Source organism: Bos taurus, chromosome 29 (assembly GCF_002263795.3).
Source record: "Bos taurus isolate L1 Dominette 01449 registration number 42190680 breed Hereford chromosome 29, ARS-UCD2.0, whole genome shotgun sequence".
Classification (NCBI taxonomy): domain Eukaryota; kingdom Metazoa; phylum Chordata; class Mammalia; order Artiodactyla; family Bovidae; genus Bos; species Bos taurus.
In genome coordinates, this window is record NC_037356.1 from 29,223,058 (window position 1) to 29,294,280 (window position 71,223).

Consider the following 71,223-nt stretch of genomic DNA (forward strand, 5'->3'; position numbering starts at 1 on the left):
ATTTCACAGCTAATTATCTTCTAATAAAAACTATGGTGAAGATCTGAAACTTTTATCTCTCTTTGACATCTTCTGTTGCAGGACTGTGCCAGTAGATGAAAGACATTCAGTTTTCTATCCATGAGCACACTGAATGTAAGAAAATATTTAAATATTTTTGAGGAGTGGGTGGTCGAGTACTGCTCACATGCCAGGAGACAGGGTAGCTGACCACCACTCAGCCAAGTGCCCATCCTGATATACCTGGCTTTGAACATGAAAATAAGATAACATGATTGGAAACAAACAAAAATCCTAAGATTCTTGAGTTTAATGTACTGACTATTCCTTTCACAGAAGTTGGTGTTTTCTGATTTCACACTGACTTTCCCGAGCCCCTGTGGAATACCAGCCCTTTCCGGCCACCACCAAATACCTCTTCTATTCTCTTCCCAAATATTCCCACAATCTCTTGTGATTTCATGTCCCTAATTTAATACCCTCTGCTTTCTCCTGACTTTCTCTCAGAAGCTCCATCAGAAAAATACTCTTCTCCCTTAGCCAGAAACTTTAGAACTCTGAATTTAGCATCAGACCTAAGGGCAAGTAAAGCTTGCCAGGAGATATCAGGGAGTTAATAGATGAGAATCCATCCAGAAGGCAGAGTTGGCTTTGGGGGGCCTATGGCTTTGCACTTTCCTGTTAATGGAAGCAATATCAGAAGAAAGAGCATACATAGTAGATCTACTGGAATACAGTAGCGGGGTCTGGGTTCTGAGAAAATATGAGATGATGTGGCCAGGCGGTAAGGAAAAGGAAAAAATAACTATGAGAGATGGTTTTTTAAAATCCTAATTATTTTATTTGTTGTTTTATGGATACGACATTGCTATCTTCGAAATGTCCATATTTTTCTCAGGATCGTTACAATTGTCTTCAGTGCAGCAAAATGTTTCTCTATATAAGTCATGAAATAGCATGAATGATCCCTCTTCACAAGTCCTACAAGACAGCACTGAGTATCTGTAGTTATATCTATCTAAAGAGAATGGAAAAGTAAATGTGATCATCTTGCTTGATCTCATCATCTTCCTAGCAATGACATCTCCCCAGAACCTCAAAAATCTCCTAAACACAGGAAACTTGCCCCAAAGCTATATCTGCATTTCATCTATGTCTCTCTAAACAGGACCAGGCAAAAGGTATCTGCCTCCCAGACAGCCTCCATCCCAGGTCTGTGTACAGAGAATCCTACTTTCCCACCTGGCAATGGTCCCAGTCTCCCTCCACGTGTTGAGTCCAGGGATCATGGCCACCACTGATAGTATCTTTTGTCTCTTTCTAACCCCACTTACCTGCAACACGATCATAATAGTAAAAGTTGTCTGTGACACAAGCTCTCTTCAGGTTAGCTATTTTAAATTTCCAGCAACTTCCAATCACGTGGTTGCAACTGTATCCATTGTGGAATTCACATCGACGGCAAAGCTGAAACCCTAAAGGAAGAGAGGAAGACTTTGATGCAGAATTCTAGGGACAGGGATTCTGTTCAGAAGCCCACCCCCACCTGGAAACCTTTACACTCGAGTGGTGTAACACACACAGGAGGGATGCGGACACCCTCCCAGCTTCTGTCAGGGGGTCGTTACTCCCCTCAAGAAGTTAAAGACCTCCCCCTCTCACCCAAGGCTGGGGGCTAAAAGAAGACACTAGAACAGTCAGTGGGGAAAGGGGAGTGTAGCCAGGGAGGGTAGAGAGATAATATGAAAAGAACTCAAAAATGTTCCCTCCCTTTGTGGCGTTATTTATCCAAGAACTGAAAATGAACTGCACCGTACATTTGTTTGCACCCAGGACTCTGTCTCCTGTAAAGAGAAGAAGAAAAATTCTCCTTGAACCGCTTCACACCAGTCAAGTCACCAAGTCCCTCTCTTCCTCCCCATACATTCTCTGCCCGCCCATTTGCCCACCAAGTACCACCCTCACCAGGCTTACTCTCATTCACGAAGAGCACCATGAACATGCTCATCAGAAGCAACCTGAACACCCGGGGGCCCATTCCTGCAGAGGTCCCAGGAGTAGGCCCCAGCCTCTTTTATCCCCACCACCTGCCCTCAGGCGTCCCACTAGAATCGCAAAGGCATAAATTTCAGGTCAGTCGACTTGAATTCTCTCTCTCCAGTGTTCCCAGGAGACAGTACATCCTGTCTATTTCCACCTACTTAGAACTCAGGCTGAGCAGATGTCCTGTTTCACTTTATTAGATCTATCATAAAATGCTAATTAATGCTGGTATCGAATCTCTCTCCCTCGTACCTCTTCACATGATTGTATTTCTGCCTGTTGGTCTACACAACAGGTGTTGTCCACATCCATGTGATGTCCACTCAGCTACAACAGGGCTGGGGCCCTGAGCATCTGGGAGTGAGTTTCTCAGGTCCCTTAAGTACCACAACCCTCCCGGACACTCACCTCAGCCGATTCCCCAGATACAGTCTGACTGCCCGGTGGAGCATCCCTCTCTGAGATGGATGGGACAGCCCAGGAAAACAGGCGACGAGGTGAAAGTGATCCCCGCTTCCCTCCAGCTTTATTCATTAAAATTTTGAGTGGGGACAAAGACCAAGAATGATTACAATGGAGAGACAAACACTCGGAGTGATGGGGAGAAAGAGGAAGAGATGTTTCGATTACTCGCTCGGAAGGGATGTGGCGGGATTAGAAAGTTAGAGCTAAGGATACACATGTGTACATGCGCACACCCCAAACTCCCTCACCACACTTCACAGGCGCCTTCCTATTTGGCATCTTCTCCAGAGTACTTGGGCTTCCCTGGTGGCTTAGATGGTAAAGTGTCTGCCTACAATGCGGGAGACCTGGGTTCGATCCCTGGGTCAGGAAGATCCCCTGGAGAAGGAAGTAGCAACCCACTCCAGTACTTACCTGGAAAATCCCATGGACGGAGGAGCCTGGTGGGCTACAGTCCATGGGGTCGCAAAGAATCGGACACGACTGAGCGACTTCACTTCACTTCCAGAGTACTTACCCACTTTGTCCTTCTCTAGCCTCTCCTTCCTTCCTTTGTCTCTCTCCCCTCACAAGAACAGGAGTTCCACAAACACAAGAGCTTCGTGTGTTGCGCTGCTTTCTTCTCAGCAGCTAGAGTGATGCCCTGCACAGATCAGATAACCTGGATGGCACGATGAGTGCGGTTCACCGGAGAGGCACAGGGAATGGGGCCTCTGCCGTGACAGCCTGATTTCGAGTTCCTGGCCTTCCCCTTGCGGTTAGCAGTCACAGCACAGAAGACAGGCAGTGGTGATGGCAGGTCGCCCCTCTGGGGGAGGGAGCGGGTGGGGGCTGATTACCTGAACGAGCTCATCCCCAGAGCCACACACACAATCTACCCAAGGGAGATCCCTCACGTAATCTTCATCCAGAGAGGACCCCATGCACACCTGGGATGGGAGCCCAAGTGTGTTACCTGTCTGCTGTGTGACTTCAAACAGTTACTGAACATCTCTGTGCCCCTGTGACTGCATAGGTGAGACAGGACCTCTCAGAGCTGTATCTGATACCTTTGTTAGGACTTAATAGACTCACTCCTGGGTGATGGCAAAGGGGAGGAGCCAAACATGAAGACCTGCTGGGTGTCTCAAACAGTCTTTGGGCATGAGACCCACTTCATCTTTTGAATTCTCCGAACAACTTCGTAGGTTGGGAATAATTGACTCCATCTCACCACTGACCCAGAAGCACTGAGAGTTGCAGCATCTTTCTCCAGATGTCACAATGCACACACCTGTCTGATTTAGTGGGCTGTTATTTGTCCACTCCACCGTGCTGTCCCCTTTTCTCTAGAGTCCAGCTCCCAGGGCTCTAGCTCTAGAGTGACCTGCACCCTGAATCATCACATGGCAGTGAGAAATGAGGAGAACGGCTAAGAAAAATACCGTCTCCATGAAAAAATAAAAGTTTTCTCTTGCTAGCAGAGAAAACATTATTCATGGGCAAACTTCCACTGAACTCGGGTTCCCAGAAGCCTGGCTGGGATTTAAGACTTACCGGCCATTGTCAAGGAAGTAATTCACTTAGGGACCTCCTTTGCATGTCTTGCATTTGGAACATGTGAGACCCATGCAGAAATTCATGGCCAGAACTCCTTGGGAGTTTACACCCTTCTTGCTGTACTTCACTTCCCCTCCTAGAGGAGGCCCAGCATGGCAGGAGATTCTCTAACTTTGTGGGAGAACCCTTTCAAAAGGTTATTTTGTTATAAAGCTGTACAGTGGAAATGTGGTAGCCTTACCACTGTGCAACATGACTCTATGGGATTCATTATTTCTATTTCCCCAGGCAAAAGTGAACTGAATGTGCTCCCAATGCCAAGGCACAAGGATGTAACAGAGCTAAAAGTTTTAGCAGATGTTGGCATTTGGGAACTTCAGGAGCCACACAGTCCCACCAGCTGGAGTAGTATAGAGGCTTCAGTCAGCACAGAGTACCCTGAGAGGTCACCAGTCCAAAGACAGCCATGGTCTGCCACTGAGTTCTGGCTTGTCAAGGAGAAGAACCCAATGGTGGGGGTCGTGAGAGGAACGACATGCTAAAGGTTAGCTCTTAGTTGGTGGGGGCATGTCTTGTGTGTTGAGTGGGCGGGAAGATCAAGAACAGGTTCCTTCAGAACATTCTTTGAAGTCAGGGACTCAGGTTCAGCACAGACTGGTTTCTCTCAGATGAGTGAGCTGCAAGGAAATTAACTAAGCTGTCATTCATTGAGACAGGGTGACATCAGGAGCGCTACTCCTCAGAACAATCAAAGACTGCAGAAATATCCAAAAGGCTTTTGATTTCTAAAAGGCACTCCGCTCAAGTGTCCTGGGAATCATCCCCTTGTTATCTTTTCCCCCATCTCCAGACTTCCTTTCTCATTAGGATTTTCGGGGCGTCCCCAAGAGCCTTTCTAGATGCCAAACTCCTAGCTAAAAGTAGCTTTTCTCCAGGAGGAGGCAGAAGGGAGCCAGTTCAGGATCATTAGAAAAGACTCTATTCCCAGACCTAGTGCAGAGTCAGGCACAATTTCCTGAGTCCTGAATGCTGAGTTGACTCTCCTCTTCCCTATTTGCCTTCCCAAAGACCTGACCTGGAGTTCATTCATTTCCCCTTATCTTGGGAAAAATCAAAACCCCAACTCTTCAACTATCTACAATGAGTGACTGAAAGACAGCCCCAAAGTTAGAGAATGATCACAAGGGGCCACAACTCTTCAATGCTGTGACCACAGCATCTGTAACTGTACCTGTGAAGTGCTCACTCTCTCAGGCCTCACTTTGTGATACTATTGCAATCTTTGTCTCTTTGCCTGTATTTTCCTGAACTTTCTTTCTTCATAGGGCCCTTTATCTCTAATTAATAACGTGCTTCTTCCCACTGAAGCTAGGAGACCACAAGGGTGAGGTTAATGATGATTTTTTTTCTCCTTTGTTTACCTGGCAGGCAAGGGGAAGGACTTCTAGACCACAAATTGTTCCTGTCATTACACACAACAGGCTATATCTTAGGTCATACAGGTCATTTAAGATGCAAACTGTTAACTTTTTAGACAGCCAAATTCTATAAATGTAAAGCAACTGTTTTGGAAGGTTTTGGTTACATAAGAAAGGTGGGATGGTCTGATAACCACTGTGCTATAAGTCACAAATTTTTATGTACCCAGAAGAACAGCTCTCATATCTGCTTTTTGATTTGTAATGTGAGAATAATGAAACATCTTGCTGCCTTCCTTCCCTCAAAGAGAATGGTGAACAACAGTCAGCCTTAAAGTGTGGTTCAAAAATAGCAGTTTCAGAATTTCAGCCAAGTCTTTGTGCAACTGTTGGTTGGCAATCAGGCACCAAGACTCTATTGCTCATAAAAACGGGATCCAGCTTGTGGTTGCCAAGAGGGAAGGAGTATGGGGGAGGGAAGGATTGGGAGTTTGGGATTGGCATATGCAAACTAGTATACGCAGAACGGATACACAACAAGGACCTACCATATAGCCCAGGGAACAGCATTCAGTGTTCTGTAAGAAACCATGATGGAGAATATGAAAAGGAATATACATATACAGCTAAATCACTTCGTTACACAGCAGAAATTAACACAACGTTGTAAATAAACTATCCTTCAATAAAATAAATGAAAAAAAAACTGGATCTATACCCCATATTTCTCTATATCTGAGGCCACTGACCATGGTTTAGGAGAATAAATGAAGCAGGTCCTTTTATCATTCTGCCTAATAAGGTGAAACAATGTTCCTAGGGTTGGCATAAATTTTTGCAGATTACATTTAGGAGAGTATTTCTCTTGCTGATTATGAACTAAACTGACTGTGTTGTCTCTGAGAATCAATTTTTCAGAGAATAATAAGCTTCTTTATATGCGTGGCTGTGTTCACATGTGTGAGCCTGTGTGTGTGTGTGTGTGTGTGTGTGTGTGTGTGTGCAGGTGCATGAATACCATTATTTTCCTGCTGAATGGCGAGCAAGATCAAGGAGGACATACACACCTTATGCTGATAAGTAATCTTAAGCAGGAGGGAACTTGGCCCAGCAACACCATCCAGGACTGTTTTATGGGTCCCAAGATTCAAAACCCTTTTGAATGGGCATGCCCGTGATGACGACCTTTGGACCACGGAGCATTCCTCCTGTTCTCCTCTAGGCTACCACGGTTCTTTTCCTTAAATACAACCCCAATGTCTGTCTGAATAATGCACTTTGGGTGAAAGAATCTGTGACTTATTGTACATCAGAACATATACTAGGGGGCAGGAAGTGGGTCTGTTCCTGAGGGTAGGACTTAGGGCATGTGAGGGTACCTTTTCAAAAGGATGGAGGGGATTTACACTACAGAGGATTTAAGAGGGCAGACAGACAACCATAGCCAGTAGCTGGATTTTGTCCACCTGTGATGAGTTTTCTTTGGTTTTGGGGTTTATGTCCCTCAAACCATGAGAATAGGCATATTTTGTGTATAGTTTAAAATTTTTGCTTCTCTTGTTAAACCACACACTTTCAAGCATCGTAACAGTCTACAATTGCAAACATTCCTACAGCCTTTTATTGCAGTATTACTAGGAGTAAACAAGTGGGCAGGAGAAGCATGGCTTCCCCTCTTTTGTCCTTCTGCAGAACCCCAAACCGTGACAAGTGGCGTCTCAGCAGTTGGGCATTGTGCTCAGACTATCTGGCTTCAAATTCCAGACATGCCTCCCACTAGTGATGTAATCATGCACAAGTTAACTTCTCTGTGCTTTCCTTTTCTTATTAATTAAAAAAAAGACCAATTTTAGTGTATATATCTACTATTAATTAAGTTAATCTTTAAAAGTAATTTACTAACCTCATAGGTATTTTGTGACAATGAAATGTGATGACATAAGCAAATGGTTTAGAAGAGTGTTTACTACAAGAAAATGTCCATTAGATGCTTATGAGTATGATTAGTATATTGGGAGGAAAACCAAAAAATTCTAAAACGTGCCTAAGATCAAATTCAACAAAGGTTCTCATGGAGCTAAAACTAACATGGATCATCAACTATATGTAACTAGTTCAGAAGTGAACATGATAATACAAATCCCCTTTACTCCCAAATAAACTTGCAAGAGAAGTCCTTTAAAGGGGACTGTATAAGAAGAACAGACACAGAGCCTGGAGAAAAGTGGTTTGAATTGCTCTTGGATCAACCACTGAAGTGTTTAAGGCAGTCAGCCCTTAGGCAGAGAGGCAGCCAAGAGTGAGAGACAGCCTTCAGAGATCCGGATTAGATACTGTTAGGACTTCAAAAGTAGCTGACGACAACCTGTTAATAGCCCTGGACCAAGTATTTGGCCTTACAGATAGTAGCCGAAATTAGCATGTTCAATATCAGAGAGAGAGAAAAACTGCCTGCCAAGGTATTGGGGTTAGAGAAATGGTTTGAGAGGCAGAGGGAAGGGAGCAACATAACACAGGATTGGAGAAAGCAATGATTTTCACAGTAAGTTCAGTTCAATTCACAGTAAAATACTATGTAAACTTAGATTTCTGAAGAAGAGCTCTCTCACTGTTAAAGAGGAAGAAGAGAGAAAAGACATTCCATTGGCCTAAAAGAGAACATGTAAGGTTTAGAGCTGACATTCTAGGTTGAAGCTTAGCCTTCTTATTAGAGACTAAGGTAGATAGATACAGCCTGGCAACCAGGGTCCTGGACACAGATCCCGTGGCTTCCGAGACTGGAAGAAAGTATAAAAAATAACAGACTTTATTTTACTTTTTACTTTTGGCGTTTGCAGTAGCCAACTTTATTATCCAGGGATGAAATGGGATTTGTTTCATACCCAAAACAAAGGTGACATTATTCAAAGATAGACATTCAAAATCAGATTATGTAGAAGACAATAGCCTTGAAAGCCAGATAACTGTTTGTGGGGAAAAAATGGAAAGGGATTAGCCAACTCTCTTTAGCTCCTTCTCAAGTCAATAATTAAAACTGAGGTACTCAGAGAAAACTTCATGGTTGAGAATGAATGTGCCCAAAGACTATAATGCCTAGGTCTACTGTATCATAAAAAGATGTGTATGATTCAGAGGAAGGAAAAAAATCAGTGGACTAACAAACACATGAAAAGATGCTCAACATCACTCATTATCAGAGAAATGCAAATCAAAACCACTATGAGGTACCATTTCATGCCAGTCAGAATGGCTGCGATCCAAAAGTCTACAAGCAATAAATGCTGGAGAGGGTGTGGAGAAAAGGGAACTCTCTTACACTGTTGGTGGGAATGCAAACTAGTATAGCCACTATGGAGAACAGTGTGGAGATTCCTTAAAAAACTGGAAATAGAACTGCCTTACGATCCAGCAATCCCACTGCTGGGCATACACACTGAGGAAACCAGAAGGGAAAGAGACACGTGTACCCCAATGTTCATCACAGCACTGTTAATAATAGACAGGACATGGAAGCAACCTAGATGCCCATCAGCAGATGAATGGATAAGAAAGCTGTGGTACATATACACAATGGAGTATTACTCAGCCATTAAAAAGAATACATTTGAATCAGCTCTAATGAGATGGGTGAAACTGGAACCTATTATACAGAGTGAAGTAAGCCAGAAAGAAAAACACCAATACAGTATACTAACACATATATATGGAATTTAGAAAGATGGTAACAATAACCCTGTGTACGAGACAGCAAAAGAGACACTGATGTATAGATCAGTCTTATGGACTCTGTGGGAGATGGAGAGGGTGGGGAGATTTGGGAGAATGGCATTGAAACATGTATAATATCATGTATGAAACAAGTTGCCAGTCCAGGTTCAATGCACAATGCTGGATGCTTGGGGCTGGTGCACTGGGACGACCCAGAGGGAGGGTATGGGGAGGGAGGAGGGAGGAGGGTTCCGGATGGGGAACACAGGTATACCTGTGGCGGATTCATTTTGATATTTGGCAAAACTAATACAATATTGTAAAGTTTAAAAATAAAATAAAATTTAAAAAAAAATCAGTGTCCTCCACTTGTCCAGTTCCAGGAGAAAGCTGGGAGGGTTGGCAGAAAGAACAAGAAAGCAAACATCTCATTTATCCCTGGTGGGCTCTAGAAGCGGAATCTGACAGGTTGGCAGAGGAAAATCTTGCCCTATTTCCTGTCTGGGACATTGGGAGGGAGTTCCCCTTACATGATTGCCCTCTACTGGTCTGGGGCAGAGGCTTCTCACAGTGACCATGGAGGAAAAGCATAGACAGCAAAAGGGGACCCCAAGGAGAGCTTTTCTAAACCACCCTTGTTCGTGTATGGAGTGGACACTGAGTTGAAAGCCAGTGGGCCTGCCTTGGGGTTTTCTGTGGGACACAAAGATGTTCTAAAGACATAGACTTGCGGGGAGCGGGGGCATTGGCAATGGGTTGGAGGAGAAACAAGCCAATGGGCTCAATCAAAGTCTCAGTCAGTCAGCAGAGGCTAAGAGGCCGTTTTCCCTTTCCATTCAGCAAAGGGAAAATGGCTTATGTTCCTTGGGAGTACTGCCTGAGGCATAAATAAAAAATGGACCATGAGTTCACCAGGTACAGAGTATGAGCACCAGAAAAATGCAGTGTGACTGTACATGGGGAATTAGCATGAGACAAATCCGTGGGTTCCTTGAGAATTAAAGTCAAGTCCCAGGGACTGTTTTTTCTGAGTTTAGTGATTGGAGACAAATCAATACTATTCATGTATTCTGCTACCAAATGTGTTTTGTTTGGCCTTCATGGCACAGTATTGCTTTTTAAATTATGCAACACTAAATACCAGAGGAAGTCACACAAATATCCAGATCTGTGGATACTTTAAAATCCACATTAAAAGAGATTTTGAATATTTTGAATCAATGAAGTATTTGTCAGTGCTGAACCTGAAATACTGCATGGCTACCGTGAGCCCGGGTTCCACAGCTGCTGCCTTTTCGGTCAAGGGTTGTCCAATTTCTTACAGCCTCTGTTGCTCTCTATTTTCTCCAGATGTAACCAATTTAACCTAATTTGTAACACCTGGTTGGCAGCTTTGCAATCAACATGCAAATATTAATTAGAATTCTACTGTTTGCAAGTATCAGTAATAGGACTCAAAGTAGCTTAAATAAAAAGGGGAATTTCTTCTAAGGATACTCTGGTGTCTCATGGTGTACAAGGAGAGACACAGGAACAAATTTTAATACAAACACACCAAATACCCCCATCTTTTCTGCCCCTTCCATGAATATACATTTTTCTTTTCTCTGGTGAGAGAGAGAAAAGAGGAGCTCTCTCCGGCCATTATTAAGAGCTTCAAATTTACATCTCCTCTGCCCTCGGATGGAGCCAGCCCACGTTGGAATCCAGTCCCTTTCTGAATTCTTTGGAAAGGACACTGAACAATGCAGCCTTAGGAAGTCGCCCACTGTGCATATCTGCTGAGCCACAGTGTCTCTAACCCTTCCCTCCCCCTCCCCACCTCCAGGCACAGGAGGCTCCTGGACACAGCCTCCGCTGTCAGGCAGTACAGGCGCTATTTCTGGCCACGGCTGTCTATGATGAACCGCTGAATAGAAAACCTTGGCAGGATGATGGTCTTTTTGCACAAATATTGTTTCCAGAATACTGCAAGATCATACCAGTTCAGAAAAAGTATGGAATCTTCCTCTAGTCTCCCTCCCTGGAGGGAAGATAAAGAACTGTGCTGAGCCACTACAGAAAACAGTATGGAAGTTCCTCAAAAAACTAAAAATAGAACTGCCATATGATCCCGAAATCACATCCCTCAACATGTATCTGGACAAAACTGTCATTCAAAAAGAGACATGAACCTCTGCATTCATAGCAGCCACCTAAATGTCCATTAATAGGTGAATGGATAAAGAAGTTGCGGTACACACACACACAGAGACACACACACACACACATACATGAATGAGTAAAAAAGAGGTGGTATATGCATGCAGTGCGTGGAGTACTCCTCAGCCATAAAAAAAAGAATGAAGCAATGCCATTTGCAGCAATATGGATGGGCTGACAGATGATCATACTAAGTGAAGAAAGTCAGAAAGACAAATACCATGTGATATCACTTATATGTGGAATCTAAAATATGACACAAATGAACGTATCTATAAAACGGAAACAGACTCATAGGCATAGAGAAGAGACTTGTAGTTGCCAAGAGGGAGGGAGGCTGGAGGAGAAAAGAACTGGGAGTTTGGGATTAGCACATACAAACTATTACATATAGAATGGATAAATAACAAGGTCCTACTGTGTAACACAGGGAACTATATTCAAAATCCTGTGATAAACCATAATGAAAAAGAACATATATATGTATATACAAGGGAATCACTTTGCTGTAGAACAGAAATTAACACGTTATAAATCAACTATATTTCAATACAATAAATTTCAAAAAAAAAGGAGAACTGCCCTGATTTTGAAAGAGCAGTGCCCTTCAGAATGCAAGTAAGAATTAGAAAAATCAAAACCAAAAGAAAATGAAGCTATAATGGCACAAGAAGTTCTTAGAAGTAGGAAGAAAAGCAAGTAAACAGCAAATAAAGACATCAGTCTGATTCAGTCTGACTCTGCTCAAAGAAATATTTTATGCTTGAAGCCAGGTTTCTTGGGACCAGTAAAAACCATTACAGAAATTAATCATGCAGCATTATTGTTTCCAAGCCAAATTATATTTATTTTTAAACATTTTAACTTCATTTAATTTTCTAATTATAAAATAATAGATGGCTGTTATAATTCTAAACGATTTTAGGAATGTAAAAAGAAATTGATGTTTTTGCTTATTCCCCTCACACATAACATCCACTCTCAAATCACATACTTTCAAGGTAAGCAGTTTACAGTGTGATTACAACCAAATGGAATTAAATTCCTCAGTAAGAAAGCTAACAATTGGAACAGAAAGCCTCCTCCACTAGTGGAGTTGCTGCTGCTGCTAAGTCACTTCAGTCGTGTCCGACTCTGTGCGACCCCATAGATAGCAGCCCACCAGGCTTCCCCGTCCCTGGGATTCTCCAGGCAAGAACACTGGAGTGGGTTGCCATTTCCTTCTCCAATGCATGAAAGTGAAAAGTGAAAGTGAAGTTGCTCAGTCGTGTCCGACTCTTAGCAACCCCATGGACTTCAGCCTACCACGCTCCTCCACCCACGGGATTTTCCAGGCAAGAGTACTGGAGTTGGGTGCCATTGCCTTCTGAGACCCTAAAGGAGACCTGACCCCACGGAAACACTTTCTCTCCCAGGCAGCACCCCCTGCTGGACAACGTTGTGATTGCCACAGGATTAGGCTGCTCTTCTTGAGGGTCCATTTCAAGGAGAAGCAGAGGCATTGTCTCAAGGCTTTCATTCCTTCAGCAAATATTCACTGATTCCACCTCTAGATACGAGGAACTGTCCCAGGAGCTGAGCAGACAACAATAAAGATCCTAGCCAGTGGTTCCTACTCTCATGAAATGTACATGCAAGTAATCACGTAAAAGAATGAAGGTTGATATGTGTTATTAACAATCCGAAGAAGGTCCTGGATGTAAAAAAAAAATGATTGGGTGGTCATGGAAGAGCTCTGGAGATGGTGCCATTGAGAGAAAGAAGGATGAATATTTGTTCAGTGTAGAATAGTGGATGGGAAGGATATGCAAAGATCCAAAGTCAAGTTAAAAGGGTATGTTTTATTCAAGGAAATCAAGGAAGAAGGCTGCAGATTAATGAGATGAGAAACAAGGGAGAGTGACTTCCTTTAGTTTCTGTGGGGAAAACAGTTTAGAGAAGAAGTGAAAACACTGATTAGGAGGTGCGTGGAGTATAGTGTTTAGTATTCGTTCCAATAGTAAAGACAGAAAAATGGAAGCATCTGAGATACATTTTGAGTGAAAATGTACTGACCTACTAGGAGGGAGAGAGGAATGAATATCAAAGACTCCCAAGTACCTGGTACATGCCACTGCATAGAAGTATCACTGCTCACTGAGGAATCCTCGAAGTGTGGCATGAAAAGGGGAGATGATTCAACTTACACATGTTACATCTGAGAGTTAAGTGAGCCATTCACTAAAAATGGCAAAAGGGCAGTAATTATGTGACTATGTAGCTCAGGAGATAAGACTGAGAAGTAACATTAAAGCAGGGGGAGGGATGCATGTGGAAGATATGATGGTTTTCTGTGTCAATCTGACTAGGCCAAGGGGTGTCCAGCTAGCTGATAAAATGTTATTTCTGGGTGCATTTGTGAGGATGTTTTCAGGAAAGATTAGCATTTGAGTCAGTAGACTGGGTAAAGAAGATCACTTTCACCAGTGAGGGTGGGCATCATCGAATCCACTGAACAGAACAGAAATGTGGAAGAAGGGCAAATGTGCTCCCTGCTTGAGCCAGGACAGGCACCCAGAATCCTGGTTCTCAGGCCTTTGGACTCATACTTCATTATACCAGACTTTCCTGGTCCTCCAGCTTGCAGACTGTGGGACCTCTGGGTGTCCATAATCACGTTAACCAATTCAATCAGCCAGTCAATCAGTCAATCAATCCTATTGAATCTGTATCTCTAATGCAGATTTTGGTACTGAGAATGGTTCTGCTTAGTCTCTCAGTCGTGTCCCACTCTTTGTGATCTGCAGTCTGCCAGGTTCCTCTGTCTGTGGAGATTCTCCAGGCAAGAATACTAGAGTGGGTTGTCATGCCCTCCTAGAGGGCATATTTCCAATCCAGGAATCGAACCCAGGTCTCCCACACTGCAGGCAGATTCTTTACCAGCTGAGCTACGAGGGAAGCCCAAGAATGGTTCTAGAGGAACAGAATTTTACAGATGAGTTTTCTGAATCAGTTCTGGGGCTTCTGAATTGGCTCTCTAATTTGATTAGATTTAAAGATACTAATGACTATTTCTAGTAGTATAGAGAGCAGTGACAGTCCATGCCAAGATCTGGAAATAGAGATAAGCAATGTATCTCCACTGAATACTCCTAATCAGCCACTTACAAGAAACAAGAATCAGATGACTATGTCTTTATACTTTCAAACTTTTATGTGGAGATCTAACAATTAAGATTACCTAGTTACTCCCCATGTCAGACAATGTGGTAAAAGGATGACTTCGGGGATTTGAAATTTCCAGCTCAAGGACCACATAAATGACTGGAAGCTTCTACGTGTGCCATGCAGACCTTTAGCTCCTCCTGGAGCTAAGGGCTGAAATTGCTGAAAACCAAACACAGAACCTCATACTGTGTATCTACAATTAGAAAAGAATAGGACATTATAAGTTAGAATGATAAATGTAGGGATACAGAGCCTCTAAATTCTGAAGAGTCTCCTTTGCTGGTGGGAGATTCTTCCCATCCCCATAATAATTTAATTTGACCATACTTAATTTCTTTATACACACTGCTTTGATAGTTGTGGTAAATAAAACCAAATATGAGACACGTATGCATATACTGCCCTTAAAGAGCTGAATCTTCTTGGGAGGATAAGAAATACATACTTGGAAAAGGAATAAGAATAAAAAGCAAGGTATGACTATCAGGGCTTAGGATGTAAATAAGAATGATTGGGAATAACATACTTGAACTGCCCCTTTAAATAGATTTAAAATGAAAGGATTTTAGAACTGAAAGCAATTAACATAATATCTAATGTAACTCCATTTAATAACTGAGAAAACAAACAAAGAGAAACTTAACTTGTCCAAATTATGATAGCAACTTACTGGGAACAGAACTCTGGTCTCCTGATTTCTGACTCTTTGCTGTTTCCTTTGCAACCACTGCCTTTGTGACTGCTAAAAAAAAAAAAAGGAGAGACAGAGAGGTGAGCAGAGAAGGCCCTGTATAAGCACTAGGAGAAATGTACATCCTTGTCATACATACGAATGGATGATGATACCATCCGTATCATCAGCATCCTTCACTGCTGATACGTGAATGTTCAGTGAGTAGACTGGTGAAGGGCTCCTGTTATGAAGTATCAAAAAGTAAGACTGGAATGGAATGAGCATCTTGGGATGAAAAGATAAGATTAAACTAAACAGAATATTAACAGTCTCAGTCTAGGTATTTTAGATGTTAAATAAGAAATAAAAGTAAGTGCTATATGAATTTCAAAAAGGGTCAGATTCCAAAGGCTGAAAGTAATCAGGGCTGGCTTAGTGGAAGGGATAAATTGGAGATGAACATTCAAGAGGTATAGGATTTGAGAAAAGAGGATAATTTGGATAAGGTAAGGAAATCCTAGGACCTGGGAAACGAGGCTGAAAAGGCATGATGGCTCAAGATGATGCAGAGTAAGGAAATCCAAAGTTAAATAAACCAAGTAGCTTTGAGGAGAGTGAAAAAACAAGACTAACCAGAATGGGAAGCTTGGGTAGAGGTGACCCGGGAAATGAGGCTGAAAAGGCATGATGGCTCAAGAAGGTGCAGAGTTCCAGGAAGGCTGAATTTACTCTGACAGAGACCACTGCAGGTGCTTAAGCAGAATAACGTGATTAACATTTTAGAAAGACTCATATGGCAATGACATATAGGATGGACTGAGCCAAGAGAGTAAAAGGGAAGGCAAAGAGCTATTTTTCTAATAATAATAAAGAATTTTATAGACTAAAGAAGACTATACAATATTTATAATACCATAAGCTATTATCTCATAGACACTATGCTAGCTTTTCTCATTTAATTCTCACAAAAACCATATGAAGGAAGTTGAATTATCATCTCCATTTTTAAAATGAGAAAACAGAATCTACATAACCTGCCCAGGTCACAAATCCAGGGAGTGGAGGAGTCAGAATTTGAGCCCAGATAACATATGCAGAGTACATCATGAGAAATGCTGGGCTGGAAGAAGCACAAGCTGGACTCAAGATTGCAGGGAGAAATATCAATAATCTCAGATATGCAGATGACACCACCCTTATGGCAGAAAGTGAAGAGAAACTAAAAAGCCTCTTGATGAAGGTGAAAGAGGAGAGTGAAAAAGTTGGCTTAAAATTCAGCATTCGGAAAACGAAGATCATGGCATCTGGTCCCATCACTTCATGGGAAATAGATGGGGAAACAGTGGAAACAGTGTCAGACTTTATTTTTTGGGGTTCCAAAATCACTGCAGATGGTGACTACAGCCATGAAATTAAAAGACGCTTACTCCTTGGAAGAAAAGTTATGACCAACCTAGATAGCATATTGAAAAGCAAAGACATTACTTTGCCAACAAAGGTCCGTCTAGTCAAGGCTATGGTTTTTCCAGTGGTCATGTATGGATATGAGAGTTGGACTGTGAAGAAAGCTGAGCACCAAAGAATTGATGCTTTTGAACTGTGGTGTTGGAGAAGACTCTTGAGAGTCCCTTGGACTCCAAGGAGATCCAACCAGTCCATTCTGAAGGAGATCAGCCCTGGGTGTTCTTTGGAAAGAATGATGCTAAAGCTGAAACTCCAGTACTTTGGCCACCTCATGTGAAAAACTGACTCATTGGAAAAGACTCTGATGCTAGGAGGGACAGGGGACAGGAGGAGAAGGGGACGACAGAGGATGAGATGGCTAGATGGCATCACTGACTCGATGGACGTGAGTCTGAGTGAACTCCGGGAGTTGGTGATGGACAGGGAGGCCTGGCGTGCTGCGATTCATGGGGTCGAAAACAGTCGGACACGACTGAGCAACTGAACTGAACATGACCCCACAGCCTACAGTCTTAGCGTCTATGCCATATCCTTCAGTATTATTAAAGATGTCTGAAAGAATCTAAGAACAAAGTAATTAGGGCTGAACTAGTGATTAGTAGGAAAAAGGAAATGTAAGGAAGAAATGAGACTTTCAGTTCAGTTCAGTCACTCAGTCGTGTCCAACTCCCTGGCAACATGCCAGGCCTCCCTGTCCATCACCATCTCACGGAGTTCACTCAGACTCACGTCCATCGAGTCGGTGATACCATCCAGCCATCTCATCCTCTGTCGTCCCCTTCTCCTTCTTCGGCACTCAGCTTTCTTCACAGTCCAACTCTCACATCCATACATGACCACAGGAAAAACCATAGCCTTGACTAGACGGACCTTTGTTGGCAAAGTAATGTCTCTTCTTTTGAATATGCTATCTAGGTTGGTCATAACTTTCCTTCCAAGGAGTAAGCGTCTTTTAATTTCATGGCTGCAGTCACCATCTGCAGTGATTCTGGAGCCCAAAAAATAAAGTCTGATACTGTTTCCATTATTTCCCCATCAATTTCCCATGAAGTGATGGGACCAGATGCCATGATCTTTGTTTTCTGAATGTTGAGCTTTAAGCCAACTTTTTCACTCTCCTCTTTAACTTTCATCAAGAGGCTCTTTAGTTCCTCTTCACTTTCTGCCATAAGGGTAGTGTCATCTGCATATCTGAGGTTATTGATATTGATATTGATGAGACTTTACAAGGGAACAAAATTACAGAACTTAGTATTTATGAGATACATGGGGATGAGAAAGAGTGAAAAATGATCATCCCTTCAGGAGTGAAAACACAGGGAAACGATAATACCATTCACCCTTGGAAATCACATGGGTGAATCCAGAGGGGAAAGATGAGTAGTATTTCAGATATGTTGCATTTGGAAAGATGAAAAGATGTCCATGTAGAAATCAGAGTATGCAGATAAGATACGTTTTAGAAACTCAGGAGAGAGGAAGGATTGAAATTATAGATTTTTGAAATTACCTCACATAAAATGAATAGAGGAAGCAACAAAACTATTTAAGCTCTTTAAGGGAGGGGGGAAAAAAAAAGAACTACTCTCTGGGGACCAGCGAAGTTGAAAGGCAGGAGAGCAGCAGGAGCAGAAGCAGGATAGGGCAGTCTCCTAGAGTTCAACAGAAGAGACTGTCAAGAAGAGAGCAGCTGCCTTCTAATTCACTCTATATTCTCTCCTGGAAGATCTCATTCTCACTTATTCCTTACACTATTATCAACACACATGCAAGTAAGAAGTAAGAGAGGGCTACAATTGAAGGAGTTTGAATATGTCAACAAAGGGCTGAGGTAAGCAAATATATCACAAAGCAGTGATTAACTTAAGCATGAGTATATAACTAGTTGAAAGCAATATTTGAATGTACAAAGACACAGATGGGTTAATTACACCAGTTAGGCTGAATCAGGGAAAGCATCTGGAAAAGGGCTGCATTACTACCAAAAGGTAAGGAAGCTATGTTAATTTACATCACTCAGACGCAATCAGCAAAATTCAGATTAAGGGAAACACCACAGGACCAACAACCAGGCTCCTTCAAACGAAATGCAAGGGAGAAATATGGAGGTGGAACGTGTAGAATAAGAGAAGCTTGAAAGACCTATCAACTAATCACAATGTGTGAACTGGATAGGATCCTAGGTTAAACAAGCACAGTAAAGGGAAAAAAAAAAAAAAAGCAAAACTATGTGACAAGTAAATAAGAAAATACATTAAATATTTTAGATGTGATAAGATTGTGGTTATGCTTTTTAAAAGTCCTTTATGTTTTTAGAAATCATACTGATATATTTATAGATTTTTGATGCTTGATATTTGCCTCATATAAATACAGGAGTTATGTGGATAGTGATATAGAAGTAGAGATTGCTATTCAGTCTCTCAGTTGTGTCCGACTCTTTGCGACCCTATGGACTGCAGCACGCCAGACTTCCCTGTCCTTCACCATTTCCGGAAGCTCGCTCAAACTCATGTCCATTGAGTCGTGAGGCCACTCAACCATCTCATCCTCAGTCGTCCCCTTCTCCTCCTGCCTTCAATCTTTCTCAGCATCAGGGTCTTTGCTAATGAGTCGGCTCTTCGCATCACGTAGCCAAAGTACAGGAGCTTTAGCTTCAGCATCAGTTCTTCCAATGAATATTCAGAAATGATTTCCTTTAGGATTGACTGATTTGATCTTGTTGCAGTTCAATGGACTCTCAAGAGTCTTCTCCAACACCACAGTTCAAAAGCATCAATTCTTTAGCGCTCAGCCTTCTTTATGGTCCAACTCTCACATCCATATGTAAAGAGATTGGCCAGAAGTTAATAAATGCTGGAGCCGGGCACTGAGTTCATGTAGCTTCATTTTTTCCATATGTTTGAAATTTTCCTCACTACATTTTTTTGAAGATGCAGTTTGCTTTGTAAGAATAGGATTTTGTTCCATTTACTGTAGTTTAGATGACCCTGGTTAAGTTTTCTTGGCCTGGGTTACGGATTTCAAGGAATCATGGGCATTATCGAATCAGATCTAGACAAAGCTAGAAAATGAAGTGGTCCATCAAAAAACAAGGTCTTAGAACACAAGGTTCCATCTGAAATATGACAGGAGATAGATGCTTCAAGTTATTAAAGGGTTTCAAAGATAAAATTCTAACAGAAAGGACAAGAAATTAATAAGGGATGTGTGTAAGGAGTTCGTTGAACGAGCAAAGCAATAGTTAAGAAAAATGATTCTGTCCACTGGTTTCTAAGACAAAGTAGAGATTCAATGCCAATGAAAAAGACATGCAGGGATGAGAAGACCAAACTACAACATGGGATATTTGTTCATGAGAAAAGAATGTGCACTGAAGGCGTGTTAAGACATTGGAGATCTAGGGGTAGGGTCATTCAAACCTTTGCAAAACGACTTCTGTCATCTTCTCCTCTGTTTATTCCTTTTCCTCAACAAATCCAAAGTGCACAGGCCCGAGGAAAAAGGTGGTAAGAGTAAGGGATAACTGAAGTTTGGAGGAAAAGGTTAAAGATCATTGTCTCCCTCTCACTCAATCCTGAATTTAACAAATAGTGTTAATTAAATCTGTCACTTTCCTATTTGCATGGGGTGGGGTATAGAAAGCTCAGGATGTGGAAGGACAAGTTGCTTTACATAGGTTGCAGGGAGGTGACTAGGACCTTGAGCTGTGAAGACCTCTACCCTTTTTCTCTTCTAGGCCTCACCCTCAAGAATTCCCAACACCCTAGAACATTCTTTCCCAGGTATGTAAACAAAACAGCACTTAAGGGTTAAGATTATGGGAAGAAGGGAGCATTTAAGCTCAAGCGAGGGCTTCTTCTAGCAGAAGTCGGAGTGGCGGAATCAGTTTGAGTCACATTGGCAAGCGCTGGAGACACACAATGGGTTAAATCAGAGAGCCTCGGAAGCCAGGGAAAGGATTGCGCTTTACACGGGTCTTTATATGGAAACTGCGCTGCCGCGGAGCCGGGTGGGGTGGGGAGGAGGGGGCGGTGGAAGAGGCGGAATCGGGGGAGAGGGCTCCAAAAGAAGGAAGAGATTGATTTCCCTGAGGTAGACGGAACGTTTAGAATGCCCCTCCCCAAATCCAGGTATCTCGCCGTTAGGTAACCTAGAGAGTTAACCGAGCCTCAGAAGCCCGCCCCTCCCCTTCGGGTCACTTGCAGGCGACGCCGCGATGCTTCCGGGTTACGTGCTCAAGCTCGGCGGCGTGTGGACCTCGCCGAATCCGAGCCGCGAGTCCCCAGGGCTCCTCCCGCCCGTGGGGGAGGGCCAAGAGAAAATACTCACCAATCGGGATGTAGACTTGGAAGACGTTCACTCTCTGGGCCAATAAGAAGGCGGTAGGCGGGGCTTAGGGGGCCGTTCGCTCTTCGGGTTTAAACCTGGGCGGCCGGGCGGTTAACGGTAGCTTGGACGCGTTTGCGGTCCGTACGCCTGCGCGAGCTGTGGGAAGCTAACTGAAACCTGCGGTGGTGCGATAGCCGCGCCGCGGGACTCGGTGCGGCCGACGGACGTCGGCTGGGCGGGTAAGCGGGCAAAGGAGGGGAGAGGTGGTACACGGGCCTCCCGCCCGCCCACGCCTGTAGAGATGGGGCTCTAAGTAGCGAGCAATTGAAGTCTCCCTCCCCTGGTTACGGTCCCCCGGGCGATCGGTGCAGAGCCCAGGTGTGCGGCCTCCGGAGGCACGTGTGAGCGGCGCCTTGCGTGCCCCTGGCGCGCCCGAACCCCGAGGTCACGTTATGCTCCCACTGCCGGTCCACTGCCCGCCTGGCGGCTGCAGCGGCGAGTACCCCAGTGGTCCGTCCACCCGTCTCTGCGAGGTGACCGGGCTTTGGGGCGGCGGGACCCGTGCCCGCGGAGGAGTCCGCTTCCTCGGAGGCTGGCCGCGAGCGTGCGAGACGATGACCACGCCCCGGGCCAGCTGGTGCAGACTCTGTTGTCATTGTGAATGGAGAAACCTCTTCTCCCCTTCTAGTTGGTTTCACCTTTGTCAAATTCTGTATGTTACAGTGCGAGAAACTCTGCCTAGTGAGTTAGGATAGCGTGTAGAATTGAAGAACCCTATAGTCCTGCCGCAGAATGAAACAAAAAAACTTTTTTTCCTGGTTATAAAAGTTATACAGTCTCATTATTTTTAGAAATCCCAGCACTGTTAAATACATACTAAAAAAGGAAGAAAATACTCGAGATTCTATCAGCCACAGATAAAAAAATCAGTGTTCATATTTGGGTTTACTTCAGATATTTACATGACTGTAAAATGTATTTATTTTGAATATAACAAAGCATTTTCATTTAAAAAGTAGATCATGCCTCAGTCCCTAGTATTTTAGGAATAAGACATTTGATCCATATCGAATGTAGACATGCATTATCATTTTTAATGGGGGCATAATATTTCTTGCTGTGGCTCTACTATGCCATATTATTTAACCTGTCCCCTAATGGATGGACATTTTTCTAATTCTTCATCAGAAAATAGTATGGTAGTGGTTACTTGCACACATATATGTTTGCATTCTTGTCCAGTTTATCTCCTTAGAATAATTTCTTGGAAATGGATTGTGGCTTAGAAATAATGGTACAGTTTAAATTCCGATTCAGGGTGGGAGGGAGGCTACGGGAAGGGGATATACACACTTATGACTGATTCCAATACAGCATGGCAGAAACCAATACAGCATTGTAAAACAATTAAAAATAAATTCTGATTCATAATGCCAGAGTGCCCTCTAGAAAAACTGTCGGTTCCCCCTCCCCTCTCAACAGTACAGAGTGTAAGAATAGATATTTCTCCACACTCTGCCCTGCATTAAAAAATCTTACCAATCTAAAAGGCTAGCTTAATGTTTTTATTTGCTAAGAGGAATGCAAATTAGTGATTTTGAACCTGTTATAAAATTTCCACTAGTCTGTTGTTTTTTTGGATTATGGTTATCTTTTTTTAAGGTATTTTGTTTTCTTTTGTTCTAATATTGCCACCTTGAAGCTACATGCTTCCCTTCCAAGAAGTAGAGGAATCTGTTCTAACTCAGCAAAGTTTAGAATCTTAACTAGTGACCCAGCCCCTCTTCCAATTTAAAACCCTTCCTTTCCACCCTTGAAATCCTTTCATTTGTAACTAACTCAACGTGAACACTTAATTGCTTCAAATTCTGACAAGATGCTGCTGGGTATTTTGGTACAGATAATATCTATTTATCTACAAAATATAAGCTGTTCTAGCTTCTGTGTGAAAGTTTCCCTATAGGTAAAGAGAAAGGATTATCGTTCTTTATATTAAAAAAGAAAGAGAAAAAACTGACAGCTACTTACAGATCTTGCTAAATTATATATTTTATTATTTGCAAACACCTATCTTCATACACTCAAGAAAAAGTGCAATAATTTAACTGCAAAGAAAACATGCTAATCATAGTATAGTACACATGCCATTAAAAAAAAAAATCACTTTGGGCTTTAGTGTTGGAAATCCACCCAGCCCAGTGTCCTGTTGCATTTCTGTCCCTACTTGCCTCTGTTCTGTGTTTATCTCTTCAGTAGGTAGTTTTGTATTGCATGAACATTGAAATGGATGATATAATAGTTCTTGCAAAGCACCATTTATATATGTAACATATACTTACATGTTATGTATATAAAATCTTGTTTAAACTTCACAACCTATTGAAATAATTGTTTTCCAAAGTAAAAGATAAGTCCTACTTTACGAAAGTGAAAGTGGAGAGTGAAAAAGTTGGCTTAAAGCTCAACATTCAGAAAACGAAGATCATGGCATCCAGTCCCATCACTGTATGGGAAATAGGTGGGGAAACAGTGGAAACAGTGTCAGACTTTATTTTTCTGGGCTCCAAAATCACTGCAGATGGTGACTGCAGCCATGAAATTAAAAGACGCTTACTCCTTGGAAGGAAAGTTATGACCAACCTAGATAGCATGTTCAAAAGCAGAGACATTAATTTGCCAACAAAGGTCCGTCTAGTCAAGGCTATGGTTTTTCCTGTGGTCATGTATGGATGTGAGAGTTGGACTGTGAAGAAGGCTGAGCACTGAAGAATTGATGCTTTTGAACTGTGGTGTTGGAGAAGACTCTTGAGAGTCCCTTGGACTGCAAGGAGATCCAACCAGTCCATTCTGAAGGAGATCAGCCCTGGGATTTCTTTGGAAGGAATGATGCTAAAGCTGAAACTCCAGTACTTTGGCCACCTCACGCATAGAGTTGACTCATTGGAAAAGACTCTGATGCTGGGAGGGATTGGGGGCAGGAGGCGTAGGGGAAGACAGAGGATGAGATGGCTGGATGGCATCACTGACTCGATGGACGTGAGTTTGAGTGAACTCCGGGAGTTGGTGTTGGACAGGGAGGCCTGGCATGCTTTGATTCATGGGGTCACAAAGAGTTGGACACGACTGAGCATCTGATCTGATGGGTCAGACTTTGGAGTCTGTACATTGTATTATACAATACAGATAATTCTGCAAAGTTACATTTAGGGACTTCTGATTTGCTTCGTCTGTGATGACTGTCCTGAGTTTTTCTGTGGCAACTACCAAAAATAATGTCACTAAATCCTTATTCTTCTAGATTTGATAATACATCTTGTTAACTATGAAAGGATTTCACTTAAGATCAAAGACCCTGATCCTCTCTCTTTTGCTTCTACTATAGACGCTCCTAAACATGGCTTTTTAGTTAGTTGCTTTTTATCTCATGTATCATTTTTTAGAGTTGATTTTTTTTTGATTCCCTAAACTCTGTTCTTTTCCTAGGTTTTTTTTTGTTTTTTACTTGAAAACTAATGCCCGTGAAAGTACATTGAAATAAGGTAGAAAATTGAAAAAAATAAAATGCTTTGGTTTGTTCTTATATGTTTAAGTGGGAATATTTTGCTACACTCCATGATTACGCTAAAAACAGAAGGATCTTTACCTCAAAATTAAAGGAGAAAGACCCTTTGTGGCTCACATAGAACTATTAATAGATTGATAAGCTTCGTAAAAGATGCTGTGTTTTATCTACTTAGGTCATTTTCACTAAACCAGTTTATCAAATATATAACTAAGTTTTGTGTTTTTAAGTTTTGACACTTGGGCAAAGCTCTTTATGAGAACTCAGATGAGTAGTATCATTTGCTTTTAAAAAGAACAGCACAACAAATCAGATACTTGTGGGTTCTGGTTTTAATGAATTTGAACACAAGGCAGAGGTTTCCAGGTGTATGTAAATATATGTCCATTTAAAAATATCTTCTTGCTTCTCCCACCTCTAGTTCTGGACAGGAATGAAGGAATGTTTAAACTTTTTCTTGTTCAAGAAAGACTTCTTTAGCCTAATGGTGTTTTGTTGCCTCCTAGATCTTGGTGAGTTTTCTGTGGTTAAATGATGCTTTTAAGTTCTGTATCAACACAAATTCTCTTCGTTGGTTTCTCAAAAACAGTATTTTCTTCCTCTAGTGTGTCACTACAGTCCCTTTTGGCTTTTGTTTCTTCCTCATGGAATAAATGTGGGTGTTCAATGCGTCCCCTACGTACAAAATGCTGGATCCGGGATTCTAATCCTTGGCATTTAGGACGATCCATTAGGGGCTTATAAGTGCGCATTTTCACTCCTTCTACAAAGGCACTGGTCTGCTTTGTGACAGAGGGCTTAACATTTCTCCATTCTATCATTCCATCCATCTTTGGTCCTGTAATATATGCAGTCAAGCATTACAGTGGATACTTTACCACAACAGAGTCATGTCCAATCTCTCTGTGAATCTCCCTCCCCCACAACCCTGTATAACTTTGGTTCTCATCATACCTGTTCCACAGGGTAGTGCAACAGAGTCCAGGCCTTGTAGCATACTATACAACATCTGAGTTTTCACAGCATGATTAGCCCATAGTTGCTGAAGGTGGGTAACATTGAATTCCTGAACTTCCCGGTCATAGATCCACTTAATATTTTCAAACTTACAGTCATATAAGACTAGAGGAAATTCCACAGCCATACTAGAGAAGAAATAGTATGAGAATACACAGCAGCCATCCAACAGTTCTTAAAAAACAGGATTAGCTGGGTTAAAAGGAGGGGGAAAATTTTGTCAATATTGAGTATCTAATAGTTGAGAAAATATGACACCATCCCTCATGTTGAAGTTTATAATTAAAAAAAGAAAAACGCAGAAAACCATGGATCACTGTTAGGCTTGATCTACATTAGAGTCAATTTCAATTGTAACAAGTCACCTAGAAGTGAGTTGACTTGGCCCCACCATAATGCTGTAAAACTATTTAAGGGGCCTGGTCCAGATACCTGCTACTTACTAAAGGGATAGAACAATGACAGAAGAAAATTAAAAGATAATCACTGTTAGATGTTCATAACATTCTAGAAGTTAGAGTAAAAGCCTCATGAAGGGAGAATCAGAAACCTAGTTTTTTAGACAATGGTGGGGAAAGGAAGAATATTTTAAAATATATTCTAATATATCTACAGGCAATAGCTGTTTTTTGGGGGTGGGGGGCAGTCTGGGTTTGTGTTTTTAACTTACCTATATTGAGGCTTCTGGGGATTTTTCTCTATGTTCAACAGTTCATCAATAACCTCTGGCTTCTCCATTCCTTGGCCAATCAGAAAAAGAACAGCCATCATACAGCGGACTTGATGATAAAGGAACGCCTGGCCAGTCACTTCAAACTGGCATAACTGAAAGGGTTCTTGCCATCCCTCCTCTCCCAGGTTCTGGCCCACTCGCTGTACTTGAGCAGACAAGATAGTCCTCTGAAAATTAATCACCCCATTGGCTACATCCATTTTACATAAGTTCCTAAAATCATGTGTGCCAACATACTTCTGAGCTGCATAGTTCATGGTTACAATGTCTAAGTTAGCACGAGGGAAAAAATAGCGGTAGGTCCGCTCAAGACAGCTGAACCTAGCACTGAAGCTAGTTTCTACGGGAGCCCAGGCCAGCACACGGATGTCTGGAGGGAGTACCCGATTGAGAATGTGGGTATAACGGATCTCTGTAGCCACATCATTGACTTCGTTTTTTAAATTAAAATGCTCAGAATCCCTGCCCTTTGGAATGTGAGAACGTAGGTCAAGAGAAATCACCTGTGGAATTAAGAGAAAGATACTTAGAGACACAAGTAATCTGAATCTTCAGTATGTACACCTAGAATATATTACTGTTGCTTGCTTTGCGAAACAGTACAATGGCCCTTACCTGTCCAAAGGCACTGACTCCTTTGTCTGTTCGCCCACACCGGTGATAGTTGGATGTCTGCCTGTTTTCTACCAGTCGAGTCTTGGTTAGAGCCTCAAACAGTTTCTCTTCAATTGTATTGCTTGTGTTTTCCTGACTGGCAAAGCCCTGATATCCCCAGCCCAGGTAGGCGATCTTTAGAGCTACATGTCTTTGACCGTGAGCACTGAAATCAAAGGCACGCTTAGGTTTTCCCCCAGCTCCTGAAGAATTCTCTCTAATGTTTGAGTCCTTATTGTTGGCCTGTTCTTTTTTAAGTCGTTTTACCTCCTGCTCCAGTTCCTGTACTCTTTTTAGGAGTTTCTCAGTCTGGATTCTGTCTACGTCATTTTCAGCCATGATATGACAACTTCAGGAATAAATACAAAGAGATCCACCCTATCTGAAAAGAGAGTAAGAGAGAAAATTTTAGTGCTGATTGCCTTGGTGATGTCGGTATCATTCCATTATGTTCAAACAGTATCTAAGATTTACTTTGAGGCCTAAGGGATATATAGATGTTTGATTCTGCCCAGGGATACAAGCATTGGAGAAGGCAATGGCACCCCACTCCAGTACTCTTGCCTAGAAAATCCCATGGACAGAGGAGCCTGGTAGGCTGCAGTCCATGGGGTTGCTAAGGGTTGGACCTGACTGAGCGACTTCACTCTCACTTGTCACTTTCATGCATTGGAGAAGGAAATGGCAACGCACTCCAGTGTTCTTGCTTGGAGAATCCCAGGGACGGGGAAGCCTGGTGGGCTGCCGTCTATGGGGTCACACAGAGTCGGACACGACTGAAGCGACTTAGCAGTAGCAGTAGCAGGGATACAAGCATTAGCTTCATTATAATGGGTCAATCATCTAGATATTATTCTTTTCCATCATGTCTGGTCAATTCATAGTGGAAAAGGAAGGTAGCATCAAAAAAAAAAAAAAAAAAAAAAAAATCCAGCTAGCATTGTTAAGATTTAGTCAGGATTTACGGGAAATGTAGATTTCATTTCTCTATTCTTCATGAGCTGAGATGGTGGAAGACTGATGTTATTGATATTTTTCCCCTAAAACACTTCCTTTTGACTTCTCATTTATATTTGTGCTATCTTCCAATCATAAAATCTTATATGGAGTATTTATGTCTACTCCAAGTTTCTGTTGCTTTTTAATACTGCAGATAAAATTAGTGCTTGTGGTGGGTGGTGTGTTCTGTCATCTAAAACAGTTCTGTCTTAAAGGTGGTGCAATAGAAGCTGGCCCAGTGGAAGAAACTTGTCAGTGATTGTACTTCATATTGGAAGTAGAATCTGGAATCAAGATTTTCCCCCTTTAAGCAGCTCTGATGGCACAAAGAAGGTAATTAAGCATTAAGATCTTTTAAAGTCAAATTTAATGCATGTTCTGATAAGAGATTTCTGTACCTCTAGTAGTTAAAATTGTCATGCTGGAAAATAATGTCACTCTGGATAATATAATTTAGATATCAGTGTTGAAATTCTTGACGTATTGCAATAATTTGAGGACAACTATAACTACATCTATAAACTGGGACAGTACTAGACAATCTTTGACTGATGGTTACTTTAAGTCTAGGTAACTCAATTTAGTTTTTTGCTCTTTGAGTTTCTATATCTATGATAGATTACAAATTTAAATGTAAAAAATGAAATTATATTAGGATAAAACATGACATAACCTTCTTACAATCTTGAAGTAGGAAAGGCATAAGTGAGGCGCTGCAGAAACCCAAAAAATGTGACCACCTAAGAATATGTTTCTAACAGCAAAAAGTCAGAAGTTAAATAACAAACTAGGAAGAAAAATGTAATGATGGTATGTATTTCATACATAATCAGCTTTAATATAAAGATCAATAAGGAAAAAACCAACAACCTGAGAGGTAAAGGGAAACATGCATATTTCATACAGAGGGAAAAAAAATCTTATAAATGTATGAAAAGATGCTCAAATTTACTCAGTTTAAATCAATGCCAGTATATAGGAGGACTGTTTTCTTTATCAAACTGACTGCAAAGAGGAGAGCGTTTGATAGTATACCAAGTTGAAGAGAGGAGAGGAATGAGAAACAAGCTCTGGAATACACACACACTCTACTTCTTTAGAGGGAATCGGGCAACAGCTATCAAAATTGAGTGCACGCATGCCTTTGACCCACCTATTACATTTCTAGAAATTGAATGTACATATATGCTTAAACAAGTATGTAAAATTTACAAGATATTTGTTATAAGACTCGTTTTTAAGAACAAAAATAAAATCACTAAATTAAATCATTCAGGAAGAGGTTGAATAAATTATGGTACATCCATACCTTGGAATTCCGTGTACCTTTAAACAATGAAGTCAGTCTATTACTTCTGACACTGACACAGCTGGATCACTAAGACTGTTTACGATTCGAAATAGTTTCTTTATGGTATAAAAATGTGCATATGAATATGGAAAATTATTGGAGAAATGATAAGCTGCCTTTGACAGTGAAACTTGCTTTGGGTGGGGGGGTGGGGAGTCCTTGCTTTAAACTACATGTATATGTATTAGTTTTTCAGCTTAAGAAAAGTATCAGAGATACAGGAAATAGTGGGCAGTAGATACCTATTCTAGATCCAGTCAGGAAACTGGCATTGGGTGTTTGGTTTGGGTACTTAAAGTACTTAAGCATAAGGAGTGTATGCATGTGATGGTCTTTTGGATTAAATCACTCTCGCAGTTAAAAGCATGGACTCTGAATCCAGACTGCCTGAGTTAGAATTCCAGCTCAACCACTTACTAGCGCTGTAACCTTGGGCTATTTAATCTGTCCATGCCTTAGGCTACTCATCTGTGAAAAGGAGCCTTTGACTGTGTGGATCACAATAAACTGTGGAAAATTCTGAAAGAGATGGGAATACCAGACCACCTGACCTGCCTCTTGAGAACCTATATGCAGGTCATGAAACAACAGTTAGAACTGGACATGGAACAACAGACTGGTTCCAAATAGGAAAAGGAGTACGTCAAGGCTGTATATTGTCACCCTGCTTATTTAACTTATATGCAGAGTACGCTGGGCTCTGAGAAACACTGGGCTAGAAGAAGCACAAGCTGGAATCAAGATTGCCGGGAGAAATATCAATAACCTCAGATATGCAGATGACACTACCCTTATGGCAGAAAGTGAAGAGGAACTAAAAAGCCTCTTGATGAAAGTGAAAGAGGACAGTGAAAAAGTTGGCTTAAAGCTCAACATTCAGAAAACTAAGATCATGGCATCTGGTCCCATCACTTGATGGGAAATAGATGTGGAAACGGTGTCAGACTTTATTTTTCTGGGCTCCAAAATCACTGCAGATGGTGACTGCAGCCATGAAATTAAAAGATGCTTACTCCTTGGAAGAAAAGTTATGACCAACCTAGATAGCATATTCAAAAGCAGAGACATTACTTTGCCAACAAAGGTCCGTCTAGTCAAGGCTGTGGTTTTTCCAGTAGTCATGTATGGATGTGAGAGTTGGACTGTGAAGAAAGCTGAGCACCAAAGAATTGATGCTTTTGAACTGTGGTGTTGGAGAAGACTCTTGAGAGTCCCATGAACTGCAAGGAGATCCAACCAGTCCATTCTAAAGGAGATCAGTCCTGGGTGTTCTTTGGAAGGACTGATGCTAAAGCTGAAACTCCAATACTTTGGCCTCCTCATGTGAAGAGTTGACTCATTGGAAAAGACTCTGATGCTGGGAGGGATTGGGGGCAGGAGGAGAAGGGGATGACAGAGGATGAGATGGCTGGATGGCATCACCGACTTGATGGACGTGGGTTTGGGTGAACTCTGGGAGTTGGTAATGGACAGGGAGGCCTGGCATGCTGCGATTCATGGGGTCGCAAAGAGTCGGACACAACTGAGCGACTGAACTGAACTGAAGAGTACTCATCCCACAGCTGTGAGGATTAACATGAATAAATAAATGTAAAGCACAAAAAAATAGTGCTGGGTACATAAAGTGTCCCTTTTAAATACAAGTTAGATAATGTACATGAAGCATTATGCCCCATATCATTAATCTCCTGAGCTTTTCTTATGCCAGAACCCACCTATCCTAGGAGCTATTAAAGGTAGCAAGACTTCCAGGCAATAAAATTGGGAGTGATTAAGAAGAGCCTGGAAATGGAAGCGGGTAATAAACCCTGGGATGAGTTAATACCTGCAAAATCACTGCAGATGGTGACTGCAGCCATGAAAGTAAAAGACGCTTGCTCCTTGGAAGAAAAGCTATGACCAACCTAGACAGCATATTCAAAAGCAGAGACTTTACTTTGCCAACAAAGGTCTGTCTAGTCAAAGCTGTGGTTTTTCCAGTAGTTATGTATGGATGTGAGAGTTGGACTGTGAAGAAAGCTGAGCGCCGAAGAATTGATGCTTTTGAACTGTGGTGGTGGAAAAGACTCTTGAGAGTCCATTGGACTGCAAGGAGATCAAACCAGTTAATCCTAAAGGGAACCAGTCCTTAATATTCTTTGGAAGGATTGATGCTGAAGCTGAAACTCCAATACTTTGGCCACCTGATGGGAAGAACTGACTCATTGGAAAAGACCCTGATGCTGGGAAAGATTGAAGGCAGGAGGAGAAGGGACAACAGAGGATGAGATGGTTGGAGGCATCACTGACTCAATGGACCTGAGTGAGCAAGCTCCAGGAATTGGTGATGGACAGGGAAGCCTGGTGTGCCGCTGTCCATGGGGTTGCAGTCGGACGCGGCTGAACGACTGAACTGAACTGAGTTAATGCCCCTCCAAAGTGCTCCCTTACTGCCTGTACTAATCTGTATTTTACCATATACTTAACTGTTGTACTTATGACTGTTCTGTTTCATTGCTATAAAATAGTACATAGGAAGGGAATGGTTTTTGAGCTGGGAGTTTATTGTCAGGAAACTAATCGATGATTTTCTCTTACAGAAGGTCCTTCAGTATAGGGGAAGCAGTGGAGGAACTTGTGGGACCTGATGGACAAAAATGGGCTGATATGGATCCAGAAGAACGAATGTTAGTAGCCGCTAAAGCTTTCCCTCATATCTGTGCAGGCCACGGTGAGGGAGATGTCAGAAGAGAAGCCCAGTCCACCCTGTATGATCCCTACAGTAAAGCCTCAGTAACCTCAGGAAAGCAACCTGCTTTTCCTGCACAACTGCATCACCCACATACAGAAAGCAATGGCGCTTCAGAAGCAGTCTCAGAGACCTCCCAAAGACTCCGAAAGCCAGTTATGAAGAGAAAGGTGCTGCGTCGAAAGCCAGATGGGGAAGTATTAGTGACGGATGAGTCGATGATCAGTGAATCAGAGTCTGGTACAGAAAATGACATGGATGTCTGGGACTTAAGACAAAGGCTGATGAATCTGCACTTCCAGGAAGACAGGGAATCTCCAGTTGATGTTTCACAAAAATTTAGTCTACCACGTGAATACCAAGGAATTTCTCAAGATCAGCTCATTTGCTATCTACGAAGAGAAGAAATGGGCCCTCCAGCTTATGAACAAGACCTGATTGTTGCCAGCCGGCCCAAGTCCTTTATCCTCCCAAGGCTGGACCAGTTGAGCCGAAACCGGGGCAAGGTAGACCGGGTAGCCCGCTATTTTGAATATAAACGAGACTGGGACTCCATGCGGTTACCTGGTGAAGATCATAGGAAGGAATTACGCTGGGGTATCCGAGAGCAGATGCTTTGTCGTGCAGAAGCCCAGTCCAAGCCTCAGCATATATATGTTCCAAACAATTACCTAGTGCCAACTGAGAAGAAACGATCTGCCCTTCGCTGGGGTGTTCGTTGTGACCTTGCAAATGGTGTGATGCCCAAGAAACTTACGTCCTTCCCTCTTTTTCCTTCTTAAGTCTTTTTTTTTTTTTTAACTTGTCTCTCCTTTCACAGGATTGTTTGCAATAACCTGGTTCTTAGTACCTCTCCTTTTATTTAAATAGAAACAACTAACTCAAAATACCATGGAACATAGAGTAAGGACTTCACCCATCACTGGTCTTTTCTAGGTATATGTCACATTGGTATCTACCACTTAACTTCCAAATGACCATCAAATCTAGCAACTGCAAGAGGAATCATGGCAGAAAAACAGACCTAGGCTTTCTGTTTTGTCTTAGTGAGCAAAGCCAGCCTTTGTTTCATGAACTTGTTACCTTTGGCCAATGTGAGTTGCTGTTTTTATCAGTGTGTTTTTAAAGTTGCTGGGCAGTAAGCTTACCTATTAAACACTTTTGGAAATTTGTGAACTTTACTTTATTTTCCCTTAAATATTTTCCAAAGGCAATCTCAAACCTAGGTTATGATTCTGCTTCCAATTATACTCTCCATCATACTCTCCGCACCTAAATGAGAGCCAAAGGGAATGGACAAAAACCTGCCCTTTACACATAATCCTACATGAAGGAACAGCAAGATAACCTTTGCTACTAAAGGAATACAGTAATTCCACTAACCATGTTAAATGTTTTTTAATAGATGCTCAATAATAGCACGATATCACATGCAAGGTTCTAACCCAAGTTTTGTTTCAGAATTATTTCAATAATATGTTGCCCTCCGTTTACTTCTGGAATGCCATACTTTTTATAATTTGCCTCTGAGAATTTCTTAGAAATCATGTCTGTCATTTGAAGGCTATTGCCACATTGCAACAGAGCTTCAAACTACTAGCAGCTGGAGCCAGATGCAGACATAATAACCAAAATGAATCTGGCCTGTTAGGGTCAAATCACTAACTGAGCTCATCTGAACTTAGATCTGTTTGTTCTTGATTTCTGGTTCAATAATACCTAAAACCTGGAGGCTGTCAGATTTAGCATTTAAGCCAGAAGAGTGACAGCAGAAATAGCTTGCTTGTTCAAGAGAAAAACAGCCATGTGACAAAAATGAATGACCTTGACCATTACTATCTGCTAAAATACATTTTCTCCGTAATATTTAAGTTACATCATTCATTCATTCACCCATTTCCATTGTTAAGCATTCATTAGGGAGAGAAATAATCAGTGGCTCAAAGATACATGTAAGGTAACATTCACTGCAAATAAGCAGAAACTGCCAACTGTCCAACAATAGTGAAGTAATTAGATGTTAGTCATTGGAAATATATGGGAAGCTAATAGAAAAATGAAAATTAGATGAAACAAATAGGCTGCACGCACTGTCTTGCTGCACACACAAAGCCCAAGGAAAGGTCAACACACCTAACTTCAGGTAGTGGGATTCAAGGTAAGTCTGTACCTCTGTTTTAAAAGTTAACAGCCACATGGCATTTTTTTTTTACATACAAATCAGTTAAAAAAAAAAAAAATCCCAATGGTTTGCCTCTTCATCTATTTCTCAAAGCCCAATATTACCTACCTTATTAAACCAATTAACTAGTCCAAAGGTATTAAACCGGTAATAAGACATTTTTGGCAAAACAGAATTGACTCAGTACAGTTTTCCCCAGAACACCACTTCCCCTCCTCAGGGTGAAGTGCAGTGGTTCTCAAGCAGCCGTGTAATACCAGGAAGTGAAGTAAAAGTCACTCAGTCGTGTTTGACTGCGACCCCATGGACTATACGGTCCAGGGAATTCTCAAACCCAGAATACTGGAGTGGGTAGCCTTTCTTCTCCAGGGGATCTTCCCAACCCAGGAATCGAACCCAGGTCTCCCGCATTGTGAGCGGATTCTTTGTGCCAGCTGAGCCACAAGGGAAGCCCAGGAAAGGGGTCACCAAATTATCAAACCAATTTTCAAATTCTGGGGGAAAGTGTTGCCACACCTCCACACTCCACATACTACCGGAATCTCCACTTATACTATTTGGTTTCATGAGCAAACGAATTCTGAGGCAGAAAAGACTACACTCCGCAGTCCCAGGGTCCTCAACAAATCGAAGAACAAGCTCCTAACTGCTGCACGTTCCTGACAACTGCTCCAAGAAGCACCAGACACAAAAACACAGGGTCTTTAGCGAGGTTCCACTTCCATACTCAAAAGAGTGCTTTCCGGGAAAGATCAAGGTACAGAAAAAGGAGCATAGGGGAAATGAGAGAAACGTCCATCTGTTTGCCCATCTGTTCGTTCCTCTTTGTAGAACCCAGAAAATAATTCACCCCCCAAAACCCGCACACTTACCTTCCGGTTGTCGGCCACGCAGCTTTCCTCGAGACAGGAAGCTGTCACTTTGCGTCTTCTACGTGCTCCTCCGGGACTTCATGGGAAATGTAGTCCACCTTTATGGGAAATGTAGTTCTAAGAGCCGGGAGTGCAGGTTTAACACTGAAATCTGCCTACTGTTTTGTAGTCCGGCCACTATCTATGCACCTCCAACAAGGCATGATCTGGGGCCTGCGCAAGGACAAGAATAAAAGGATAATTTCTAGTCTGCTAAAATAATAGAACGTTAAATTTAAAGAACTTGACCCGATTTTATTCGTAGTTAAATTAGTAGAAAGCTATCATTGAGAGTCAAAACCATTTACAATTAGACTCCACATGAAGGGCCGAAAAGGAATGTGATCATCTCATAACAAATGACCGAGATGTCTGAGTGACCGAACAAGGATAGGGAGTCTTGCTTCAGCACCACGGAGAGGTCATAACTAGGATTTTGCACGTTTTTCTAGAGATACTGATTGAAATCTCAAGATTCCGGTTAGAAAATTTGAAGAAAAAAATATTCTGCCTCTTTTGTCCAGATTTAGCAGTCATTTAGTAGAATCTATCCCTGATTGTGCAGGTGAAGGTGCGAGGTGAAGGCTGTACCAAAGGGGAAACAGTTTTCTCCGCGTTGTTTCAGCACGAGGCACGTATCAGAACTAAGATGAAAATAAGCCGGTATTTGGAAAAATGACAGGTATCGAGTAACAGGGACAGTAGTTAGAATTTGAATAACTTTACTTCCTCTCTGCATCTTTCCCATTTGTCCGGTGAACCTCACTCCGTCTGACTCCACTTTCCTATGCCATTCACTCTAGCCTTTCTGACATCTTGAAACGTAGCAGCAGAAGTTTCGGGGGAAGGCGAACATGCGAGTTTGAAGCGGGGTGCAGGGGTCCTGCCCCACCACCTGAAGAATAGTCTGGGGAGAGGGTGGTGGGGGAGAAGAGGTAGGACTCTCGAATCAGTGCGGAGATTCCTGCCGCTTAGTCTCCCACGCCGCTGCTGGCTCAGCAGAGGTTCGCCTAACATTCTAACATTCACCACAGAAGCGCCCGTGCCGGGTTTCTAACGCCTGGCGCGGACTTGCGGCCGGGTGGAGGACAGCTACCGCCCGCCCGCTCCTCCCCGGACCACGCCCTCCGCCCCTGACTCCTCCCACTTCCCCGCAGCTAGGGCGCCTGCGCGCTGCGGGTGGTGGCTCTCCCCCCCCACCCCACCCCCGCCCGGCTGGAGGAAAGCCCATTGGCCGCTGCGTGGAGCCGCGTGCTGCCTCGCGCCTGTGACTGTCGCACGTGCTGGGGCCGGAAGCAGCCGTCGCAGCGATGGCGTCGTTACTTTGGGGAGGCGACGCGGGGGCCGCGGAGAGCGAGCGGCTGAACGGCCACGTAACCGCCACCGAGCCGGGGAGGGCCAGCGGGTGGGAGCTAGAACAGCACTCCCTGAGGGAAATGTGCTGGGAAGGGGAAGGGGGAGCCCCGGTAGCGTTTGGAGTGGGGTGTCAGGTGGTCAGAGAGGAGATGTGACAAGGATTTGGAAGAGGGCCACCGGAAGGGAGACTCCGAGAAAAACAAGACCTTGGGTTGGAAAGGGCAAAATGAAGACACTTGCGCTGGGAGGGAACGCAGCTGGTGGCCCCAAGTAGACCCCGACTTTTCTATTCTCCCAATTTGACCACTAAGCCTCGGCTAGCGTTCATCTTCATCTTAGCTACCAACACGCTTTCCTGTCTACTCTCCTTTGCTTGTCCTGTGACCCCCAAGGACCGTCCCATTTAGACCAGAGACTTATAAAGAGGAATTTCACATGCAGGGGCAGCGGAAAGTCTCCTTCCAATTTTAGGGTAATTCATACAGGAGATCAGTTCCTCAAAGGAATCCATTTATACATAACATTGCAAAAGAAACAGTATTGGGAGGGGGATCTTCCCTTTCTTCCTTCGTCTGTTAGGGGGCAGCACTGGGCTGCTTGATGGTTTGCTTCCTAATATTGATTGAATTTTGTATCTTTCAATAGTTTTCAAACCTCATCCACCCCCAGAACCACCTTCTGGGTATCAAGAGTGCTACCATCCCAAACATAGGTGAGTGCTGTTAAAGGAGATTGGGCTCAGTTCCTTGAAAAAGTGTTGTTTTCCTCATATCCCAGCTTTAGCTCCCTTAACACTCAGGGCCCTCCACTCCTTCCCAGTCTTTTTACCCTCTTCTCTACTGCTTGACTCTTTTGTGCACACTGTAGAGTCAGCAAGAGAAACTGGGATAATACGCTAGATGTTTCTGCTTGGCATTTATCTTTACAGTTTTTTTTTTTTTCCCCCTCACATCCTTTTAGATGGTTCTGTTAATAGGATCGAAGAAGATGATGAAGATGATGTAGGTAGGAAATAAATCCATTTGTGGGTATTTACTAGCATTCTGTTTCATGTAGGGCTTCCCTGGTGGCTCAGAGGTTAAAGCGTCTGCCTGCAATGTGGGAGACCTGGGTTCAGTCCCTGGGTCGGGAAGATCCCCTGGAGAAGGAAATGGCAACCCACTCCAGTATTCTTGCCTGGAGAATCCCATGGATGGAGGAGCCTGGTGGGCTACAGTCCACGGGGTCGCAAAGAGTTGGACATGACTCAGTGACTTCTCTTCACTTCTGTTTCATGTAATCATGACTTCACAATGTGAATGAATAATATCTTAAGTGGAAAAGAACCATCTTTGCTTCTCTTTTCTTTATGAATAGTGAATGTCAGAAAAAACACTAACTTGGGAGTGGGGATTACCTCTTCAGAGGAAAATTGAAATAGAATATGTAGGAATGGGTTAAGAATTTTCAGCTGGCAAGGACAAAGTAGGACTGGTGGCAATGGATGTAGGCTTGCTTGAGGATAGAGTCTGGTGTAGGGCAGAGTCTAAGAAACAAAAAAAGAATTCTCAGTGCTGTGTCATTCTTTCTAGAACCTTCTAGAACTTTCTTTTAGAAGAAAAATGACAGCAGGAGCAGTTGCTTGATATACAGTCACTGAATGAAAGGAAGCAACTTGTTAGATGTCATTTGGGAGGCTTGACTTTTCCCCTGCAATATCCCCTTTTTTATCCTTGCTTTTCTAGTGGATTTGGCAGCTAATTCACTCTTAAACAAGTTAATCCGGCAGTCCTTAGTAGAATCCAGTCACCGGGTCGAAGTCTTACAAAAGGATCCCAGCTCTCCACTCTACTCAGTGAAAACATTTGAAGAGCTGCGGCTGTGAGTATTTGTGCCTTAAGTGTGGGAAAATGCCAGAAAGTGTAGCACAGAACAAACTAATCTGCTAATAATAAACCCATCAGATTCTCCTTCATGTTCTAATAATCAGCATTCAACTGAGATGTGGACGTTTTGCCAGGAAATAAAATACAACTCAAAGAGGAACACTAGGCTATCTGAGTTGTACAATGACTTGAGCACCTTTCTTATGGTAAAATTTTTAACCTTGCTGTGCTATGGGGGATAGCTAAGCCAGACACAGCCACATTGCTACTCTCTATGCCAGAATACAGGGCTTCCCTGGTGGCTCAGTGGTGAAGAATCCACCTGTCAATGCGGGAGACACAGGTTTAATCCCTGGGCTGGGAAGATCCCCTGGAGAAGGAAATGGCAACCCACTCCAGTTTTCTTGCGTGGAAAATCCAATGGACAGAGGAGCCTGATGGGCTGCAGTCCAGTTCATGGGGCCGCAAAAGAGTTAAACATGGCTTAGCGACTAAACAGCAATAACAATACCAGAATACAGATAATGGGAAATTTGGTGGCCCAAATACTCCTTGAGATAAGTTACAAACTTTTACCTCTTTCCTTTTTGTCTCAAATGGTATGTAAATAATTTTCTCAAATTGGTTTGTATTTCCTAGGGATTTATCAGTTGGCATTAAGGAAATGTATTTTAACAGGGAGAGTTACTGATGTGGAGAAATCCAAAATCCTGATGTCCTCTTTCTAAATGCGGAGACGCTTACCTATGATCAACAGTTGGCTGCCAGTAATCTAGCAGTTCCTCTACCAATTAAACACATCCAGACTGTGCATGTCACTGTAGTGGAAGTATTCCAGCCTGCTTTACTTTATTCTCTTCTGAACACCTGTCTTGAGACCCCCGCCCCTGACCAGGAAAGAGGCATTTAAAATACCAGCTTAGAAGAATGAGCTAATATTGCATCTTCTTCTAGATAGAACTGATAATAGAATCACCTGAATGAAATTTTGTCTTCTCTGAAAATTGCAGTTAAAACATAGAAGTTTGTCATTGATTTAAAAGAAATAAATGATAAATATCACTTAGTTTTCTGCTTGTGTGGAAAGCAAACCTCTCCTGGAAAATTGTATTTCTCTCAGATGAGTTTTCCCATTTTTTTTTTCTCTTAGTTCAAGAGAGAGTTCCCCTTTAGGCCCTTACTACTATGCTTGGTCTAAGCTAATAACATAACTTATTGCTTTACTGCTCTAAATGTACTGGCATGATTGTATATGTTTGAGAGTTGAGATTTAGATATATTATTAATACTTTTCATACGCAGTTGCAAAGTGGCCTAATTTAGAAATGCACTTTTCATGTTTGTATTTCTGAGGCTACTGATGCATCATAGCCTTCAAGTATTTGATTTCTTTTTTTGACAGCAAGGAAGAGTTACTAAAAGGGATCTATGCAATGGGATTTAATAGACCATCCAAAATTCAAGAGATGGCTCTTCCAATGATGCTGGCACATCCGTGAGTTTCCAGGGAAATCGTGTTGCAACTTGGTTATTTTTGGTCTCATATTCAGTTGATGCCCAGCGTCTCCTCTTTCCTACAGACCCCAGAACCTCATAGCCCAGAGCCAGTCTGGAACAGGAAAGACAGCTGCTTTTGTATTGGCAATGCTCAGCAGAGTTAATGCCTTGAAATTGTTTCCACAGGTAAGGAAAGGCTGAGAGAGAGAGAGGAATGCTTGCAGCGCCAGTGGTATTTTAGTGATGGGCAGCAGTGCTGCCATGATGTGATGATATTTAGAATAGACATTCTTTCTTAAAATCATAGGATTATAGGCAGCAGTGTAGGGTAGTGACTGAGAGCACAGTCTTCATAGTTCGAGAGCACAGTCTTCATAGTTCGACTGGTTCCAATACCAGCCTCTCTACCTACCAGCTGAAAACCTTAGGAGAGTTAGTAAATCTTTTGGAGTACATTTTCTTGTTAATAAAAATAACATCTATAAAGGTGTGGATCACAGCTGTCCAGTTTGCCCTTGAACCCTGACACCAAGCACGGTGCTTGCCCTGTAGAAACCGCTCCTTAAACATTGAATGAATGGGTATCTGCCTCATAGGATTGTCATGCAGATTGAGTGAAATAATGCACATTTTTAGCACTATGCTCAACATAAAGTGAGCATTCAGTAGTAATGGCTATAAGGCTGTAGCTCACCCAGTCCCTCTTAACACAGAAGGAAACAGCCTTGGAGAGGGAGAGGTTGCCTTTGAGGTCACAGTTGTCAGAGAGTGGCTGAGCAGGGGCTGGAACTAGAGCCACAGGAGACACACGTTCAATCCCTGGGTCGAGAAGATCCCCTGGAGAAAGAAATGGCAGTCCATTCCAGGATTTTTGCCTGGGAAGTCCCATGGACAGAGGAGCCTGGTGGGCTCCAGTCCATGAGGCCAAAAAGAATCATTACCTGACTGAGCACACCCGACATGACTGAGCAGACACGAGTGTAGTTGCTTTACAGTTACTGTACAGCAAAGTGAATCAGCCACACGGATACATATATCCCCTCTCTTTTGGATTCCTTCCCATTTAGGTCACCACAGAGCACTGAGTTCCTGAGCTATGTAGTGGCTTCTCATTAGTTATCTATTTTATACATAATGTCACTATACCTCCACAAATTTTAATTGTATTTCAGAATTGCATAATGGTGAAGCTTTCTCCTTCCCCCTTGTCTCTCTGTCAGTGCCTCTGCTTGGCTCCTACTTATGAACTGGCTCTGCAAACTGGCCGTGTGGTCGAACGGATGGGGAAATTCTGTGTGGATGTTCAAGTGATGTATGCCATTCGAGGAAATCGAAGTATGTACCAGTGAGCCAGTCCTGGCTGATATATATATATATGTGTGTGTGTGTGTGTGTGTGTGTGTGTGTGTGTGTGTATTTAACTATCTTATTTATTTATTTTTAGCTGACTTTTAGGAGAAGGCAATGGCACCCCACTCCAGTACTCTTTAACTGGAAAATCCCATGGACAGAGGAGCCTGGAAGGCTGCAGTCCATGGAGTCGCTAAGAGTCAGACATGACTGAGTGACTTCCCTTTCACTTTTCACTTTCATACATTGGAGAAGGAAATGGCAACAGTGTTTTTGCCTGGAGAATCCCAGGGACGGCGGCACCTGGTGGGCTGCCGTCTATGGGGTCACACAGAGTCGGACACAACTGAAGTGACTTAGCAGCAGCAGCAGCCAACTTTTAAATTTCATCTTTTCTTTTGGCTGAGCCCTGTGACATGTGGGATCTTAGTTCTCTGGCAAGGGGTCACACCTGCACTGCCTGCGTTGAAGTCTTAATGACTGGACTGCCTGGGAAGTTTCCCTGGCTCATATTTTAGATCCTGACTCCACCAACAATCATGGTGTATTAATACCTTCTCTGCTTTCTCGCCTCTAAAGTGAGGACATCATGGCACCTGTATCATAGAGTTGTTAACCTGAATTTAATGAAATGATAGAGATGGAGCACTGCGTGCACCTCTAGCATGTGATAAAGATCCAGTGCATGTTAGCTTATCACTCCCACAGCTGGAACAACAGCTCAGTGCTTTTGCCTGTTCTCTTCTGTGAGGCTCAGTTGTTTTGTACAGAACAGCTTTTATTGTTTTACTTCTTCATGAAAGTGCTACATGCATATAGCTTTAAAAAAGTCTTTAAAACCCAGAAAATTCAAAGGTAAAAGTATAAGTTGTTCCTTCTCATCTTTCAAAAACCTATTTCCAAAGACAACTATGGTTTTGTTATCAAATCTGTGGGGTTTTTTGTTTTTGAGTGTTGACCAAAAATGGGAACATTTTTTTTTTTGTACTGTTCAAAAACTTACGCATCTTAAACATCTTTTCGTGTCAGTGTGTATAGCCCCATGTCCTCCTTTTGACCAGCTGTATAATATTCCATCATTTTTTTTTCATGGGACCTCTTGATGGACATTGTGGTGGTTTTCCGTTTGGGGAGGGCCTGTAGGCCTTTCCCTGCTGTGCCACTTTGCTGTAGGACAGTGGAGATGTTGCAGGCCGGCTTTTTAAATGACTGTGAGGCAGAATCAGTTACTCAGGACTGTTACCGTTTCTGTAAACCAAGAAACTCAGAGACTTCTCCTAAAACTCTGTCAAAAACCACAATGACCCTCAGGGTTTGCCTTTGGGAAACCAATAGGAAATGTGTTGCGTGACTCAGAATTCCAGACGGTTAGAGTGGTTTCCAGCTAAAGAAGACCTTCCAACCCTTTTCTCCATAGTTCCCAGAGGCACGGATGTCACCAAACAGATTGTAATTGGCACTCCTGGGACCGTCCTGGATTGGTGTTTCAAGCGAAAATTAATTGATTTGACTAAGATTCGTGTGTTTGTCCTGGATGAAGCTGATGTGATGATCGACACGCAGGGATTTGCAGACCAAAGCATTCGTATTCAAAGGTAACTTTCACATCCATCCTTTTCTTCCTAGATCTTCTGTCCAGATAAGGGATTTCATTTGTCCACTGCTCTTCATTGTCTTTACTGCTTATTCCCCACTTCCTTCTCCTTTAAAGCAGATTGGGTTTTCATGATTTTTAGCAGCTCAGTGAGCCTTCGACCTGTAATTTCGCACTTCATCGTATAACTTTGCTTTATTCTTGTGCTACAGGCTCACAGATGAAATCCATATAGTGGGTCTGCACCAAATTTTGCCAATAATCTTATATTTGAACAAAATTCTAAAGAGAATTTATTAAAACCCCATGGCGCTATTGTAAAGACGCAGTAACCTGGGGTCAGCAACCTAGTGGTCTAGTCCTGACCTTGCCCGTAAGTTGTTAAGTAAATCTTGTCATTTTGCTAAGCCTCTCTCCCAGGATCACCATGGGGCTTAAAATTTCAGATTATGAGGCCTAAGCTGAACCTTATGGAATCAGAATTTCTGGGAGTGGGCCTCTATGTATCACTTACTTTTAAAGCATTTATGGTGGTAGTCATTTAGTCGCTAAGTCATGTCCGACTCTTGCAACCCCGTGGATGGTAGCCCGCCAGGCTCCTCTGTCCATGAGATTTTCCAGGCAAGAATACTGGAGTGGGTTGCCATTTCCTTCTCCAGGGGATCTTCCCAACCCAGGAATTGAACCCGGGTCTCCTGCATTGCAGGCAGATTCTTTCCCAACTGAGCTACAAGGGACTGTGTTAAATTCAAATAGGATATTGAAAGACTTATAATGAAAACCAGTAATCCCCTGCCCCCAAACCCTAGAGAACACTGTCCGTTTTGGCATTAACTGTCATATCTTTAAATAACAAGCTCATTGCTGCTTCTCATTGTATATTGTCTCTTCCGAGGTGGCTCAGTGGTAAGAATCTGCCAGTGTAAGAGATGCAGGTCGAACCCTGGGTTGGGAAGATCCCCTGGAGAAGGAAATGGCAACCCGTTCCAGTATTCTCGCCTGGGAAATGCTATGGACAGAGGAGCCTGGCGGGCTACAGTCCATGGAGTTGCAAAGAGTTGGACATGCCTGAGCAGCTAAACAGCAGCTGGCTTCCCATTAGAGAAAGTGGGAATTTAGTCCTTCTGTACCACCCCCTTGGAGAAGGCAGTGGCACCCCACTCCAGTGCTCTTGCCTGGAAAATCCCATGGACAGAGGAGCCTGGTAGGCTGCAGTCCATGGGGTCGATAAGAGTCAGACACGACTGAGCGACTTCACTTTCACTTTTCACTTTCATGCATTGGAGAAGGAAATGGCACCCCACTCCAGTACTCTTGCCTGGAAAATCCCATGGACAGAGGAGCCTGGTGGGCTGCAGTCCATGGGGTCGCTGAGGGTCGGACACGACTGACCGACTTCGCTTTCACTTTTCAGTTTCATGCATTGGAGAAGGAAATGGCACCCCCCTCCAGTACTCTTGCCTGGAAAATCCCACGGACAGAGGAGCCTGGTAGGCTGCTGTCCATGGGGTCGCTAAGAGTCAGACACGACTGAGCGACTTCACTTTCACTTTTCACTTTCATGCATTGGATAAGGAAATGGCAACCCACTCCAGTGTTCTTGTCTGGAGAATCCCAGGGACTGGGGAGCCTGGTAGGCTGCCGTCTATGGGGTTGCACAGAGTCGGACACGACTGAAGCGACTTAGCAGCAGCAGCAGCATACCACCCCCACTTTCACTATCCTGTCCCCTCTATGGCTTCAGTGGTTGTATCATAAGAGTTTGGTTACATTAATGGTCAGTATTAATATTATTACCACAACACAAGTATTGTTCACTGTGGAGCATTGAACTATTATAATTATGTGGGTTGTTGTTGTTTATCTTGGCTGCACTGGGCCTTTATTGAATTTCATGGACTTTCTCTAGTTGCACTACGTCAGCCCCAGGGCTTGCAGGCTCAGTGCTTGTGGCTTGTGGGCATGTGGGATCTTAGTTCCCTGACCAGGGGTCGATCCCTTGTCCCTCACATTGCAAGGCAGATTCTTAACCAGTGGACCACAAGGGAGTCTCTAGTTACGTTTTTTTGTGTGTAACTTTTCCCCCTAAATTTGCCTGTTTTCCCTTTTTGGCTACTATCGTCATGTAGAGGTGTCATATGTCATTGATATCTCTAGACAGTCAAATGTGTCTTAAAGCGCCAGTGGTTTTTTTCCCAGGAGATCCTCCACACACACTGTCTCTGGTTTTAGCTGGGCTGGTTGCACTCCTGCAGCCACAGTCGTGTCAGTTTCCCCTGTCCTTGTTCCCAGTTTTGAATCTCCTGTCCTGTGGGTCCTTTTTCTTGGTTTACTGAATATGCTGGAACATACAGTCCAGTGACTTCCTGCAAAAGGAGGTGTAGGAAGTCCATTTTCTAGCCCCTGCATGTCTGAAAATGTTTTTACTGTGCCTGTAAATTCGATCTCTGAGTTGATTTTGCCTGGATGTGAAATCTTGTCCTAGAAAGCTTTCTCCCTATAAATTCAGAAACAGTGTTGAAAACAGAAAAATGGTGGTTGTTTTTTTGGTTTGGTTGGTTGTTTTTTTTTTTTTACTATAGTTAATATTCTGTTTCTGGTGTTGCTACTGGAAAGTTTAATGTCATCCCTATCCCCAGACTTTTGTCTGTGATGTTCTTTTTTCTCTAGAAGATTTTGGAATCTTTTTATCCACAGTATAATGAGACTTCTCGGCTTGGTTCAGATTTTTTTTTCTTCATTGTACTACACACGTGGCACATGCTTTTCATTTCCAGAATTTGTGTCCACCAGATCTGGGGAAATTTCTTACGTTACTTCTTTCCCTATGGTGACCAACTTTTTAGGAAGCCAACCCAGTCACAGCAGGGAAATGCACACACGCATATATGTCATGTATGTATAATAATATATATAATACAGAAGAACTAATCATGCACGTGTTATTACTTTAACATAAAAATATGTAAAATATGTGTTTATTTGAAATTATATATTATGTGCTTTTCTGTTTAAACAAAACAAACTGTCGAACTAAACTGTGGCAATAAGTAGTAATTCATAGGAGAATTAGGTAAATATGCATGAGAAAAATACAATAATGTTTTATCTCTGATACAGCAATTTAATCTTTTAAAACATTGGATGCTTAAATTTTGGAGGCTGTGCTGGTTTTTTTTTTTTTTGACTGCACCACACAGCTTGTGGGAGTTTAGTTCCCTGACTGGGGATCGATCCTGACCCTTGGCGGTGAGAGCACAGAGTCCTACCCGCTGGACCGCCAGGGGAGTCCCTACTGTATATTCTTATAATACAGAATTACGGAGCTTTTTACGAAGAGACTATAAATCCATTAGAACTAATTACACATACTGCCTGTATTTAATGACAGAGATAGTCGTGACACTTTGCTTTGGGTCTCATAGTGCTATAGGATGTTTCTCTGCTCTAGTGTCCTTGGGACTCCTTGCAGCCTTCTCTCCTTGTATGTCGCAGTAAAACAGAATATAGTCAGATGTAAAATTCATTTTGATTTGGAGCTCTGCCATCAGTAAGCCCACACTGATTCTTTTTTAAAAAAAATTTTTGTAGTGTAGTACACACACACAGTTAACTTACAACATTGTGTTACTTTCTGCTGTACAACATAGTGACTTGGTTATACATATGGCCACTCTTTTCGATTCTTTTTCCATATATGTCATTACAGAGTTTTGAGTAGGGTTCCCTGTGCTATACAGTAGGTCCTTATTAGTTACCTGTTCTATACACACACACACACACACGTGTGTATGTGTGTGTATATATATATATGTATGAGAAGCCCACAGTGATGCTTGGTATCAGTCCAGTGAGATAGCCTCTGAACACAAGTGTCCAAGCGTTGAATACTTAGGAGCTAGCAACAGTGGTTTTTAGACCTGTAAGAATTTCCAGCTCCCTCGGAATGTCCTCCCACTGCATCTGCACACTTGTTTTAGTAGACCAAGTGTTTGTCATTCAGATCCTTTGCATCCATAAATCCATCGTCTGGGTCATCCATACCTAAAATGTCCATCATTTTCAAACACCCCAAAGTCTATTAGATCTCATCATAAGTGAAACCTCTCCTCCTCAGGGAAAAAGATTATAAACCACAGAGATGACTTAAACTCGAGAAATTAAAAGATGGATTCCTTACAAATTTAGTAAAGAAATGAGAAAGTCCTCAACTTGGCTGGACTTCGGAAGTAGTTTTATTTCTAAAAAAGGAAAAACAAGTCATTTTTTCCTGCAAGTTTTTTTTTTTTTTCCTTTTGAAGTATTTATTTTGTTTTGCAGTATGGCCAGTGAACAATATTGTGATAGTTTCAGGTGAACAGCCAAGGGACTCTGTTCAGTTCAGTTGCTCAGTCATGTCCAACTCTTTGTGACCCCATGGACTGCAGCACGCCAAGCTTCGTGTCTATCACCAACTCCCAGAGCTTACTCAGACTCATGTCCATAGAATTGGGGATGCCATCCAACCATCTCATCCTCTGTCGTCCCCTTCTCCTGCCTTCAGTCTTTCCCAGCATCAGAGTCTTCCAGTGAGTGAGTTCTTCGCATCAGGTGGCCAAAGTATGAACTGGTTGGATCTCCTTGCAGTCCAAGGGACTCTCAAAAGTCTTCTCCAACACCACAGTTCAAAAGCATCAATTCTTCAGCACTCAGCTTTCTTTATGGTCCAACTCTCACATCCATACATGACTCCTGGAAAAACCATAGCTTTGACTAGACAGACCTTGGTTGGCAAAGTAATGTCTCTGCTTTATAATATATATGTATTCATTCTTCTCCAAACCTCTCTTCCATCCAGGCTGCCACATAACATTGAGCAGAGTTCCATGTGCTGTACAGTAGGTCCCTGTTAGTTTCCCATTTTAAATGTTTGTTTAAATGTTTGAGTTTTTGTTGCAGCCTTTACAGAACACCAGACAACTCGGGTGCAGTCAGTATACGGCATCTTCATTGGTCATCAGACCGTTTTGGAGATATAGTGTGTTAATTCTGTTTTACTGTAATCTCTTTCTCATCCTTAATTTATTTCTAAATTAGAGATGGACATTGTTTTTCTCTCAGGCTTTGAAAATAGACTAATATTTTAAATCCTTTCGCTGGCCAGCTACAATGCCTGGCATCTTGTAAACACATGTCTGCTTCCATTTCTCCACAGAAAGAAATCTTGTAAGGCTTCTGCAAGTTTGACCTTACAAAGAGCCCCAAAACTTTGGTAGTGAACAGTTCAGTATCACAGGGAAGCAGATCGTATGCCTTTTTAGTAGTGTTGTGTACAAAGATGCAGACATTCAGCTGGTAAGAGCTGTTTGTGTTCTTTGGTAAGGAGTTCATAGGTTGAATGGAATCTGCCAGAGTTTATATTTGCTCTGTCTGCTGCTCCTGCTGGGGTTGAACAGAGGCTGGTTTGTGTTTGGAAACAACGTCTAGCAGCCTTTTGTTTTATATTTTCTGTGTTGTATAAAAACTTCATAGAAGTCAAGATGTTTTTAAGACTTCAGTTTTTAGTTTTTCCTTCCTTTTGTTTAAAATACATTAAGCCACAGCACTGTCCAATAAAAATACAATGCAGGCCACATGTGTAATTTAAAATTTTCTAATAGCCACATTAAAAAAAGAAACAGGTGAAATTAATGTTATGAAAAAAATCATTTTATTTAATTTGATATCAAAATAAGTGTCTTAACAAGTAACCAATATTTATCAGTATAAAAATTATTAATAGTCTGCATTTTTTTGCATACTAAGTCTTTAAAATCCAGTGTTCTACAGAACAACCCATGTTTCTTTCCCTTGGATAATTTGTATAAATTTACTTTTTGGAAGGAAATGGCCCCAGCCTTGGGGTACCAGTCCTGGGGCCGTCTTTTCAGATGAAAGATTGTAGTAGAACAGATGGCCAATGCAGATTGTCCTCCAGTCTCTTCAGAGGCCCCCAACCCCTGCCAGTCCTTCCTCTGAATTCTCTGGTGTCGCAGGTCTTAGACCTCCCAGGGTTCTGAGACATCCACTGCCTTTCCAGCAGCATTTCCCTCTGTAGCACACGTATCTTAGCGTCATGCACCTTCTCCATTATCATGCTTTTCCATCTTGCAAAACTATATTGAAATGTCTCTTCCACCCATTTCTCTTCTTGGATTCTTCACGTTTTGTGAGTTCATAGCTTCATCCTTTTATAATCACATGAGTGTGATGTGGGACTCTGAGAAGGTAACACATGTAGTCAGTCTCCCACAGTCAACCCGAAATCCGTCCAGTTGTGTGAAAAGCTCCTGGGGATTCAGGTCCCAGGCTTGGTATAATGTTTGGAATCGCTGAATTGTATGAACTCTCCTGTTCCCTTTTAGGACTAAGGACTTTTCCTCTTAAGTGCTCTGTTGTCTTCTCAAAGGCAGTGATTTCTCTCTGGTCTCTTCTGTTTTTTTGAAAACTAACTTTTTAATTGATGTTTAACATATGTACAGAGAAATCCTAAGTGTACACTGGGTGAATTATCGCAGAGAGGCTATGCTCATGGAACAGTGGATCCGTCAAGACTGAGATCTTTCTCAGAGTGCTCCAGAAAGTGCCCTGCAGGCCGTCTCCTGTCACCAGCCCTCTCTCCTCCTCAGACTTAGCTCTGTCCTAACTGCTGACTCTGTGGGTTCATCTTACCTATTTTTGAACTGGGGTATCAATTGTCCTGTGTTCAGTGTGGGTTTAGCTTGCATTTTCCATGCAGCAGCATCTTCCCCTTCTGCACCCTTTTATTTATATCCGGGTCTTCCCATTCCACATAGACTTCACGTGACTGTCCTTTCCTACTCAGTAGATAGAACACCTGCCTTTGAGTGATGAGCCTCTGTGCCCCTCATCTGCATGGAGCTCATGTGAGATGATTCCCATAAACAGCCCCTGGACTGACACCCTAGGCTCCATAAGCCGTCTCTCCTAAGGAGGTGACTGGCTTGGAAACCCCCAAGCCCTCCAGATCTCTTAGCTGACCTTCACTCTGGAGCCCCGTGTTCAGTTTATGCATTCCCCAAACCCTGGGAGGGAGGGAGGGGCTGACACGTGGCCCTCTGCAGCAGGTGTAGTTCTCTTGTCCACAGCGCCCTTCACGGTGACCCTGGGGCGGGAGCAGGGGCGTGGGGGGCAGCTGATGGCCGTGGGCAGCCAGTGCTGGGAGCTGCGCCCTGGAGTGGGACAGGCCTGGCAGTTGGGTGATGCCCTTTTCCCTTCTCTCTCCCAGAGCTTTACCCTCCGAGTGCCAGATGCTCTTGTTTTCGGCGACCTTTGAAGACTCTGTGTGGCAGTTTGCCGAGCGAATCATTCCTGACCCCAATGTTATCAAGTTACGAAAAGAGGAGCTGACCCTGAACAACATCCGACAGTACTACGTGTTGTGCGGGAACAGGAAAGACAAGTACCAGGCTCTCTGCAACATTTACGGCGGCATCACCATAGGCCAGGCCATCATCTTCTGCCAGGTAGCTCCACCTGCCAGGGACTCGCCTTCCTTGTGCCCAGACTTCCGTGCAGATGGGGGCAGGGGACAGTCAGATGAGTGAGAGCCAGGGAGCCGGGCACTGTGTTCCACACTGTTTATTCGTGATGTCGTTCAATTTTCAGAGCAACTTTGAATAGAGATTACTTGTATTTTATGGGTGACACTGAAGTGATGAAATAGGACTTCAATATGACGTGAAACAGGGCATCCTCCTTTTATGTTGATTTAATTTTTTTTTCTTTTTTGGTTATGCCATGCAACTTGGTCAGTTCCCTGACCAGGGATTGAACCTGGGCCATGGCAGTGAAAGCCCAGAATCCTAACCACTGGAATTAGGATTAGGGCCCCAGGGAACTCCCCAGGCATGCTTCTTTTAGAGGGACTGCTTCTAACATGTCCCCGTTCAAGTTGATGTTACTGTGACTGTTTTCACAGATACCCTTTATCAGGTTAAAAATGTTCTCTTCATTTCCAAACTTACTATGAGCAAGGCAGCCACTCAATTACTCGCTGTTGATAGCCCTTTATTTTTCTTTTCATATTTACTTTTCTCTCTGACATTGTTCGTGTTCCTGTTCTGGATTGTATTTTTTCACCACCACGTGAACACTGTCAGCTCCATGAGAGCAAAGTCTGTTCCACATACCTCCTTGCCCCCATCCTGGAAGAGCCCTGCCCAGCAGTGGATGGCCTTGGAAACACACCTGTAGAGTACGGGAAAGTGTAGCCCTGCCACAGAGTAGCCATGTAACCCTGGGCAGAGCACTTAATGGTTTTATGCTTTAGGTTAATTTTTTAGTTTTTTCAAATGAGCTTAGACACCTGCTTCATCAGATCATTACGGAAGTAGATGAGCGTGATGTAAGTAAAGGTTTTTGCAAGGTGCCTGGCACACACAACAACTTAATCGTCGTTGTTGTTGTTGTTCAGTCACTAAGTCGCATCTCAGTCTTTGGAGACCCATGGACTGTAGCCTGCCAGGCTCCTTTATCCATGAAATTTCTCAGGCAAGAATAGTGGAATGGATTGCCATTTCTTTCTCCAGGGGTCTTTCTGACCAAGGGATCAAACCCACATCTCCTGCTCTCTTGCATTGACAGGTGGATCCTTTACCATTAAGCCCATCATCATTGTTAGGTTACCTCATTTTGTCATCTGACCACCACAAGAGGTGGACGGAGCATTTTATTCTGTTTCAGGGCTGAGAAGCAGAGCTGTGACAGGTTGAGAGGGTGTGCCCCTTAGAGGCCTGGGGGCAGGAGAACTCCCTGCCACATTCACAGGTCTCTCTAGGCCTGAAAGGAAGGGGGAGCAAAACCCCTCTACAACCCCTGTACCCCCAGCTCCCATGCCCTGCAGACATGAGCGCTGCACACACAGTGAGGCTGCTTCAACTTGGGTGTGGTGCTGGGCTTTGATTTCCTGCAGACTCGTCGAAATGCTAAATGGTTGACTGTGGAGATGATGCAAGATGGCCACCAGGTGTCTCTGCTGAGTGGAGAGCTGACTGTGGATCAGCGAGCTTCCATCATCCAGAGGTTTCGGGACGGAAAGGAGAAAGTCCTTATAACCACCAATGTCTGCGCTCGAGGTATGTATGTGTGTATTTAAAGTCAGGTTTATTGAGTTTATCATTTACATGTGATAAAATTCACTCTTTTTAAGGATGTGGTTCAGTGAGTTTTGACAAACATATGTAGTCATGTACCCATCACTGTAATCAAAATGCAGAACAATTCCATCTCCCTTCAAAATTTCTCTGTGCTTATTTGCAATCAGTCTCTGAAACTAATGGCCCCTGACCACTACTGAGCCAGATCTCTGCTTCTGTATTTTTGTCTCTTCCAGAATGCCATGTAAGTTAAATCATGCAGTTGGTAACCTCAGTGTCTGATTTATTCCACTTGACATCATACTTTGGAATTCATCAGTGTTGTTACATGTATCAATAGGTCATTCCTTTTTATTGCTGAGTAGTATTCCATTGAATGCGTGTACCAAATTAGTTCATCTATTCACCCATTGATGGACATTTGGATTGCTTACAGCTCAGGGCTATTTTGACTGAAGCTGTAATAAACATTCATGTATAGGGCTCATGCAGACATACATTTTCTTTTCTCTTAGGTAAATACCTAGGAGTAAGATTTTTCAGTCATAGGGTCAATGTATATTTAACTTTAGAGGCAACTGCAGAACTGTTTTCCAGAGTAGCCATGCCATTTTGCATTTCTACCAGCAGTACCAGAGGGTTCTAGTTGTTCTCCATCCCTGTCAGTAATTGGTATTGACACTTTTTCATCTTAACTTTTCCAGTAGATGTATGTGGTGTCTTGTGTTTTTTACTTGTGTTCCCTAATGACTAACGATGTTGGTCATCTTTGAGGTGTTTTTAATTTTAAAACTATTGACTGCTGGGGAAAAAATCTTTTTTTCAAGCAAAGGGTCTTCCTACTTTGCTCACTTCCCCATTGTATCCTTGCCTATGCCACATACTCAAACCCTGTTTCCTAGTTTATTACTGGTTCACCCGACAGAACTGAGGACCTGCCGTAAGGGCTAAGCCTGGAGGAGGAGCAGCCTGAAAAAGGGCCTTCCCTTCGGGAGCACACCACCTCTGAGCCTCTAGACCGGCGCTGTCCAATAGAAATGCTTGCACTGAGAGAAATCTCCTATTCTCTGTTGTCCAAGCCATAGATAGTAGCTTTTGAGCACTGGGAGTGTGGCTAGTGTAGCTGAGGAACTGGATTTTTAATGTGAATTAATTTAAATAGCCTCGTGAGGCTAATGGTTACCATACTATACCGCGCATCTGCAGAACCCCAGAGGAAAGAGGGCACAGATAGCTCGAGTCGAAGCACAGTACAGGGAGGACAAGGATCACGAGCCAGACAGCATGTTAGTGTTGGGCGTGGAGGCCCCAGGCGAGCCCAGAAGTCTTCCTGGAAACATTAGGTGTGAGAGGTATGGATGGAAGGGGAGAACCCTTGGAAGTCTTGAGTTGTTTGTACTTTATCCTGTACGGTTTGGGCAGCCAGGTTCTAAACACAAGTGCTCTGGACATCGCTGTGGCATCCATGGTGAGGATTAGAGGAGTAGGACATGAGGGACTGGGGAGCCAGTCCAGAAATTATTATGACAGTTGAGGCCATGATAAAATTGATGAGAACAGTGGCTGTGGAATGGGGCGGAGCTGGGCCCTGATGGGGAAGAGAACCTGCAGGGGACTCAGCACAGCGGGAGCAGAGAGAGGGGCTCTTTGGCTTGGTGAGAGCCTCCACCCCCTGCCACACACACACACACACACACACACACACACACACTTTGTACATAGTTAGACTCCTGTAGAGTTCACTTCTACTGACACTCTTACCTAGCATAGTAGACATACATCAGATCAGATCAGATCAGTCGCTTAGTCGTGTCCAACTCTTTGCAACCCCATGAATTGCAGCACGCCAGGCCTCCCTGTCCATCACCAACTCCCAGAGTTCACTCAGACTCACGTCCATTGAGTCAATGATGCCATCCAGCCATCTCATCCTCTGTCGTCCCCTTCTCCTCCTGCCCCCAGTCCCTCCCAGCATAAGAGTCTTTTCCAATGAGTCAACTCTTCGCATGAGGTGGCCAAAGTACTGGAGTTTCAGCTTTAGCATCATTCCTTCCAAAGAAATCCCAGGGCTGATCTCCTTCAGAATGGACTGGTTGGATCTCCTTGCAGTCCAAGGGACTCTCAAGAGTCTTCTCCAACACCACAGTTCAAAAGCATCAGTTCTTCAGCGCTCAGCCTTCTTCACAGTCCAACTCTCACATCCATACATGACCACAGGAAAAACCATAGCCTTGACCAGACAAACCTTTGTTGGCAAAGTAATGTCTCTGCTTTTGAATATGCTATCTAGGTTGGTCATAACTTTCCTTCCAAGGAGTAAGCATCTTTTAATTTCATGGCTGCAGTCACCATCTGCAGTGATTTTGGAGCCCAGAAAAATAAAGTCTGACACTGTTTCCCCTGTTTCCCCTTCTATTTTCCATGAAGTGATGGGACCGGATGCCATGATCTTCGTTTTCTGAATGTTGAGCTTTAAGCACACTTTTTCACTCTCCTCTTTCACTTTCATCAAGAGGCTTTTGAGTTCCTCTTCACTTTCTGCCATAAGGGTGGTGTCATCTGCATATCTGAGGTTATTGATATTTCTCCCGGCAATCTTGATTCCAGCTTGTGTTTCTTCCAGTCCAGTGTTTCTCATGATGTACTCTGCATATAAGTTAAATAAGCAGGGTGACAATACACAGCCTTGACGAACTCCTTTTCCTATTTGGAACCAGTCTGTTGTTCCATGTTCAGTTATAACTGTTGCTTCCTGACCTGCATACAAATTTCTCAAGAGGCAGATCAGGTGGTCTGGTATTTCCATCTCTTGAAGAATTTTCCACAGTTCACACATACTTACAAACAAATATGTGTCAAAGCAAGCTTGATTCTAGACTGTGTCTGTCAAGTGAGAATTCCCTCAGCAAATGTGATTCTTGGATAGCTGGGTCCTGAGGTGGAAGCTGCAGGGCCCTGTGGTGTCCTTCCTCTTCCAGGGATTGATGTGAAGCAGGTCACGATCGTCGTGAACTTTGACCTCCCTGTGAACCAAGCAGAGGAGCCAGACTACGAGACCTACCTGCACCGCATCGGGCGCACGGGCCGCTTCGGGAAAAAGGGCCTTGCCTTCAACATGATCGAGGTGGATAAGCTGCCTCTACTGATGAAGATCCAGGACCACTTCAGTGAGTGGCACCCTTCACAGTCAGCGCTGTGGACCTGCCCACGTTGACAGTGGCCGTGTGTCGTGGGCCTCGAGCTTGGGGTTCATGATGTGATAGGATGGGGGTGGGAACCAGACAGTAGGAGGCGTCCACTCTTCAGTGTCAGAGCTCCTAACCTGAGACGGGGGTAGAGAGAGACCCGAAAACCAAGTGGGATTCATGTGAGCTCAGATTTCTATCTTATTGCTCATTCTGGGATCTAAACCAGATTTTACATCATAAAGAACCACCGTGAGTAATGAGATCCTGGAAGATTATATTGTGTCCCCAACTTCCTTTTTTGTCTACATTTTCCTCTTCCCTGTTGTCCCAGCGACCAACTTGGGCAATCCTAAATCCTGAGTCTGGCTGCTTTCCTCCAGCCCTCCTTCCCCTCATCTAAACAAGACAGGCTCTGATAACCTGCTGGGAAGATGGCTGGGGAGCAGGGGAAGAGGAACCCTTGCAGGACTCCAAATGTTATCTTTTACCTTTCGGACAGTGGTACTTATCCTCTGTGGGAAACAAAGAATACTGTCCCTGGGGGAGTGCACATAGGCACAGAGGTGGAATTTAAAATTTAATTTTAACAGGTTTGCTTGCTAACTGTGGACCCTTCAGGGAAGTTGGTTAAGCACTCCTGTGTTAGGATAGCAGAGCAGGGATGGGTGTGGAGAAAGACCCATTAAGATTGCCGTTGCTGTGGTGATCAATGCTCCCTGTTGCCATGCAGCAACGTCCCCCTCCCATGTATGTCCACACCCACTTCACTCCCCATGAACTCAGCCAGGCCCCTTCCCAGGCCCTTACTGCACTTTGGCCTTTTTTTGCCCCAAGGTATATGGACATGCATGTTCTCTTGTCTGGTGCATTTGATGCTGTTGTGGTTGGTGTGAATTGGTTGTTTGGACACCTGCCCATCCTCACCTAATCTAGAGAATATTCCTATCTTGAGGATTTCCATACGAGGTGTCATTGTCTTCAGAAATGTAGTTGGATGGAATGAAATTTCATTTGGGCCCTGGGATAAGACTGTTCCATTCTCTTTTGCTCTTTTAGACAGCAGTATTAAGCAACTCGACCCTGAAGACATGGATGAAATTGAAAAGATTGAATATTGAAGAAATAACTTTATCACTTAGATGTATTTTGGTTTATGTGAGAATGTAGGTTTTAAAGGTAATTTTTTATGTTGAGCCTTTTTCAACATGAAGCTGTTACGTATGGCAAAATAAATGTCATGGTAGCCTTAGTTTTAAGACCTGAGATTTTTTTGAACCAAATTGATGTGAAGCAGTTGATTCTTTTGAATAAAAAAGTGAGATAATTTCTTACTCCAGTCTCTTCACAGATAAACATCTTTGCAGGGCTACTGGGATGTTGTGGGATTTAGTTCATATAAAGCACCTGAGTCGGTCATGCCACCTGTGAACAGCTCAGAGCGCCACGAGATGGCAGTAGAACGTCACTGTTTTGGAATTTGAGTGGTTGACAAGCTCTGCGCCTGCCACCCCAGGGTCTGGACCCGCCCCAGGGTCGCAACCCCACCCCCACCCCCTACATACACATGCCCCCCACGCACAGACACACACTCTTCTTCCCTGTGAGTACAGGGTAAAGTCTCTACAAAGTAAAACAGTTTGAAAGAGAGAACATTTTGCTTCTTTTTTAACGTTTCAACTGACATAGAGAATTTCAAAATATTTTTCTATTTTAGTTCTTAATGTCTTCAAATGAGAGAAGATCTAATCCATCCTCAGCTATTTTATAGTCTATGAAAATGTGATTTTATTATAGGCATTTCTTTAAGACAGGCAGTGGGGGTTGGGGGAACCCACTTGCCTTATTAAGGAGGTGACATTTCAGGGAGCAGTCAGGTTTGCTTTTCAGAATCTCAAGGTGGATGTGAGAATCCTAGACATTTTCCTACAAGTCCCGATGACATGCTTCTCATTTCTCACATTTACTTCTAGAAAAATGAAACAGTGGGCTTGAGTAAGCAGGGTGGCGGCGGGAAATCAATACTCTCCCAGAAAGCCCGAGCAGGCTTTGCAATCCACGGCCAGAGTCAGGCTGCAGTTCTGTCCCACCAGGCGGCCACCAGCGCCCGTGGGGAGTGTGCCTGTCATCCCAGGTTGGAGGGTGGTTCCCGGCCTATCTCTTCTGGTATTCCACGCGCATGTTGCCTGCCAATGTTTTATTCCCGTGGGCAGGGCTCAGACACAGATGAAATTCACCCGACATCCTCATCCTCCAATAGGTATTTATTGTGCATCCTGTAGGCTACACACTGAGGAGGAGAGATGAGTCACATGTACCAGTCATTTCCAAATTCAGAGCCTCACGGCTGAGACTCTGAATTAGCAAGCTTTGTTTTAATAATGGTGTTTGCTTAAATAAGGGGCACAGAGGAGGGACCCCTAGCACCATGGGGCCAGCTTCCCAGAGGAGCAGACACTGCATTTCCTTTTACCGAGAGGACATGGGCTGCAAGATGCCTCAGGTACTTGGTACCACCTTGCTGTTACCTGACAGGTCCAGATCCAGTTCATCACGAGAATTACCTGGAGAATTTGGGAGAAAAATACAGATTTCTTCCCCATACTGTACACAGAAGTCCAGACTGTCTTAGGGTAGAGCCCAGAAACACAGTTACCTGTTGTAGCCGAGAACAGGCAAAGCCACAGGTCCTTAAGACCACTGTGTTAGGGAGGAGATGGCAAGGCAAAGACAAGTCCCAGGGACAGAATCTGTAAAACGTGGAGCTTCTGCCTCTGAAGGTCCATGCGTGTTCTCCATTTACGTGTCTGCCTTCCTCTCTGGGACAAATCAGCTTGTCTACGCGGTACCCAGCCCCCAGCGCCTAATACGCACTCTGTGAATACTTGTTCTGTTGCGTAAATATTCTCTTGCCATTTCTTCATTCACTAACGTCCTTCCCTGATGTTTGCCATCTTAGTTTTGAACCCCAGTCCTGTAGCACAAGATGAAAAACCATAGGAAGTGTATCAGGATCGATAGACCTCTCTCACTATTTGAGAATTGAGTTGGATTTTGCATCACAGTCAGCTGAGCACTGGGGTCTCCTAAACAAGACTCTACCACTTGCTCTTCCGGACCCGATCTCTAATGGAATCTCTACCAGTTACCCTGGCAAACGTCTTCCATTTGGCAGCTGTTCCCACGGCGTCTGCACATAGGGTGCATCCTTCTCCTCCCCCTTTGCCCCTCTCCGCACTTCCCTTTGTCTCGCTACCGAGGAGGAACAAAGCCATCCCCGTTCTGTGTACATCTCAGCTGTCTACACACTGATTGTCCGGTTTGGCAAGTCAACATTCCCAAGGCTTGTCTCGGGGGAGCAGCACCCTGCTCAGAACTGCCAGCAGTCTCCGCGTCCTCGTGCCTGGCCGGGCCAGATCGTCTCTCTCCGTGGATGCCTGCCTGAGAAAAAGAGTCCATGGAGAAGCTGGGAATGGCCAGATGATTCCAGCGCATCTGGGAGCTGGGTTAATCAGCTGTGTATTACTTGGCACCAGATACTAAACCAGACCCATTTGGTTTATCTTGGCCAGCTTCAGACCATGAGCATATTGAAATTCCCGATTACGTACAGCAGGGTTATGATTTCCAGTGGGAGCCGTGAGTGAACACCTCGCCGCGGGGGGCACAGGTCCTGGACGTTAGGTGCTGGATCAGAGGCGACCATGAGTGACAGGAAAGGCGAATGCGTGGGTCCTGGTCTGGTAGGATGTCTGACAGCCCTTCCCAGGAGATGCGATGGCTTTTGCCCTTGAGAAAGTGTTGATGCTCCCATCAGAGCTCAGGCCCCAGGAGAGCTCTGGCCACCTCCACACATGTCGTCAATGGTGGAAAGTCTGGAGTGTTGCTGGGGAGATGTATGGTACCTTTCCAGACAAGATCCTGGGAGAGGAGCCAGTGTCCAGCCTCGTCTCTGCTTTTGGTTCCCTGAGAGGCTCAGCCTCCTTCCCTTGGACTCAAGGCGTGGGGTGAGGAGGGGACGGGGACAGGTCAGCTAGAGGACCCAGATTTAGCACAACTGCAGGCACGGATGCTACAGTGGGGTCCAGGGCAAGGGGCTCCCCATGGGCCTGCTCGTCTTCACCCTCCGAGCTCAGGGCCCTTGCTGCTACCAAACAGACAGCCCTGCAGACTGGTCCAGAGGCCACAGTAGTTGCCCCCAGAAACAACAGAAGAGTTGGGTCCTCTTAGCTCCTCCCCCTATTCCACCCTCCACCACTTCAGGGAGTCAGCTTGTATACTGAAGACCCTCATGACATGCTAACCCACAGACGAAGAAAAACCCCAGCCTTGCACTATGCAGTGGGGAGCACCAGCTCTCACCCTTGGGAAGGACTCCTACAAAACTCAGCCCAGCCTTTTACTCACAGGCTGAGAGAAGACTTGGGGCTCCCACTCCTCCCTCCCCTCCGCTGACTGCTCCTCCCCCATGGTGCTGCTCCCTCCTCAGGCCAACATTCTCCTTTTTGTTCTCCCGGGCTCTCTAAGGAGGGATGGGGCAGCCGGACCACTGTCAGAGACACCGCCCTCTTCCCCCATTTCCCTTCCTGCTTCGTGTCTCAGTGAGCTCGGGCTGCTGTGACAGAATGCCACACAGAGTGAACCAAGTCAGAAAAAGGAAGACAAACGTCATACATTAACACATACATAGGGAATCTAGAAAGATGATGCGATCCTACGTGCGGGGCAGCAAAGGAGATACAGACAGAACAGACTTTGGAACTCAGTGGGAGGAAAGGGTGAGATGATTTGAGAGACTAGCATTCAAACATATACATTACCATATGGAAAACAGATAGCCAGCGGGAGTTTGATGTAGGAGGTAGGGTGTCCAAAGCCAGCGTTCTCTGACAACCTGGAGGGATGGGGTGGGGAGGGAAATGGGGGGGTTCAGGAGGGAGGGGACGCATGTATATCTATGGTCGATTAATGTTGCTGTATGACAAAAGCCATCACAATGTTGTAATTATCCTCCAATTAAAAGAATTTTTTTTAAATGAGCTATTAAAAAAAAAAAAAACAAGAAACACCACATAGACTGGGGGGCTTAAACAACAGAAATGTATTTCCTTAAATTTCTGGAGGCCGGGAAATTTGAGATCAAGGTCTGGCAGGGTTGGCTTCTGGTGAAGTGCAGACTGGTCTGGCTTCTCACGGTGTCCTCACGTGGCCGAAAGAAAGGGACATGGCTTCTACCTGGCATCTCTAATCCCACTGTCCCACCATGGGGGCCCCTTCATTACCTAATTACCTCCCCAAAGCCTCACCTGCAAACACCATCACATGGTGGGGCAAGAGGCAGGCAAAGTTTCAACACATGAATTTGGGGTGGAGGACGGTAGGCTTTCCTGGTGGCTCAGATGGTAAAGAATCTGCCTACCGTTCAGGAGACCTGGGTTCAATCTCTAGGTCAGGAAGATCCCCTGGAGGAGGAAGTGGCTACCCACTCCAGTATTCTTGCCTGGAAAATTCCACAGTCAGAGGAGCCTGGTGGGCTACAGTCCATGGAGTCGCACAAAGTCAGACACAACTGAGCGACTGACACACACAGAGGCACCATTATCTCTTTTTAATGTGGTCTTCCACCCCGCCTTTAAACATGAAACTTCTGAACTCTTCTCACAAAATACATGTGAAGTGGGACGATTCCTGGTTAAGAGAAGCACTCGTGTGTCTGCAAACCCAGGGCAGAGTTCCACTGCCCATGTGGGGCTGCCAGCCCTCCCTCTCCGCTCATCAGCCTTGTGCTTCTGGTGCTGAGCTTAGACTCAACTAGAAGCACTAGGATAATGCAAAAGATGAGCACGGAAAAGATGGCCTTCCCCGTCTGGTATTCAGAACAACTGAAAGGATTTTCTAAATGAGAGTCTTTATAGATCTAAAAGTCTTTTGTTTCAGGACCTCCCTGGCTGTCTGGTGGTTAAGACTCCGCTGAGCTTCCATTGCAGGGGGCACAAGTTTGATCCCTGGTCGGGGAACTAAGATCCCACATGCTGCACAGCACGACCAAAACAAAGAAAGAAAAAAAAATGTCTTAATTTTTAGGGAGAAGCATAGGCAACTATCTGTTGCACTTTAGGGATTCATTTCTTTCTAATAACTTTTTTTTTCTCTTCAGTAGAATAGCCGTGGGTTTCTACATTCCCATTTCTACTATACATTTGACATGAATGGGGATCGTCTCTTATTTTGTGTTGGTTTTCCTTTTGTTAGGAAGGTGATGCAGTCTCACTCAGTCCCTTAGTTTGTGATTTGTGACTTGAAATCTCAGTGGAAGGAAGCGATTGACAAGGGAGCCCCGCATTGTGTGAGGATTGGAGGTGTGTTTCTGCACAGCAGCCTTGGGTGTGGCTGAGAAGGCAAAGCCTAATCAGGCTGCTCTGCGAGGTGGTGAGCTCCCCACTTGAGGGAATATTCAATCATTCAGAAGCATCCATTACACTTATTTGCAATGGACACTGTAGTTCTGGTTCTTGAATTAGCTGGGACTCAGAAATAAAATGATCTCTGAGACTCCACCCATTTAAAAAAACGTTAAGTTTCCATGACCCCACACAGCAGACCTACACACACACACACACACACACACACACACACACACACACACAGGAGAGTATGAGCTATGGGAGCTTCGTACAGAGGAAGATTGTTTCCCACAAGCGAAAAGAAAACGGAGTGGCTAACTTTTCCTTTTAAAATGCATTTACTTATTTGGCTGCACCAGGTCTTAGCTGTGGCACACAAGATCTTCAGTTGCTACATATGGGATCTAGTTCCCCCACCAGGGGTTGAACCCGGGCCCCCTGGGCATTGGAACCATGGAGTCTTAGTCTCTGGACCACCAGGGAAGTCCCTGGAGTGAATAACTCTTATCTGCCTTAATTATCAGATGTGCCAACTTCCCTGTGTAACCATTTTCCCTGTGTAACGATTATACCTATTTTCATCAGTTTATGCAGAATGTGAGGACTTCCCTGGTGGCTCAGATGGTAAAGCGTCTGTCTACAATGCAGGAGACCTGGGTTCAATCCCTGGGTTGGGAATATCCCCTGGAGAAGGAAATGGCAATCCACTCCAGTACTATTGCCTGGAAAATCCCATGGACAGAGGAGCCTGGTAGGCTACTGTCCATGGGGTCGCAAAGAGTTGGACATGACTGAGCAACTTCACTTCACATGCAGAATGTGGATGATTTTTATTTAATATTTACATTATAAAAGCAAACAGAGAAGGAAATGGCAACCCACTCCAGTATTCTTGCCTGGAGAATTCCATGGACAGAGAAGCCTGGCAGTCTGCAGTCCATGGGGTCGCAAGAGTTGAACACAACTGAGTGACTAACACAATAAAAGCAATAAAACAGCAAACAAAAGTGATGGGGATAATTATCAAAATTATTACAACACCTACTGTCTGGAAATGGTCCTTTTCATCTTACTATGACTCCGGTTGATTGTAGTGCATAGATGGTATTGTGTCCTTTTATTTGAAACATTCATTGGAATGACTGATATTGAAGATGAAACTCCAATACTTTCGCCACCTGATGCGAAGAGCTGACTCATTGGGAAAGACCCTGACGCTGGGAAAGATGGAAGGCAGGAGGAGAAGGGGACGACAGAGGATGAGATGGTTGGATGGCATCACTGACTCAATGGACATAGGTTTGGGTGGACTCCGGGAGTTGGTGATGGACAGGGAGGCCTGGCGTACTGCGGTTCATGGGGTCACAAAGAGTCGGATGCGACTGAACGACTGAACTGAACTGATTTGAAACATTAAAGTGTTTTTTTCATGTTACTACATAGTCTTTGAATTATTATAATAACACTGATTGATTAGATTATCCTATCAGGTAAATATAACACAACGCATACTACTATCCTGGTTAAACATTTATGTGGTTGTCCAGTTTTTCAACATTATAAATAATGCCAGAAATCCCCTGGTGGTCCAGTGGTTAGGATTCCAACTTTCACTGACGAGAGCTCAGGTTTGATCCCTGGTTGGGAAACTAACTCCCCAGGTCAGTAGGTGCCCAATATCCTACTGGAGATCAGTGGAGAAATAACTACAGAAAGAATGAAGGGATGGAGCCAAAGCAAAAACAACACCCAGTTTTGAATGGGACTGGTGATGGAAGCAATATTCAATGCTGTAAAGAGCAATATTGCATAGGAACCTGGAATGTTAGGTCCATGAATCAAGGCAAATTGGAAGTGGTCAAACAGGAGATGGCAAGAGTGAACGTCAACTTTCTAGGAATCAGTGAACTAAAGTGGACTGGAATGGGTGAATTTAACTCAGATGACCATTATATCTACTACTGTGGGCAGGAATCCCTTAGAAGAAATGGAGTAGCCATCATGGTCAACAAAAGAGTCCAAAATGCAGTACTTGGATGCAATCTCAAAAATTACAGAATGATCTCTGTTTGTTTCCAAGGCAAACCATTCAATATCACAGTAATCCAACTCTACGCCCCAACCAGTAATGCTGAAGAAGCTGAAATTGAACACTTCTATGAAGACCTACAAGACCTTCTAGAACTAACACCCAAAAAAGATGTCCTTTTCATTATAGGGGACTGGAATGCAAAAGTAGGAAGTCAAGAAACACCTGGAGTAACAGACAAATTTGGCCTTAGAGTACAGGCCTTAGAATGAAGCAGGGCAGAGGCTAACAGAGTTTTGTCAAGAGAACAAACTGGTCATAGCAAACACCCTCTTCCAACAACACAAGAGAAGACTCTACTCATGGACATCACCAGATGGTCGACACTGAAATCAGATTGATTATATTCTTTGCAGCCAAAGATGGAGAAGCTCTATACAGTCAGCAAAAACAAGACTGGGAGCTGACTGTGGCTCGGATCATGAACTCCTTATTGCCAAATTCAGACTGAAATTGAAGAAAGTGGAGAAAACCACTAGACCATTCAGGTATGACCTAAATCAAATCCCTTATGACTATACAGTGGAAGTGAGAAATAGATTTAAGGGACTAGATCTGATAGACAGAGTGCCTGATGAACTATGGATGGAGGTTCATGACATTGTACAGGAGACAGGAATTAAGACCATCCCCAAGAAAAAGAAATGCAAAAAAGTAAAACGGCTGTCTGAGGAGGCCTTACAAATAGCTGTGAAAATAAGGGAAGCGAAAAGCAAAGGAGAAAAGGAAAGATATACCCATTTGAATGAAGAGTTCCAAAGAATAGCAAGGAGAGATAAGAAAGCCTTCCTCAGCGATCAATGCAAAGAAATAGAGGAAAACAATAGAATGGGAAAGACTAGAGATCTCTTTAAGAAAATTAGAGATACCAAGGGAATATTTCATGCAAAGATGGGCTCATTAAAGGACAGAAATGGTAGGGACCTAACAAAAGCAGAAGATATTAAGAAGAGGTGGCAAGAATACACAGAAGAACTGTACAAAAAAGAGCTTCACAACCCAGATAATCACGATGGTGTGATCACTGACCTAGAGCCAGACGTCCTGGAATGTGAAGTCAAGTGGGTCTTAGAAAGCATCACTATGAACAAAGCTAAAGGAGGTGATGAAATTCCAGTTGAGCTCTTTCAAATCCTGAAAGATGATGCTATGAAAGTGCTGCACTCAATATGCCAGCAAATTTGGAAAACTCAGCAGTGGCCACAGGACTGGAAAAGGTCAGTTTTCGTTCCAATCCCAAAGAAAGGCAATGCCAAGGAATGCTCAAACTACCGCACAATTGCACTCATCTCACAAGCTAGTAAAGTAATGCTCAAAATTCTCCAAGCCAGGCTTCAGCAATACGTGAACCGTGAACTTCCAGATGTTCAAGCTGGTTTTAGAAAAGGCAGAGGAACCAGAGATCAAATTGCCAACATCCTCTGGATCATGGAAAAAGCAAGAGAGTTCCAGAAAAACATCTATTTCTGCTTTATTGACTATGCCAAAGCCTTTGACTGTGTGGATCACAATAAACTGGAAAATTCTGAAAGAGATGGGCATAGCAGACCACCTGACCTACCTCTTGAGAAACCTGTATACAGGTCAGGAAGCAACAGTTGGAACTGGACATGGAACAACAGACTGGTTCCAAATAGGAAAAGGAGTACGTCAAGGCTGTATATTGTCACCCGGCTTATTTAACTTACATGCAGAGTACATCATAAGAAACACTGGGCTGGAAGAAGCACAAGCTGGAATCAAGATTTCCAGGAGAAATATCAATAACCTTAGATATGCAGATGACACCACCCTTATGGCAGAAAGTGAAGAAGAACTAAAGAGCCTCTTGATGAAAGTGAAAGAGGAGAATGAAAAAGTTGGCTTAAAGCTCAACATTCAGAAAACAAAGATCATGGCATCTGCATTACTTCATGGCAGACAGATGGGGAAACAATGGAAACAGTGTCAGACTTTATTTTTCTGGGCTCCAAAATCACTGCAGATGGTGATTGCAGCAATGAAATTAAAAGACACTTACTCCTTAGAAGGAAAGTTATGACTAACCTAGATAGCATATTCAAAAGCAGAGACAGTACTTTGCCAACAAAGGTCTGTCTAGTCAAGGCTATGGTTTTTCCAGTGGTCATGTATGGATGTGAGTGTTGGAGTATAAAGAAAGCTGAGTGCCGAAGAATTGATGCTTTTGAACTGTGGTGTTGGAGAAGACTCTTGAGAGTCCCTTGGACTGCAAGGAGATCCAACCAGTCCATCCTAAAGGAGATCAGTCCTGGGTATTCATTGGAAGGACTGTTGTTGAAGCTGAAACTCCAATCTTTGGCCACTTGATATGAAGAGCTGACTCATTGGAAAAGACCTTGATGCTGGGAAAGATTGAGGGCAGGAGGAGATGGGGATGACAGAGGATGAGATGATTGGATGGTATCATCGCCTCGATGGACATGGGTTTGGGTGGACTCCGGGAGTTGGTGATGGACAGGGAGGCCTGGTGTGCTGCGGTTCATGGGGTGACAAAGAGTTGGACACAACTGAGCGACTGAACTGAACTGAACTGGGAAACTAAGATCCTGCAAGCCATGCACAAGGCCAAAAAAAAAAAAAGCTGCAGCAAATCTTCTTGCCCATTATTTTGAATTATTTCTTAGAATTAGAGATGTTTATATTAGTCTCACTCACTTCACCTTACCTACCCATTTTCATTTCAAAATTGCTTGGTAACTTTTTCTGGTTTACATTTCTTTTAATACAAAATTCCTTTTTTAAAAAAAATTTTTTTTGGCATGCGGTTCACTGTTTGAAAAACATCTCTGATGTCCTTTGCCCATTTAGCTTATGAGATCTTAATGTTGTCCTTATTAAGTCTGTGAAATACCTGGGTGACTTGGTTTTTCCAAATAAAGAGGTTAACTTTTTACTGAACATATGCTTTTCTAGTTTGCCCTTTTTATTTGTACTATGGCTTTTACATACAGAACTATCTCATTTTCGTAGTGAAATAATTCAATAGTTGTATGGATTTTGTCTGCTGGTTCTAGAATGTTGACCCTGCTCTAGGACTTGTTCCTCCTTTTGCTATCTTAATTCTCATCTTTTTAAAAAAATATATCATTACCAGTTTTATTCTTCAAGAGTAATTTTAGATCCATGTCCTCAACTTTCAAAAACCCTCTTAATTTTTATCTGTACCCACTTGGCAGTAATAATTTATTTACTCAATCCATACATTAGTTGGTGGAGAACTGATTTCTTTACAATATTGAACTGTGACGTAGATCTTTCCTGTCTCAAAAAGGTCAGGAAGCACACCTGGAGCCAAGACACAAGGGGATGGACAAGCATGGCCTGCCCAGGAGGCTGTGACCACCAAGGGTGGGGAAGTGAGGAAGTGAGGAGTCTTTTGAGTGTTCCCAGGTTGGGCCGGGCACGCCCACCTGCTGACTTGTCTGCCTGAGGGAGTCCAGGTGAGAGACAGTGACACGTCTGGAGGGGTCAAGAGACCTGGTTTCTAGTCCCATCCCCCAAGGTCCCCTCCAGCTCTGAAATCCTTCTCATCTCTGCTTCATGAGGGTAAGACATGGTGGGGCCAGAAGGTACCCTTTTAACCCATCCTGCACCATGCTGCACCAGACCAGTGCCTGCTGCTCACTCGTGCCCCATTCCTACAGGAAGAGCGGGGAAGGAAGGAATGGCATCGTCCCAGTTTATAGAAGAGTTTAGACCATGCCTATGTGTTCAGAGTCCCCTGTCCCAGCCATGAGTGTAAGCGAAACCACCAAGGGGCATGTTAAGCTGGGGCCCTGAGATCCCAGGTCTGGGTGGCTATGATGCCCTTTGTCTGCAGAGCACATTCTGAGTAGTGAAATTCTAGAACACCGATCTAGGTGAGACTTCTTTGCTAAAAAAGGAGAGGTAGTGGAGAAGGAAATGGCACCCCACTCCAGTACTCTTGCCTTGAAAATCCCATGGACGGAGGAGCCTGGAAGGCTGCAGTCCATGGGATCGCTGAAGATCGAACACGACTGAGCTACTTCACTTTCACTTTTCACTTTCATGTACTGGAGAAGGAAATGGCAACCCACTCCAGTGTTCTTGTCTGGAGAATCCCAGGGACAGGGGAGCCTGGTGGGCTGCCGTCTATGGGGTCACACAGAGTCAGACACGACTGAAGTGACAGCAGCAGCAGCAGTGGACAGGAGGTTTGCCTGGAGTCTTAGTCACAATGATGCTTTAAAAGTTAGTGTGTAGACAAGAAATGTGGAAACAAAACAGTTGGATACATTATAGCAGGGGTCCCCAGCCTCTGGGATCTAATGCCTGATAATCTGAATTGGAGCTGATGTAATAATAATAGGAATAAAGAGCAAATAAATGTAATGCACTTGAATCATCCTGAAACTATCCCCTCCACTGTGGAAAAACTGTCTTCTCACGAAACAAGTCCTTGGTGCCAAAAAGGTTGAGGACCCCTGCATCATAGGGCTGGTGAGGTTGTGGGTGACTTTCAATTATGTGTTTGTTGCTTTAAGTGTTTGCAAAGACTACAAACTCTAAGGACCTCTCTCGGTGCAGGAAAAGCAGAAGCAGTGGTTGGTCGCGAGGCGACCGGGGCTTGGCCAGGCCACATCACTCATTGTCCTCTCCCTGAGTGACTACACCCCTGGAGGTAAGGTTGCTCTCTGGTTGGGGAGTTTTCAAAATGTTTTCCAACAGCCTGCCTGACTTTGCTCTAGTTTAGAAACATTTGAGGCTGTACCCACAGCACTGAGGGTGAAGCGTGACCAGCCGCCCACCTCTGGCGCAGACACAGCCTTGCAGGATGTAAGAAAACCCCTGCTTCCCCCTTTAGGGTTAACCCGTTCCCCAGCCAGATGACCAGCAACACCTTCCACCCTACTCCCCGCCCCCGAAAGCCCGCTCAGGAAAATCTCTGAGTTAAAAGTTTGCTTTTGTGACTGGAAGAATTTTTATTAGGCAAAAGCGTTGACAAGTTTGTCATTCCCAGAATCTGCTAACACCCTCCCCCGACTCCCTTCGATTTTTAGTACTTTTTCCCTCCTCATTTCTAAAAGGGGGGAAAACTGTCTCAAACAGGCAGAGAGTTTTATCCAAGGTGTTTGGCAGTGACTCCGTGAGCCAGGAGAGATTTATGTCTCCTCCGTTCTCTGGCACTGCCTGGTGTGAGCTCACTTAAAACAACCGAATAAATGAGTTCACTTTATCCCGTCAAAATGGAGCCAAGGGCGGCATGGTACCCAGCTGGGGTCCTGGGGGACCCTGAGGCAACGTTCCTGTCTCAGTCGCCTGTGCTGAGCTCAGCTGTTTTTATGTCTGTCTGAGATCATTAAAACGAGGAGGGCAGAGAGCAGAAAGCCCCGTGGAATTGGGGGCAGGACGGGAACCCCACTTGGAGTCTGGAGGCCTCAGCCAAAAGCATGAACCCAGGGGGTTGGCTTAAAAGACCACCTCTCCCCAGTTGGATTTGGTCTGAGTTCCTTGAAGTGCCCCCCCGCAACAGCCCTCCGCCCCCCATTGTGGTTTCTTCTTGCAGATAGTCCCAAGAATATTGGGTTTCCTGTCTCATGAAGTCATATTTTTTTCTTTCCTGCTGCCCTACTAGCACTGACAGCAGGCTCATGAAGTCAGCCTTGTTGCTCTAAAAAAATGAACGTGGATTCTGTCCTGGGTGAATTTTCTGGGCCAGGCCTGGGTCCTGCCCTCTCACGTGGGTTTGGGCTCAGGAGTCACCAAGCAGCTGTGTTATTAACCTGAGGCAGTGTGATTAGGAACAGAACTGCTGCCCCAAAGGGAAGGACTGTGGAGCAGAGGGAGGCTGGTCTGCCTATCCAGGAGGGGATGCCCGTGTGGCCCTCCACTCGCCCCCTAGGCTGGGCTTATTGCTCCTTCCAGAGTCCTGGGCTGCAGCCAGAGGGAGGGAGGGCTTTGGCTTTTGTCTTAGGATGGGGAATCAGGACTGTAACAATTTCTACGATCTTTAAGCTTTTAAAGATGACAGACAGAGTGTGTCTCGTAGACTGTTAGCAGCCTAAAGGTGGGAGTTGTGTCTGCCTCCTTAGGAAGGATGGGAAGGAGAGAGGGAGGGAGTAACTCCATCCTCAGTAGTCCTGGGAAACCTAAAGATGCCATTTGACTATCAATAGATCAATGGAAAGGGCTTCCCAAGTGGCTCAGTGGTAAAACAAATCCACCTGCCATTGCAGGATTGAACATGGGTTCAATCCCTGGATCGGGAGAGATCCCCAGGAGAAGGAAATGGCAACCCACACCAGTATTCTTGCCTGGGAAATCCCATGGACAGAGGAGCCTGGTGGGCTACAGTGTATGGTCTATGAAGTTGCAATGAGTCAGAAACAACTTAGCGACCAAACACCACCAAGATCAATGGAAAAGGAGGTGTAGTGTATATAAATGAAATGAAATGTATCATTAAACCTTGAGAAAGAAGGAATACCTGTCATTAGTAACAACATGGATGAACCTGGAGAACATTATGCTAAGTAAAATAAACCAGACAGAAAAAGAAATAAGAAAAGATCCCTTTTGATAAATGCAGCGGCTGAGAGGTTGTGGTTTCCATCCTGCAGCAGATCTGGCGTTGGACTGCAGGCCTGTCTGAATCCTTGTTCTCTGCCCTTCCCTGCATCAGTATTGCCCAGACTTCAACCACTCTTTGTTTTCACCTTCTTTGCCAATCTTCACATGACATAGATGTATAAATATATCCTTAAATCAATTTATTTTTACTTAAAAATATAACTAGGTAGGACCTACCTGGTGATTCAGTGGTAAAGAATCTGACTGCCAACGCAGGAGACACAGGTGTAATCTCTGATCCAGGAAGATCCCACATGCCTCGGAGCAACAAATCCTGTAATAACTATTGAGCCTGAGCTCTAGAACCTGGGACCCGCAACTACTGAGCCCACGAGCCTCAGCTACTGAAGCCCACATGCCCTAGAGTCCGTGCTCCGCAGCAAGAGGAGCCACTGCGATGAGAAGCTGAGCACCACAACTAGAACGTAGGGCCTGCTCCCTGAAACTAGAGAAAAAGCCTGTCCAGTGACAAAGACCCTGAACAGCCAATAAATAAATAAATAAATAAAAGTTATTAAAAATATAGCTAGTTTGACATGCTGGTTGTATTTTTCTAACACTCATTAACGTACAAATAACTTTAAGATAATAATCATCATCCGTGCATCACCTTACAAGCAGCTCAGAGTGCTCCCATGGTTCCAGAGCCGTGGTTCTCAGTGTGGTCCCCAGGTTGGCAGCATCAGCACCGCCTGAGAATTTCTTAGAAATCTTAATTCTCAGGTCCTACCACAGACCTCCTGCATCACAGACTCGTGGGTGGGGCTCAGGAAGGTCTTTTTTCACACCCTCCAGGTGATTCTGATGCTGCTAAAGTTCAGGAACTGTTGCAGGAAGGGGGACCCCTTCCAGGGCCCGAAACCAGACTTTTGTCTAACACTCGGAAATGAATTGTCCGAGGAGACACATGTGCTGACAAAGCAAGAGATTTTATTGGGAAAGGGCA

At 43.8% G+C, this 71,223-nt stretch overlaps 3 protein-coding genes across 8 annotated transcripts; 2 read left to right on the forward strand and 1 right to left on the reverse strand.

Moving 5' to 3' along the window:
- Positions 1-815: 815 nt before the first annotated feature.
- PUS3 (pseudouridine synthase 3) lies at positions 816-35,179 on the reverse strand. 2 transcript variants are annotated; one of them, XM_010820931.4, is made up of 12 exons: positions 35,150-35,179; positions 26,979-27,399; positions 26,301-26,866; positions 25,568-25,758; positions 21,052-25,451; positions 15,253-15,324; positions 6,014-6,043; positions 3,026-3,151; positions 1,975-2,567; positions 1,818-1,844; positions 1,335-1,475; positions 816-1,018 (listed from the first exon to the last, which is right to left on the reverse strand). In XM_010820931.4, the coding sequence occupies exons 2-5, from the start codon at positions 27,354-27,356 to the stop codon at positions 25,141-25,143; spliced, it is 1,446 nt and encodes a 481-aa protein (XP_010819233.1). In that variant the 5' UTR covers positions 27,357-27,399; positions 35,150-35,179; the 3' UTR covers positions 816-1,018; positions 1,335-1,475; positions 1,818-1,844; positions 1,975-2,567; positions 3,026-3,151; positions 6,014-6,043; positions 15,253-15,324; positions 21,052-25,140.
- HYLS1 (HYLS1 centriolar and ciliogenesis associated) lies at positions 21,161-33,267 on the forward strand. Of its 2 annotated transcripts, none has more exon segments than NM_001046439.1 (3): positions 21,161-21,290; positions 28,232-28,349; positions 31,947-33,263. In NM_001046439.1, coding segments are annotated over 2 exon segments (945 nt in total). In that variant the 5' UTR covers positions 21,161-21,290; positions 28,232-28,335; the 3' UTR covers positions 32,878-33,263.
- Positions 35,180-36,435: 1,256 nt separating the features above from the next.
- DDX25 (DEAD-box helicase 25) lies at positions 36,436-56,506 on the forward strand. Of its 4 annotated transcripts, none has more exons than XM_024987054.2 (12): positions 36,436-36,593; positions 37,190-37,256; positions 37,505-37,549; positions 38,269-38,404; positions 39,812-39,904; positions 39,990-40,092; positions 41,127-41,241; positions 42,674-42,851; positions 50,118-50,355; positions 51,804-51,966; positions 54,966-55,154; positions 56,232-56,506. In XM_024987054.2, the coding sequence occupies exons 5-12, from the start codon at positions 39,843-39,845 to the stop codon at positions 56,291-56,293; spliced, it is 1,110 nt and encodes a 369-aa protein (XP_024842822.1). In that variant the 5' UTR covers positions 36,436-36,593; positions 37,190-37,256; positions 37,505-37,549; positions 38,269-38,404; positions 39,812-39,842; the 3' UTR covers positions 56,294-56,506.
- Positions 56,507-71,223: the final 14,717 nt, after the last annotated feature.

Bases quoted from the DNA above. Each gene is read 5' to 3' on its own strand.
- DDX25 (XM_024987054.2), top strand. From the start codon at position 39,843: ATGGGATTTAATAGACCATCCAAAATTCAAGAGATGGCTCTTCCAATG. The intron at 39,905-39,989 runs GTGAGTTTCCAG...TCTTTCCTACAG, and splicing joins CCAATGATGCTGGCACATCC to ACCCCAGAACCTCATAGCCC. The intron at 42,852-50,117 runs GTAACTTTCACA...TCTCTCTCCCAG, and splicing joins CAAAGCATTCGTATTCAAAG to AGCTTTACCCTCCGAGTGCC.
- PUS3 (XM_010820931.4), bottom strand. From the start codon at position 27,356: ATGGCTGAAAATGACGTAGACAGAATCCAGACTGAGAAACTCCTAAAA. The intron at 26,867-26,978 runs GTAAGGGCCATT...TTAATTCCACAG, and splicing joins GAGTCAGTGCCTTTGGACAG to GTGATTTCTCTTGACCTACG. The intron at 25,452-25,567 runs GTATGATGAGAA...CATATATTACAG, and splicing joins TGCACTACCCTGTGGAACAG to GACCAAAGATGGATGGAATG.